The following is a 71029-nucleotide window of genomic DNA, read 5'->3' on the forward strand; positions in this document are numbered from 1 at the left end:
TGGCAAGGCTTGGCCCAGGCTGGGTGTCAGACAGCCCTGTGAGGGTGGGGCAGGCCGGGGCCACTCGGCCAGGTCCCCCAAGACACCCTGCCCTCCCCCTCCCTGTCTGTTCAGCTGGGGTCTGGACGCACCCCTGGAGTCCAGAGGTCGGGGCCTTGGTCAGATTTGGAGCCAGGGCTGGGGTGAAGGCAGCGGGGACAGGGCCTGTAGCTGGCACGGGGAGCAGCCTCTCCCAGTGGGTCCTTGAGCCAGTCACTGCCCCTCTGGGGGCCTCCGTCTCCTCCTCTGGGAAGTGGAGGGAACTGATCAGTGGTGCAGACCTCCCAGCGAGGTGCTACCATCCAAGGGAGGACAGGAACGCAAGGAGATTTGTGCCGGCTCCTCCTCGAGAGGTGAGGGGAGAGCAGTGATGACACACAGATGACTCTGAGTGCTCAGGAGACTCCTGGAAGCAGGTGACATTCTCCTCACACTTTTCAGCTGAGGAAAGAGGGCCAGGGAGGCCTGGGCAGGCCCAAGGTCACACAGGGCTGAGTCCTGGAGCTGGGACTGGTCTAGAATCAGAGCACCCTGGAGGTGGGAGCAGCAGAGGCAGCAGGGGACTGGAGCCGATGGCCAGGGTCTGAGATCAGGGGCCTTGGGGGACATGCGGAGGGGAGTATGGGCGCACTGACCCTGTCCTCGGCCCCGACAGGAGGCGACCTCCGTGTTAAAGACTGCAGAGAGGGCCCGCCAAGGAGCCCAGGAGAGGCAGCGGCAGCAGGTGAGGGTGACTGTGGGGGAGGGGCCTAGGAGTCAGAGGAGAGGGGGCTCCCCCTCCCAGCTAGAGACCTCCCTCAGGAGAGGGGCCTTCCTCCTCAGGCGAATCTGCTGTGGCTGCCAAGCATGACGGGCCTGCAGTGGCAGTGAGCAGGAGGAGGCCTGGAAGGGCTGGCAGCAGGGCAGATTTGGGGTGGGGAAGGGCAGGGGCCACTGCCCCTGGGAGGGGCCAACAGCCAGCCCTGGGACTTGACTGATGGAGTTTGGTGTTCCTGGCGGGGAGCGGGGGAGGGAATTGTGTGTGTTGGGGTGTCCCGAGGATCCTAGGCTGCTCTGTGTGGGAGCGTGGGGTGGGCAGGAGGCTGGGCTGAGGGGTTTCAGGGGAAGGTTCATGGGGGCACCTGAGAGCGGGAGCTCATCACCATGCCCATCCCGATGGCGGCACAGGGTGTCGTCCCCTCCCTGGTGACGTTCTTCCATTCCCTGGAGCTGCTGGACGTTACGATGGAGGATTATGTGGAGGTGAGTGAGCCCGGAGGTGGGTCCGGGGGCTCAGGCTCCTGAGGGTGGGGAGGAGAGAGTCCTGTCCTGAGCCCTGAGCTCTCTGCGTTTGGCAAAGGTCCTCTCAGCAGGGCCTCCAGCCTCGTGTGGGAGTTGGGGTGTCAGGCCCATCTCCCCAGTGGGTGATGCAGGCTCTGCATAAGCCACCGTCCAGGTTCCCTGGGCTGCTGAGGCTCAGAGCTGCCTGACTGTGTGGCCGCAGGAGGTGGTGTCTGAGCTGGATTCAGCGTCTCCCTCTGGCCCTGCCAGTGAGGGAAGAGAAGTCGGGCCCCTCCCAGTCAGGAAGCACATCAGACGCTGAGCTGTCCCTTCCTGCCTGAGGCCTGAGTCTCCCCACGTGTCATCAGAGAGGGTTGGGTCACAAGGTCTGTTGCCTCAGTTGCTCTGCGCCCCCTGCTCTGGAGCCCAGAGACTGGCCCAGGTCCAAGTCCGGGCTCTGGATGGGCCTGCCCACTGGCAGTAGTGCAACATTGCAAGAGGTGTGGACGGGGGCTAGTGCTGGCCCCAGGGGGCTGTTTCTGATGGACTGCGGCTGTCTGCTTTCCAGGGCAATGTGCTCAACTGTCGGAAATGGAATGAGGTAAGCGGCTGCGGCCTCCCGGTGGGGAGGGTGGGGGTTGGAAATCAGAGACCCCCCCCGCAGTGGGCAGGACCCCCTCTGGCCCAATCCCCAGGGTGGAACATTTATTTGCCCACTTCGATATACAGAGCTAGGGATCCTATGGCATTGGCGGGTGGGGGAAGGGCTGGCATCAAAGACTCCTTCCTGGAGGAGGAGCTATTTTGGGCCAAGTGTGAGAGCAGGCAAGCTCTGACTGGAATCGCAGGGAGGGAGGGCTCCCAAGTGGGCAAAGGCCCCAGACTGGCCCCTTGCCCCCTTCCTCACCCCCTCCACGAGCCCTGCAGGGTCCCCCACTCAGGCCCTGTGGGCATCCTGTGCTTGCTCTGTCCTAGCAATTCAAACTGATGGACGAGATCGAGCTGCTCCAGGAGGCTGCAAATCTGTACACCGTGCAGCCCGACGAGCACTTTGGGGCCTGGTTCCAGGCCGTGGAGCCCCTGAGCAAGGAGGAGAGGTGAGTCGGGTCAGGAGTTGGGGGAGGGCAGGGCAGCCTCTCTCTGCTGACCAGCTCCAGAGCCCATGGCCGTTGCTCCATGGTCAGCCCCTGATCTGACTGCATGGCGACCCCTGGGGCCCTTCGACCCCAGCTGCTGGCAGGCTCCAGGACGCACATGTGATGTGTGGCTCCTGAGAGCTCCCAGCTCCGCTCTGTCCCGTAGCTACAGCCTGTCCTGCCAGCTGGAGCCCCGATACCACTGGGTCAGAAAGATTCGACTCTTCTTCAAAGGCAAGAAGAACCGCTCAGTCCAGAGTGAGTGTCCAGACCGGCAGTGGCTGAAACCATGGGCTCAGGAAACATTCAGGCTGAGCGTGGGCCTGGGGAGGCAGACAGCTGGCCCTGGGTTCCAGCTCCACTGCTGAGCAGTCCCGTCCTGGGCGATTGCACTCACGTTTCTGGGACTGGTTTCCTCCTCTGTGAAGTGGGTGACGCTAAATATCAGCCCCTGTGTCAGGGACAGATGGGGTGCTGTTGGCTGACTGAGCACTGAGCACAGGGCTGGAGCACAGAGCGCAGTGGGGGCCGGGATGCGGTGTGCACTGTGGTTCCAGGGCAGGCCGCTCAGGAAATGCCTCTCTTTCTCCAGACACCAGACCCCCAACCAAGGGCCCAGTGGTGGTGGTCGATGACCCTCCTGAGACCAGCTGAGCTACAGCGGGGACACAGCGTTGATACTCAGGGTGCACAGGGCCACCTCCCCTGATTCTGATGAGGAGAACTTTGTGATCCATTTCTTGGGGTCCCCTGTTGGCCACGAGGGAAGGCACCAACCCCTCTTCCCCCTCCCCCCTTTTGCCCAGCACCTATTTCCCTATTTGGCGGGGCCATATTTTGTTGTCAATGGTAAATGCTCCGTTTGAGTATTATATTAAATTGTTGCTTCTTTCTAATCCTGGGAGTGGAGGTGTGAGTCTTTCGCTCGCAGCGCTCATGGAAACCAGATCCAGAAACTCACATTCCTCCTCGAATTTAGAAATCTCCCAGAGTGAGCGGCTCAGTTTATGTGGAGAAGGGAGAAGTGCCAGTCCCCTCCCTGGCTACTGAAGGACGTGCCCAAGTGCCCCTCCCGCCGAGAACAGGATCATTGCAGTGTGGTTCACCCTGTCCAGGAGCAGAGAGGGCCCCTCCGACCTCTTGGGACTAAGCGGTTGGAGGCGTTTTCTCAGGCAGAGCCACAACCACTAAGCTGGGCGTGTCTGTCAAACTAGCACGTGCCTGTCCCTAGCACACGTCCTGCCCAGGACAGTGGCTGCCTTTCGACACTCTGCCGGAAGAGGGAACATTTTCCCGGTTTCTCTTGCACACAGATTAGGACCTTGTTTTCTGATTCAGTCTCCGCAATGGCTTCAGCTCTAAGTGGGGAAAATACCGTCAAAAGCTCAAAACGTGCACATAGGGAGGACGAGGCCAGAGGAAGGTCCTGTGGACATGGACCATGGGCAGGCAGGACTCTTCCTTCTCGGGCCCACTAGGGGCTCCCTGTTCACCTCTGACCTAGACTGGATCCCCCTGGGCTTCTGGTCCCTGACTCCGAATACCATTTCCTGCTTGTTGCCTATCCAAGGGGAAAGCTGTGGGATGCAGCTTTTAGGGCCTCAGCCAGGTCTCCCTCCAGAAACCTAGTGCTCCCAACAATCTGTTCCAGAAAATATAACCAGAGACAACACTTTCCAACTCATCTTATGAGCCCAGCAGTACCCTAAAAGCAAAACTAGAGTTTAAAAGTAGGGAAAACTTGAGAACAGCAAGTCTCAGAAATGAGCAATTACTGTCTTCTACAAATATTAGAAAACTGAAGCCAACAATGTAAAACAATCATACACCAGGACAAAGAGGAAATTTATTCAGGTATGCAAGGTTGTATCAGCATTCCAAAATCAAATCAATGTGCATCAATTCTGTGTTTGTGAGGCTGTATTCCTTTGAAGTCTTTGGAACTGTTGCTGTCTTTCAGACAAGTCTGAGTTTACATCAAAGGTCATCAACTAAAAACAACTACAGTATAAATCTTTTAACAAATGAATTTGAGAGTCATACCCACAAACAGAATATTCTTTATAAAGAGCATTCAAACTAGATCTATTTTTTCTTTTTTAAGATAATGACTAGCTGGCATTATTGTTCAATCAGAAAAATACAACTCTGGGCAAAACTACTATTCCAATTCAAATAGACTTTGCTACTGTTAAAATTCCTATAGTATTTGGTGTTTGTTCTCAATAATCAGATATTATCTTGAATTTATATTCTTTTCAAGTGCCTAGATCTTGTTTCCACAATAAAATGGCATTCCACGGTTCAGAGTATGCTTTATATTATTCTCTTTCCCTTAGCACCAAACACATTGGTTTTTCTCACCTATAGAACAGTTGCCAACAACTTACCCAGAATCTGTTTTCCACAACATGGCACAAACTATCTTGTCAGCTTTCTCTTGAGTTCTCTGGACCCTGCATTTCAGTCAATTAAACTGTTACATGTTCTCCCACGCATTATTTGTTTTCTTTTATTTGCTCAGAATACCTTCCCACCGCATCTCTTCTTTGTAAATGATATCTGTCTATCGCTTGAGGGTCACTCCAAGGAAAGCTTCCTGCAGGTGTACCACCAAACTGGCAGTCGTCTTCCCCTTTGGAATTCTTATATCATTTTGTCACTTGCTCTGTCTTCCTTCTCCCTCTGCTTGTCCCTTCTTGGTCTTCTTTACAGGCTTCTTTTCCTCTGTCCATTCCTCAATGCGCACTGAAATGTTAGACTTCCTCGGCATTCTGCCCTATGCCGTCTTCTCTTCTTGCTCTCCATACATTTCTTAAGCAATGTATTTCACTCCTGTGGCTCTAATGGTGACCAGTATGCTAATGAGCCTGGCCTAGAGAAGCTCTCTTGAGATTCTGACTAGCATATTTAACTATTCATTGGATATCTCTACCTGATTGTCTTTACAAGTATCTTAAGCTCAACATACGCACAACTGAATTCAAGACCTTTCCCCACCAAACCTATTCCTTCTTCAGAGAATTTCCTGTCTTAGAGATTGGAGCCACCATCTACCTAGTTGCTCAAACTAGAAACCGAGGAGTCATTCCTTCTATGGACTACCCCTCCTTGCTGACATCCACTGAGTTACTCGATCATGTTAAATCAGGCTCCTAAATATTTAAAAACTTTGTCCATCTCTCTCCATATAAATTGCCGTTATTTCAGTCCAGGCCATAAGCACCTTTCCCCCAAAACACCATAAGGGCCTCCAGTCTTGGTCCTCCCCAGTGGAATTTCCACAATCCAGAGTAATCTTCTAAAATGTAGGGCAATTATGAGAACTTCCTGCTTAATATTCATCAATGGCTTCCCATAGAAGAAAAATGTCCAAATTCCTTAAACATAGCTTACAGAGCCCTCTGTAATAAGGGCTAACCTTGTCCCTGCCTATCTCTTCATTCTTCACTTGACATTCTAAACTTCAGGCATATGAAATTTCAGTTCTTCAAACTTGCCATGCATCACATCTCTGAGACTTTACATTCTGTATGCTGCCTTCTAACCCCACACCCCTGCTTTTTGCTCAGCAAACTCTATGTCAGTGTAAGAAGTCCTTCTTGTGGAAGCTCTCTTCACTTTGCATTCTTTTTTTTTTTTTTTGGGGGGGTGAGGAAGATTGGCCCTGAGCCAATATCTGTTGCCAATCTTCCTCTTTTTGCTTGAAGAAGATTGCCACTGAGCTAACATCTGTGCCAGTCTTCCTGTATTTTGTATCTGGGATGCTGCCACACCATGGTTTGATGAGCAGTGTATAGGTCCATGCCTGGGATCCGAACTTGTGAACCCCAGGCCACCGAAGGGGAGTGTGCAAACTTAAGCATTATGCCACCTGGCCGGCCCCCAGGATGCATCCTTATCATAGCATCTACCCCTTCTCACAGCATCCACCTTACTACTGTAATTGCTTGTTTAACTATTATCATTCTTTTATTTGACAAATATTCACTGAGAGTCCGCTATGTCACTGGTACTGCATTCTCCTCTGCATATAGAATTTAGTCAATTCAGGGTATTGTGTAAGCACATAAGGTATGTGGGAGACGGTCCAAGAAATGTCTCTTAATGACTTGCATTTCCATCTATTTCCCTACCAGTTTAAATTTCATAATCATTTCCGAGTTCTTTGAATTACCTAACACAGTGGATGGTAGATAAATATCTAATCTCATTAACTGTTGGATTTTAAACATATACAAACAATTTTTGCATTGTAAGAGGACTGCACCCAGCCATTACTTTCTACCTAGCAGAGTTTTTCTTTGATATCACTTTGGATATAATGGAGTGTAAACACTTAGGCAAACTTCTGCAGTGAAAAACGTGAGCCTCAGTATCAGAACAGTGTAATAATGCTGCCGCTTACTAGGCTGTGCCCATGGCCAAGAGCCTTAACCCCTCTGAGCCTCAGTTTCCTCATCTGAAAAAGTTAGTTACAAAGTCAAATGAGATATGAGAAAATAAAAGCATAGCACAAAATGTAAAGGGCTATCCAAATGCCATTATTACGATTGTTATTAGAGTGAACACAGATCAGGCCTCCCTGTCACTGGTCATCCCAGCTCTACAGGCAACGAGATTTCCAAATCTCATCCTTCACCTTCCCTTTATCATTTAAGAGGTAGGCTTCTGTACTTTAATAAACACATATTGATGGAAATGGTTAAAAAAAAAACACCCCACAACACCAGGAAAACCAAGCCAAAAAATTTAACAAGTAAATATTAAAGGGACAAGAGAGACAGAAGCACCAGCCTATGAAGTCTAGAATTTGGATATATGGACCAAAAAAAATCAGGCCACAATTACTTTTTTATTTTTATATTAACTAGAAGGGTAAGTGGCACAAAAGAGTAATGATCTGAATCACTTCTCAGTAAAATGGTAACCCACTGAGCTGCAAAGTCAGGAGATTGGGTTCAAGAACTAGTTTAGCTACGAACCTAACCAGTAATCCCCAGGCAGTCTACCCACCCCACACTCTGGTCTTTCAGCTCCTGATCTCCTTGGCTCCTATCATCTTTTTTTCCACCCTATCTCAGCCACACACTCAGAAGGCCACAAATATCAAATGGCCACTCCATCGAGCCCAGCGATGCTACCATGCTCCTCTAGTATTACTATATACTGAATGTTTGTGTCTTCTCAAAATCCTTAGGCTGAAATCCTAACCCCCAACGTGATGGTGTTAGAAGGTGGGGCCTTTGGGAGGTGATTATGTGATGAGGGCAGAGCCCTCACGAATGGGATTAAGGCTCTTATTAAAAGAGACCCTGAGAGCTCCCTTGCCCCTTTTGGCCATCCATGGACCAGGAATTGGGCCCTCAGCAGACAGCAAATAGGCTGGCACCTTGATCTTGGACTTCCTAGCCTTTAGAACTGTGAGAAATAAATTTCTGTTGTTTAGGGGCCAGCCCCAGGGTTGAGTGGTTCGGTTCGTGTGCTCCACTTCAGTGGCCTGGGGTTTGCCAGTTTGGATCCGGGGTGTGGACCTATGATCAGGCCGTGCTGTGGCAGCATCCCACATAGAAGAACTAGAATGACCTACGACTAGCATATACAACTATGTCCTGGGGCTGTGGGGAGGAAAAAAGATAAAAGGAGGAAGACTGGCAACAGATGTTAGCTCAGGACCAATCTTCCTCACCAAAAAAGTATACTTAGAGAAAAAAAAATTCTTAAATTTCTGTTGTTTTATAAGCCTATGGTATTTTTATAACAGCGTCCCAGACTAAGACAAGTATGATTGCCTTCTGTCCTCCCAATGATTATTTTCTACTTTCCCTTTGCCCCTTAAACTGCCTACCCAAACATCCCTAGTCTCCTCTTACTGATCATGCTCATAATTCATTGAGAAAAAGTGAATCAATATCAGGCAGAAACTCTCTCACCTTCTAATCACTGAATCTACCCATCCACCTGCATCTCTACTTATACTCATTACCTTTCTTCCTATTACTGTAAATTTTATGTTCATATTTCTAAGCCAATACTTCATACAAGTTCTTTGGATCCTATTCCTTCTTGTTTCCTCAAAGACTTTACTCCTCTAATATACACATTCTCTGTTATACTATAATTTTTCCCCCTCTCTACTGGATCGTTCCCATCAGCCTTTTTATCCCCATCTTTAAGACCCTAATTTGACCCCACATATTCCTCTGTTACCTTCGTTTCTCAACTCTTCATAGTAAAGTATCTTGAGAAGTCTGTGCTATGTCCATTTCTTCACGTCACGTTTCGTCTTCATTGTGCTTGTCAGAGCACATCACCATATGTTGCCAAAATCCAATGGTCAGATCTCTTTATTTACGTGACTCTTCAGCATGTTTCAATACCATTGGCCATGCTTTGTTGTCTTGGCTTTTAAGTCATCATACTCTTCAGGTTTTCTTCACCAGATACTCCTTCTCCATCTCCTTTGGTTGCTTCTTTTCCTCGGCGTTACCTCTGATCATTGGAATACTCTACAAACACACTTTCTCTAGGTAGTTTTTCCTACATGCTGATGACTCTCAACTTTTATCTTTCGTCCCTTACACAGAACTCGACTCCCAAATTACTTTAGATTTCTAATAAGCACATCAAACTTAAGGTGAGCAAAACAAGAATATACCCCCCCCCACACACACACACACACACTATTTCTTCCCTAGTCTTTTCCATTTGGTAAAGGGCACAACCATCCACTCAAGCTCAAGATGAAAATCAGGAGCTCCCCTTTTTTTTCTCACCTCTATATTTAAAACATCATCAAGTCTGTAGGCTCTGCCTCCAAATCTATCTCACAGCCATCTACTTCCTACCACTTTAGCCCAAGCTACTGTCCTTCCTTCCCTCCTGGATTACTGCAAGTGTCTTCTGCTACTAATCTGCTCCCCATCCCTATCACCCATTCACATGACAGGTGGAACAAACCTTTTCATAAAGTAATCAGATTACTCCCTTCCGAAACACTCTGTACTAGTTTCTCATCACACTTTACATACATTCCAAATGTATACCATGGGTATATTGCCATGGCTGATTCAGAGCACTACCTGATTTCGCCCCTCCCTATCTCTTCATGCTTATCCTGTACCGCTGTCTCTACATTCCAGCTACAGCGGTCTTTATGATGTTCCTTGAAAGAGTCAAGCTCTTTCATACCTTACGGCTTTTGCAATTGAAGTTCCCTTTACCTGAAATCCTCTGGCCCCAAATATTTCTGTGGCTGGCTTTTTTTAAAGATTTTTTAATTTTTTCCTTTTTCTCCCCAAAGCCCCCCGGTACATAGTTGTGTATTCTTCGTTGTGGGTTCTTCTAGTTGTGGCATGTGGGACGCTGCCTCAGCGTGGTCTGATGAGCAGTGCCATGTCCACGCCCAGGATTCGAACTAACGAAACACTGGGCCGCCTGCTGCGGAGTGCGCGAACTTAACCACTCGGCCACGGGGCCAGCCCCTGTGGCTGGCTTTTTTATATCACTGAGGCCAGCACAAATGTCAGCTCCTCAGAGAGGCCTTCCCTAACCAATCAATCTAAAGTAACCCCTCCCCTAGTCTTTCTCACTTCACACGGTTTTACTTCTTCACTGCACTCACCATTATCAACACTTCCTTGTTCATATATTACCTGTTTATTTTCTATCTTTGTTCACCAGAATTTAACCTCCATGAGAACAGGAATCTTACCAGTCTTCCTTACCGTTGTATTCACAACGCTTGGCAAAGCAGTAGATTCCTTAAAAAGATGTGACATATGCCCATCTCTGAGCAAGTCACTCAACTTCTCTGACTCATATTTGTGGGGCTACTATTGCTAGACTTAGCTCTGGGTGTCGGGATTACAAAGGTGAATAAGGCATGGCTCCTTGAGAATCTTATCCATTTATCTCTTCAACAAATATATACTGAATGCATATTTTACTATGTTCCAGGTCCTGTTCAATGTCATTATGTAGTTCCCTCTTCAGTAAAATGGAGTTTTGTTAACTAACTCTATCTCACAGAGTGTATAAACAGGATGAGTATGAAAATTATGCACAAAAAGAGGACTGCTATCAAAATGTTACCTTATATATTACTATCCCTGCACCTGCCTCTTTCTTTTTGTCTGGTAATGGGCAGGAGCTTATGACAAGAGAGAATCAACTGACAGAAACACAAGTATAAATTCTGGTACTCATAGAAAGTAACAAATATGAATAGCATTTCATAGGTTTTCATAATGTGCCAAACGACTAAGACGTTTGGCGCATTAATGTTTTAGATGTGATAGTAATCTGTTAATTTTCTGCATTTGTATTGCACAAATAACAGTTCTATTTACCTCCCTGCGAAAAACCAGGGAGTAGGGTGTGGCCTCCCTCAGTGCCACCGGGCCAATCGCCCTCTCCATCACTGCGTCTGATCTGTCACAGACTACAGGGCACACTTGGAGGGCGTCAGGGGCCTGGCGTGGGCCTGCAGAGCTCTTGGGCGGCCTCCTAAATGATGCGCCTGACACACGGTGCATGTGCAACAGCTGTCCCATCCTCTAAACGCACTGAGCTACAGCGCGGTCCACTGTGAGAAAGCCAACACCGGGAGCGGGGCAGGGTGAAGGAGCACGGAGGAGCGCTCTCCCTGCATCAGCAGCCAATCCTGGGCCACGTCTCCAGTCACAGGCGCGCGTGAAGGCTCCTGTGCAGGTATTCACTATTTGTACAACAGGCTGCGCTGAATAAAATGGATTGTGCGGTCTGGACTGACAGACCCGCTTTTTTCTTACTTGTGAGTACCTGTAAGACGAGAGAGAGGAGGCAGCGAACAGGAGCAGCGATGCGAGGGACGCGAGGGCGTGAAGGACCGAGTCGGGGGAGAGGAGGGGTCCGCGGCTGTGCCCCGCGTCGTGGGGAGAAGACGGGCGCTCCCTCGAATGGAGGGGGAGCGGCGTTCCCGCGGCCGCCGGAAGGGACCAGCGCGGGGGACGAGGCGCTGGTGCCCCGGGGCCTGGAAAGGGGCAGTGTCGAGAAAAATGGACCCTACCTACAATTCCTTTAGCATCCCCCGCCGCCCCAGGAGCGGCCCTGGCACCCAGCAACCGCCGCGGAGACCGCGCGCCGCTCTGGCAGAAGCCGCCAGGAGCGGACCTCTGCGAGGGTCACGGGGCCAGGCTGAAGGCCGCGGGCGCGGCGGGGGCGGCGGGGCGGGGCGGGGCGGGTGGCGGCGGCGGGGCGGGGGCGGGGCCTGAGCGGGCGGGCCGGCCTGCGGGGCAGGGGGCAGGGGGCAGGGGTCGGGGGTCGGGGGTCGGGGGCGGGGCCTGAGGGTGCAGGCCGGTGGGGGCGGGGCGGGGCTGGCGGCGGCGGCGCCTTCCAGTGGCTTGGCGGCCACCTCGGCCTGCGGAGGCGTGGGTTCCAGGATCACCTGGGACCGCCTGATGTGTTTTCAGTCTTTTCTGACTATTGACCTACTGGGTTATACAAGTCCAGGGACAGAGTTGACGTCACAGAGCCCGTTAGCCAAAAAACAGCGCCAGGGGCTGCACGTGCCAGAAGTAATTTATCAAAACTCAGATCGTATTTCCCCTTAAATCAGCTTAAGTATAGTGCAATCGTAAAAGGGCATAGTCTGTGGGGTCATGACCGTCAGGGTTCAAAGTTCAGCGCTGCCACTTTTTAGCTATGGGACCACCGGCAATTACATGATCTCTTTGAGCTTCGGTTTTCTCACTGTAAAGGATGTGGTGGTGAGAATAAATGAATTGATACCTGGCAAGTGTCTGGAATAGGGCTTGGTACAAAGTAAACACAATATCCTGTTATCAGTATAGAACCTTTGGCTTTTCCCCCTCACAAAATAACCTTCATAGGAAACAAATGAAAGCAGAACTGCTCTGGTTGAAGGTGGGCCCAGAAGCCTTGATTTCTCAATCCCAAAGGTTGTCTATAAGGTTCCTCTAATGGAATCTCCAAGCTTCCTAAAATATAGACAAAAACAACTATTATGGGAGAATATCCAAACTTCTTAGAAGGACAAACTGCTCTTTTGTATCTAATTTTTCTTGTGATAATCCGAACTTTTCCTCCTGCAGACAGTACTCCTTTTTGCCTCTGTGTTTTTTCTAGTTTGTCTATCGGCAGTGTTCTCTTTCTCCTTTTCCTATTTATCACTTAAGATCTGATTCAGATTACAACTCTTTCTTGGGTGACAATGAGAAATTCTCTTTTCATTGTAACCCCCTCCCACCTTCAGCATGGTGTAGACATCTCAGCAAAGATGGAAAGTTATTTTCCTCCTTGTTTTAGAAGAGTAGACAAAGTCTTTTGTGCTTATAGGGTTAAACGCTTTGTTCTCATGGTAGGGAAAGGGAAAGCAGGTAGATCCCCAAGGATACTGGGAGGAAGGACCTTTGAGAGAAGTCCGATGACCTCCAGGGCACGGCTCTGTGCCTCAGATGCAGTGGACTGCTGGAGGTGAAGTGCTTCCGGGTCCATCTAAAGAAGAGAAGGGCACATCAACAAATGGCGTTTTGGAATTCTCACCAGGTCAGAGGGCTCAGGCCAGATTTGAGTTAGTCAACTAACACTTGTGATGTTACTTGCTCCCAAAATGGCATGAAGCAATTCCCACCTGCTACGGAGAACTACAGAAATTATTCATATAGAAATACGTTCAGAAATGTTTAAAAAATAATGTCCTTCATTTATTTAAGGACAATGTGATGAACATCTAATAATGGATTAAACAACATCTAAAGAAACATCTGATATTTTTTCTCGTAAAAAATTAACAGCAACTTAAAAATAATTAAATTGTTTATATTAGCATCAATGCCACTGAAAGCAAAAAACTTCTGAGGAACAAGGAGAACCTTATTCATGACAGCAGTTTTCAATAAATTTAATATGATGAAAATAGTTTTTTTTTTTAAAGATTGGCACCTGAGCTAACAACTGTTGCCGATCTTTTTTTTTTTTTTCCCCTGCTTTATCTCCCCAAATCCCCCCTGGTACATAGGTGTATATCTTAGTTGCAGGTCCTTCTAGTTGTGGAGTTTGAGACGCCGCCTCAATGTGGCCTGACGAGCAGTGCCATGTCTGCGCCCAGGATCCAAACCAGCGAAACCCTGGGCCACCGCAGCAGAGCACGCAAACTTAACCACTCAGCCACGGGGCCGGCCCCAAAAATAGTTTTTAAAATATCTTCTATATAAATGGTTCTGTACTTCTGAAAGCACTTCAATAAAAATAGAAATTTGGCTAATGATATATTTGGTATGAATTAAGTGCCAATCTTCTCTTCCAGTCTTACCTCTCACTAATTCTATCAACCTTAAGTGTCAATCATTTACTATATCCTAAGCTTTACTGTTTTTAAACTTTGCTAATATACTGGCCCTCCACCTACTTAATCCTTTCTTCACCTTACTCCCTAATATTAACCCACCAATGCAAACCATAGCCACCCTTGAAGGTCCAATTCAAGTGTCATCTCCTTTAAGAAGTTCCCCTCACTCAGACTCTGAATCCTTCCTTTGGATTACAGCTATTTGTACATATTTTATTTTCTTGTAAGGTTCTTGGAGGCAAGTATCATGTCTCATTCATATTTGTATTCCCCACAGGGTCAATCTCCCAACTAGAATACAAGTTCCACCAAACAGAGCCCTTGACTATCATGTTCATCACTGTATTCCCCAGCAACCATAATGCCTGGCACATAGTAGGCATGTTATGAGAATATTTCGAGTGAGTGAATGAATGGATTTTAAAACATAAGCTCCATGAAGGCAGGGATTTGTCTGTTTTATTCATTGCAAAGTGAATATTTGAATATTACCAGGTGAATAAATGATTTTTTTGGAAAGCTTAGCATTCATTATAGACAACAAAAATTCTTCAATCTATATATCTTCACGGAACTCAAATATAAAGTATTTATGTTACCTTTCACCCAACTAATTCAGTGGATGATATATCTTTCTGAAAATAAGACACCTCCCAAAACTGTAAGAGCAAAATTTAAAAAAATCATAAAATGGGTGTTTACATTAAGAGTAGTTTCAGTTTTCTTCTTTGCACTTTTCTGTGTTCTAAATTTTCTGCAATGGAAATATATTATTTTGTAATCAGAAAAAAATAATATTATTTTTAAAGAATGTAATGGATGAGATCATTTGCAAATCTATGGCTGAGGAAATTTTGAGGACACTCAAATCTCATCAGGGTTATTTGGAGTTAATACTTAAAGAGCTGAAACTTAGTCTGCTTAAAAAAAAAAAGAGCTTCTCAGAGGGAAGATGGATGACACCAGCCCTAGGAGAAAAGGGCACTGAAGAACAAGAATTTATTCTGTTTATCTAGCACCATCCTTGGAACTCTGACACCCCTGCTGTGGACTGAATTGTGTCGCAGCAAATTCTAACCTCCAGTGTGATGGTATTTAGAGGTAGGGCCTTTGGGAGGTGACTAGGTTTAGACGAGTCTTGAGGGTGGGGCTCTCATGATGGGATTAGTGTCTTATAAGAAGAGACCAGAGAGGCTGCACACTCTGCCCCAAACCCCTCTATTTCCCCACCATGTGAGGACACAGGGAGAGGAGGCTATCGGCAAGCCAGGAAGAGAGCCCTCATCAGAGCTTAATCGTGCTGGCACCCTCCTGTTGGACTTCAAGTGTCTAGAACTGTGAGAAAGTCAACGTCTGCTGTTTAAGCCCCTCCGTCTATGGTGTTTTGCTGTAGTAGCCCGCGCTGACTGAGACAGATGAAGCAGTCTAAGATCTGAACTCTTAAGTGGCAAGGAGTTTTCTGATACTGGAAGAGGATCTCCTGATTTGGTCAACAAACATTTATTAAATGCCTACTGTGTTCCATGCCCTGTGCAAAGTGCTGAGGATTCAAAGATGACCAAGGCAAGGCTCCCACCCCTAAGGGGCTGATTTAATAGGAGACAAACCTGTAAAAAAAAAAAAAAAACTGAAAAAAGGTTCTAAGTCCTCTGACAGAAGTGTGTGTAGGGTACATACAGCCTTCTTTCAGGCACCCAGAGGTTAAAGTAACCCTTTCTATCTGTGGTTGGGGTGGAGTAAATTAGCTTGGTGGGAGTCAACACTCTGTATCAAGTTAACTCTGAGTTCACCAACCAAGTCAAGAGCTGTGACTTAGGATGTGGTGATGAACCTGAGACTTCACACGGTGAGCCCTGCAGAGGCCAGTACTGGACAGAGTCACAGAGATTTAGACAGTGGCCATCCACCGAGGAGAGGGAGGAAAGAGCTTGCTGCCTGCTGTGCAAAATGGAACACGCTATCGGCAGGGGCTTAGTGGGCTCTTCAACTATTTCTTCACACTGAAGTTCCATTTCTGATACTTCTTTGGGGACTTGGATATTTATAATAACATTCTCATTTACTTATACTAACTGTACTTTGTATAAGTTAGTAAGTATTCAAAGCCTGGTACTTAAACTACTGGTGAAGGTGGGAACGAGCGCTAACTGCTGCGCCCTTCGGTCTCACGTGCCCTTTGCTGTCCAGGTCCTCATCGTCCCCCATGTCCCAGCCGAGGCCACCCCCTGGATTAGCTGGGGGCTCCTGCTGCGAGCTCCCTAGCACTCCTGTACTTCTTGCCTCACAGCACTTATCACACCATTCTTCAATCTCTTGTTTAATTGTCTCTCTCTTCTATCAGACTGTCAGATCCTTAAGGACACGAACAATATTAGTCTTAATAATGTGCCTGGGTCACCAAAGCCCTTTAGTAAGTATTTGTTGAATGGATCTAGTTTCAGAGTCTGTGAAAGTGGAGGACCAGACGAGCATTCGGTTTATGGTACCACCAAGGGGCACCTAACCAACGAAGTGCAGTTTGAAACATCTGTCTGAACTTTGGCATGAATTAACCCAGTCCAAACTGACAGCACAAACACTAAGGGAATATATTACCATGGAGTAACCAGTGTCAGGCTGACATAAAAATTAAGCCTGTTAAGGCTTCATATTGTGTTAGCTTAATAAGAATTAAGCTAGTTTTGGACAGGGGTGAAAGTCATGGTGGCAGTGGCTGGAATGGTAGTCTAATGACGAGAGGAGTGGACAGGCTATATGCAGATCAGCTTGGTGGGATCAGAAGATTCTAATTCATTCATTTAATACGTATTTAATATCTCCTTCAAGATTAGCTTCAACTTCAAATTCTAGATTAAAGAGTTTAGATGGGAAGTGATAAGTAATAAACGCTTCAGGTATACAGCATGATAAAAGGTGTAAACTGTATTTAAACATGATTATTCTAGCAACTAGGCAGGAGTTGACCTAGACTAAAGAGAAACTTACGGGTGATACACAAAAGCCAAGATGGTCTGTTGAATAAGTGGGATAAAATATGACCTATGCAGATAAGCCTTTCTTCTAATATCATCTCTGTTGTCATGTCACAACGTCTGAAATTCCTGCCACAGAAGTCAGTTTTTTGGTCAAAGGTACTATCTTTAGAAAGCCCTTGTTAACATGCAAGAACATGCTACTAAGTGATGGTAACACCCAATACAATGGTACCTCTGACTCCCAAATCTGATCTTTCCATCTTCATAGGAATGTGAATGTTTATTGACAGACACTTCTCAGCTTCCTCATAGCTGGGTGTGGTTATCACCAATAGAAGGTAAGAGAAGAGATGTGTCTAACTTCCTCACAACTTTCTTAAAAATAAATTGCTTGCCTTGGACTTTCTTTTTTCCTTCTTCCTGAAGGCTAGAAAGGAGACATGGGAGAGATCTACTTCCAACCTGTGTCCTAAGCTAGGGCGTGGCGGAACATCAAGACAGAAGGACACAAATCGGGGCTGGCCTGGTGACGCAGCGGTTAAGTTCGCACATTCCACTTTGGCGGCCCCAGGGTTCGCTGGTTCGGATCCTGGGTGCGGACATGGCACCACTTGGCAAGCCATGCTGTGGCAGGCGTCCCACATATAAAGTAGAGGAAGATGGGCACAGATGTTAGCTCAGGGCCAGCCTTCCTCAGCAAAAAGAGTAGGATTGGCAGCAGATGTTAGCTAATCTTCCTCCGAAAAAAAAAAGGACACAAATCTCAGTAGACCTCATGAGCAGAGTAACCCTGTCAGCATCGACCAGGCAGCCAGTTTCATGAGAGGTAAATAAATTTCCATTTTCTTTTAAGTACTGTATTTCTTGTTTCTTCATTATAGCAGCTTAACTTACCCTGATTAATATGATATTCTTGAGAGTGGCATAGATTTGAAAATTGGCTCTCTGTCACCTAGAGAACAGGAAGAGCCTGAAGACGTGGGTCACAAGAAACAACTAAGAAAGGGCTAGACCAGGGCACGTCTTAGCGGGAGGCAAACTCAGAGGGGCCACTGAAGTGGGGGACTCTGTGGAGCCAGGCAGGAAGTTGAATGAGGGCTTTTGTCATCCAAATAGGTGCAAGAGGAAGAGCCAATGAAGATACTTTGTGTACATAAAAATTTTGGTGGGGCCAATCAGTTACAATACTTCACAGAAAGGTAGTAAGAGGGGCAGAAATGGAGAAGAGGCAGATTAACAGGGAAAGCGAGGGGAGAAACTGATGAGAGATTACAATGTATTTAAAAAGAAAAGAGGATCCAAAAACAACTCAAGGCATGAGAGGCTAGGTGGCCACGCATCATAAAACTGTGGCGGCAACAGTCACTCAGAGCGAGCTGTTGGCCAGCAGAACGCCACACCGAACTCGGTCTTTCCCCTGTTAATCTGATATCGTGGTAGTACATTAAAGAGTATTTCTCCCCACACAGATTAAGATAATGATGGAGTGTTTGAAGCAAAAAGAAGAAGATAGAGAAATCAGGCTAGAAATGTAGAACATTACCACCTACATGGAAAGGGTAATGGCTGAAAATGCTGTTTAAAGAAATAACCACACTTTAAGTTCTGTTACATTTTAAGCTTAAATATTATATATTTCAATATCTATCTTGATAAAAGCAGCCTCTGGTACAGCTTTCTAATCATATATTTAGCATTCTCTCTTTTCACCTCTAAACTTCTTCAGAGGGCTCTCCTCGAACTTCTCCATCATTATTTTGATGTGCAGCTTTCTGGAGAAGCCTGGGGCCCAGCAAACCAATGAGGAGACTTCCAATTGGGGCTGTGATGAGGATGGACAAAAATGCCACTGTCAACACATCCATTCCATATTCTTCTAATTGTTTCTCTCCATGTGACCTTGCTGTGTCCAAGGCCACGGATCCTATTGCAGCCTGTAAAAGTTTAATGGTAAAGTTGGACACAGGCATATAAGACAGGCACATAGAAAAAAGGTGAATTATTTTATCATTTGCAAAAACAAACTGCTTGTTCTTTTGTTCAACTAAGAAAGTTCTTTCTTTCAAAGTGTACTGCAATTGGTTTTGGTATTCTGAAAATTCTCCTGCCCTGGCATGGGGAAGGGATGGTGATTCATATGTACTTAGTTGCAGAAGGCAGGGTTACAAAAATATCAGGCAAATATATTTCAAAACACAAGGTAAATACAGCCTCATGATATAATTGACTATAAGACGATTCTGTATACTAAATTCCTTATGAGTAAAGAAAGTCACTGGTCATCTCACTCTTTTATCTTCAGGAATCTGGAATTAAAAAAGAACAAGATGAAAAAGTGCAGTGAGCCCTGTGGCCGAGTGGTTAAGTTTGCATATTCCACTTCAGCGGCTGAGAGTTTTGCTAGTTTGGGGGTGGACATGGTACCGCTCATCAGGCCATGCTGAGGCGGCGTCCCACATAGCGCAACCAGAGGCACTCACAACTAGAATGCACAACTGTGTACTGAGGGGCTTTGGGGAGAAGAAGAAGAAGAAAAAAGAAGATTGGCAGCAGATGTTAGCTCAGATACCAATCTTTTAAAAAAAGTTTAGTGATACTTACTGGAAGATGGCAAAGTTTTAAATGAAAAAACATAAGAATATGTATTGCTATAGAGCTAAACTAATTGTTAAACATAAAGAAACCTGAAAGTGGTAGGCACTGTCAAAACTTGAAGGTAATCTTATTAGGTATTTGGTGAACTCTTTGCCTTAGGTCTTGGTGAAATGTTTTATTTAAAATTTGTCTACTGGGAAGTATTATGAAAACCTTCATTTTCTTTTAGAGGCAAAATGCCATATTAGTGCACTTGGGAAAATAATATATTAATCAATCTGGTTATTCCCTTATTCCACAAAACACAACAATGTTGTCCTCTAGGACAATGAATCAGAAGAGAGAATGCTGGTGTGGATGAGACACAATGGCAGAGACTACTAATTGCCCACAAATATCTGAATGCCCCTTTTCCCTTCTAAACTAGAACTCCTGAGTGTTAGCTGGTCACATTGCTGTCCAAACCAAGACTTTTTTTCATCCTTCTTTGCAACTAGATGAAGCTATATATCTAAGTTCTGGCCACTGAGAGGTGAGCAGAAGTGATAAATGCTACTTTTGGATTGTTCCCTGAAGAGAAATGGACACTTGCACATCATTCTTTTTCCCCTTCCCCCTGATGAGAAATGGTGAACTGATGGAAGGCACATGCTGAGGACAGTGTCACCCTGCCAGCTCTGGAGTGTCCATGCTGGACTGCTGGTGGGAGAGAAGGAAAAATCTATCTCACTTAGTCCCTGTATGTGAGGGCTCTTTGTTATTTCAGGTTCCTTGTACCATAACTAATTCAACATTTCAAGAATTCTTGGCAAGAACTGCACTCATTACAATGTATATTTCTCTTTCAGTTCTCCGTTGTGTGTGTATGTTTTGAGGTTTGTAGGTATGCTGATTTAAAATATATTGTGATTTAAAATATATTTCTTACAGCAGGTCATGGACCAAAAAGTTTGAAGAACACTAATATGGAAAAAAACATACAAGAAAGTCTTGTTTCTTAGGCAGTGGCAAAAGAAGAAAAAAGAAAATTCCATACAATACTTGCTTCACAGTACATACATTATTCACCACATCCAAGATAATTTCTCCTTATTATAAATTTGCTTTGACAGCAGGAAAGTGCTGTCTTTCAAATTTTAACCTTTAGAAACAAATCTTTCAAACCAAAGCTACTAGAGTAATTATTTTGATAGTTACCTAATAAAGTTACCAGAAGTAGTGTAGAAGCTGGAGACACTGAGGGAGAAACTATTCCACTTATTGTACCATATAAACCTCACAGTATTCTTAGCCATTATGTCCCAGACATCTTTCAAAGTCTGATGAAAAAAAAACTTCTCTGGGATAATGCCCAAACCTATAGCCACACCAAATCTGGCATATAGTTACAGAGCATACACAACCCTCAAAGTTTCCTAAATTAAAAATATCTGATTTTCATCTCATGAAATAGAAATTTACATATTTAAATAATTGCAAAATAATCAAGGATGCAACAGTTAGATCTTGTTTGCTATAATTAGTCTGAAAATATACAATACAATCAGGGCTATTTGCAACAAATGATAATCTATACAGTTCTAATTTAATTAGCAATTATAGGTATTCTACCAAATGCATGGTCAATAATTTCAAGCACCTGTTAGTGCCTTGTTAGAGTGCACAAATTTTGGGTCATGTGATTGAGACAACTGACAGGAAGTACAGCTAGTTTGAAAAATTTAATATTAACTAATAATCTAGGAAATCAATAAAGCATTTTCTGAGTTGTTTCTCAATAAATCTTTCTCCATTATATATAAAGACCGAGGTTGAGCATAACTGATCATCAATCATATTGACAGTGAAGTATTTCCAAACACTAACATGGGCCGCGCTATTTCTGTTTCACTCTCTTCTTAGAAGACATCAAAACGAAAAATCTCTAGGTGATTCAGAGAGCTCTGACTGATGAAAATTCAAACTCTTCCCTCCCTCTACTACTGCTTTCTAGTAACATAGGGATTTATTGGATTTTCAGTTGTACCCTGGAGATCTAAAGAAATTTAAATGAGCCATCATATTAAAGGAATCAGCATACCAAAAATAAAACTTTTAGAGTAGATTAGTAAAAATTCTTTTCATAAATCAAACTTTAGTTACTTTTGTTCACCAAATTTGGACAAGCCCTCTTATTCAAAATTTTAAGGGATCATATTGAAATAGGAGTTAAGATCCATCATTACCTGGACTGTGGCCTTTGGAAGCCATGCAAATGAAATAAATATCTTTTCCTTTATGTTAAAACCAGCAAAACACACCATCAGAAATGTAGTCAAAATTCGTATCAGTACTGCAATACCCAGGGTGGCAACACAAAGGCCTGTAAGAAATACTCAATTTTTAGACATAACGAAATACTGGGGAAGAAATGGAATCTCCTGATTATTGATTCAAAATTCTATCAACAGAAATAATCTAAAAACATTAAAAAATTAAAAAGACAAAAATGATTAGGCATAATTTGTCAAAACATCAATATTAAGGATCAATCAGACCATTTGTTTAAAAGAAGGTATTTGCCCTAAATTAAAGCCAGAAATTAACTAAATATATTTGAATTTCCACAAAGGAGATTTGAATGTTATTTATCTTATGCTTTATAGCAAGAACCACACTTTTTCCCATGTGTTTATTTAACAAGAATTTATTAAACTATAACTACGCATAACAGAATTTGGACTAGGTTCTGATACCCAAACACGCATAACGTACAGACTTTGCCTCCATGAACTCCAAAGTCAGAGGAAGACAGAAACATAAAGAACCAAAAGGTGAGTGCAGTGTAAATATACCGGTAAGAGGGCGCAGAAGAGAAAAAACTTAATATTTTCATCAAAGTGGTTGAGAATTCTTTACAGAGGATAAGACCAGAGGTGATATTCAAAATATTTATCAGCAAGTATGGAGGCAATCAGGCAGTCAGAAGAGAGCTGGCTGGGCACTGACCAGTCAGAATAGACACTGGCTTCTACACCTGTTTCCCCATACTGGTGTGTGCACTGACTGCCCATCACCCTGGCTGATGTGTACAGCTACTTCGTTCAGTCCTTCAGAATCCTTTGCTGATAAAGGTAAGTTCATTCTGATTTGCAAAATAAGAGATTGTGACTAGGGCAAGGCAAGCTACCGGACCTGAGAAAGGCAAAGCTAAGGTGAGTACTAGGTAATAGGGTGGTTTTTGAAAAAGTAACATTTGTTGAGTGCTTGCTCTGTGCTAGGTTCTGTATTAAGCTTTAAATGCATCTCTTTACTTAGTCTTTACAACCTGTGGAGTAATTATTCTCACTTTACAGTTGAAAAAAAATGAAGATCAGAAAGGATAAATAACTTTCTCAAGTTCAAGAGGCTGGTAAAACACCAGACAGACATTGCTTGATGCTCTATTGTGAATCTGCAACATGGTTTCTTTATGAAAAGGTTCTGTGGCTCTTTATTGGAGGGTATTTTTCCCAGCGTGGTAGATTTTCAAAAGTATTTGTTGCCTTAAGTACAAGATACAAAAGGGACGATCCCATTCCCAGGAGGGAGCAGTCTGGGGAGGATGATGAGGAAGCCTTGGACACACTGAGCCTCAAGTTTTGTGGGATTTACAAGTGGTGATGTCCAAGCAGCAACTGGCTATGTTGAATTCGAGATAAAGATTTTGCAATTACATAGTTTATAATCGAAGCCACTGAGTGTAGCTGAGCTCAGAGAAATGATACCCAGCGTGAAGTGTAGAAATCTTTTGAAAGAACTTGGAGGAAGAGCAGCACTTAAGCCATATATAGTGTAAAGGAAGACTCAGAGGGCACTGGAAAATGTAAAAATTCAACGTAAAAAGTGTTGTAAAGAGGTCAATAGCGTCCAATGCTGCTGAGAGATCAAGTCAAGTCAAGACTAACACGTATTTCGTGTATCCAGCAATACGACCGTGGTGAGGGCGGGGCTGGTTGTGGAATGGGGCAGAAGCTGGGCTGAAATGTTCTGAGGGAGGGCATGAGAGTTGAAATGGAAAAGGGGGACACAGTTACCTCTTTAGAAAAGTTTGAAAAGAGGAAGAGAGAGAGAGAGTGGTAGGTGAGGGGGGAAGTGAAATGAAGAAGGGATATATATATATATATGTATATATATTTATTCAAATTTTGACTGTGGTAAAATACACGTAAAATTTACCATCTTAACAATTTTTAAGTGTACAGTTCAGCAGCATTAAGTTAAACACTCACATTTTTGTGCAACCAATCTCCAGAACATTTTCATCTTGCAAAGCTGAAACTCTACACCCATTAAACAGCAAGTCCCCATTTCCCCGCCTAAACCCTGGCAGCCACCGCTCTCCTTTCTGTCCTTATGAATTTGACTCCTCTGGATGCCTCACAGGAGTGGGATCATGCGGGATTTGTCTTTCTGTAACTGGCTTATCTTACCCAGTGTAATGTCCTCAGGTTCATCTATGTTGTCACATGCGTCAGAATAGAAAGATACTATTTTAAGATAGGAGAGATTAAAATCTGTTTCAATTCTGCAGAAGAGAAAGCTGTGACAAGGATATCTGAAGATGTGTCAGAAAAAGGGGAGACTCTGTGTGAGATCTAGAAGGAGGTGGCAGGGATGGGATCCCTAGTATGGACGGAATAATACTGTGATGCAAGAAAAGAAGGAAATAATGAGTACAGGTCTTTCTTGATGTACGATGGGGTTACATCCTGATAAACCAATCATAAGTTGAAAGTCAACTTTAAGTCAAAATATTGTAAGTCAAAAATACACTTTGGGCTGGCCTGGTGGCATAGTGGTTAAGTTCGCACCTGCCGCTTCAGCAGCCCAGGGTTCCCAGGCTTGGATCCCAGGTGTGGACCTAGCACCGCTCTCAAGTCATGCCGTGGCGGTATCCCACATACAAATTAGAAGAAGACTGGCACAGGTGTTAGCTCAGCGACAATCTTCCTCAAGCAAAAAGAGGAAGATTGGCAACAGATGTTAGCTCAGGGCCAATCTTCCTCACCAAAAGAAAGAAAGAAAGAAAGAAAAAGAAAAAAATGCATTTAATACACCTAACCTACCAAATATCATACCTTAGCCTAGCCTACCTTAAATGTACTAGGAACACTTACATTAGCCTACAGTTAGGCAATCATCCAATACAAAGCCTATTTGATAATAAAATGTTCACTATCTTATGTAATTTCTTGAATACTTACTGAAACTGAGAAACAGAAAGGGTAGAAGTGTATGGGTCGTTTGCCCTCATGATCCTGTGGTGACTAGAGCTGCAGCTCACTGGCGGCTGCCCAGCATCTCGAGAAAGGATCATATGGCATATCGCTAGCCGGGGAAAAGATCAAAATTCAAAATTCGAAGTATGGTTTCTAATGACTGCATATCACTTTCATACCATGGTAAAGTCAAAAAATCCTAAGTCAAACCATCGTCAGTCGGGGACCATCTGTATACGTGTACAAATTAATTTTTGAGTATGGTACTAAAAGTCAACAGTTTTAATATGATGGCTTTTGAATGTATGAATGAATAAAAGAATGAATGAACAAACATTTCTATCCCATGGATACATATTATAGAACTGCCTAATTATCTTTAAAATTCTGGCCCTTGATCAGGACAAGCCTAGATGAACATTCTTATCGTTGGAAAAAAATTTTAAGGCCTGCATTTTCTTGATAGTAGTTAAGAGCGACACTTTTCTTTACAAGCAACAATATTGAAGGCATAAAATTTACTGTCTTAGATTGACAAACATTCTTTTCTAACCAACTGCTTAAAAGATCAGTATTAACTTTTTATATAATTGTGACAATGGGAACCACCAAATATAAACCTACTACAGATACTACAACTGAATATAAAAAGTTGATTTTAGCAAAAACACTACTTTGAAATTCTCACCCACAGTTTCTGGTCTGAGAGATGCAATAGATACCTCTGCTCCAATCAGTCCAAAGAGAAGGGGCTGGAAGATATCCCAGGCCACTGCAGTAATCTTTTCAACCTCTGCCTAAAAGAAACACACATACACATACAGGGATTTTTATTATGTGAAGTTAGAAGATCTAAGAATTTTACTAATTTGAAATCTGAGTCAATTTGACCTGAGATAGGCTTTATCTATGTGGCATCTATAAATAAGAAGGTAGCTAGAATACAGCAAAAAATTGCATAAAGATACTTCTAACAGTTAAGGTATTACATAAGGTGCGTTGGTGTTGGTTTGCAAAAGGATGTTAACTATAAAGAATCTCATCAAGTCATCTCAGGAGGACTTCGACTTCTGAATACATGATGTGTGTGTCCATAATACTTAGTATTACTTTATAGTTAATTTTCACTCAACAATATGATTAAAAGATCTTGTAATATTTATACATATATCTAGAAATGCACCTTATTGCTGCATAATAATGTATGATATGGAAGTACCATAGTTTATTCAACCATTTCTTTATTAATAGACCTTTAAGTTGTTTCCAATTTTATTTTATTATAAAAGAATACTGTTTATGACTATCTCAAATCATGCACAAAAATAAAATTCCGGTATAGTGAAGTGCTGTGCCAGTTATTAACTTACTGCCCCTCGGCTCCAAATCCTCCTTTCAATTGTTGCTCTGCAGAAGATGGAGCCAGGGGCTGGCCCAGTGGCCGAGTAGTTAAGTTCGCGCGCTCTGCTTTGGCGGCCGCGGGTTTCGCCAGTTCGATTTCTGGATGTGGACGTGGCGCTGCTCAACAAGCCATGCTGGGGTGGCATCCCGCATGCCACAACTGGAAGGACCCACAACTAAAAACACACAACTATGTACCGGGGGGCTTGGGAAAAATAAAATCTCAAAAAAAAAAAAAAAAAGAAGATGGAGCTGGACCCTTTTAAGTCTTTCCCCTTTGCTAGCTGGACCATATTAAATTTTGCCACTAGAGGGCGCCCAAGAGCTACTCCAAGAGGAAGGCGCTCGTCTGGTTCGGTGGCTCCTCCTAGCAGGATGCTTCCGCACCGGGTCCTGCAGCCCGGGTGGCTTCTCCAGAGCCAGGCTCCTAGGGTGTATGGCGGCCAGCAGCACTCAGCGGTCAGCAGCTGCCCCCAGCCTCCTCCTCGGGTGATTTCATAGCCAACTGCCCTGGGCAACATACCACCCCATACACCTTTAGAGGGTAGATTTCCAGCAACTTCTGCAGGCAGGGTACCATGGTGACTTCTCTGCCATCCAGTGAACCAAGGCTCTAACAAGGCTTGGATTCTCAGCCCTGGGTGCCGAAGTAGGTGGGGTGGGGTGGGGAGGTGGAAGCGGATGCTGCATCTCAGCCCTAGGGGTTTATAGCTGCTATTCCTATATTCTTTAGGGGCCTCTTTACATCTTACAAGACAATCCCTAGTATGGTTAATAATAAGCTTTCCCTATTCCAGTTACTATATGGTTTCTCATTCCTTCTAAGACCCTAATTGATATAAGTACTAACTTTATGACACACAATACAAAAACCCTTGGAAAAGATTGACATAATTGACTAGAATAAAACGAAAATATTTTGTGGCAAAAGAAACCATAAAAAAGGATAGGTGACAAACCAGGGGAAAATATCTGTACCATGTGTAACAGAATAAGGAGCAATATCCAATCAATAAGAAAAAGACATAGAACCTAATCGAAAAATGGGCAAGGCATACACACAAGTAATTTGTACCAGAAGAAACACAAGGGCCAAAAAACATGAGATACTAAAACTCAGTAATCAGAGAAACACAAATTAAAATGATATACCATATATTTTTTTGGGGGGGGAGCCATCATATTGGAAAAAAACACTAAAAAGTTTTAATAATGTCTAGTATTTATAAGACTGTAAGGAAACTAAGCAATTGGTAGGAGAGCAAATTGATAATGCTTTTTTTGTAGGGCAATTTAGCAGTACCCTTAACAGTGTCTAAGAATTTACATTTAACAGATTTTTTCAATCAACTAATAAGAATCTATGTTTTTGAACGACATTTTAACATTTTTTTACCATTTTTACACATCTAAGGATCTATACTTTCATTTACGTACTCAGCAGTTTGACAAAGGAGGATTACCTCGTTTCCCTATTTTCTTAATTTTTGTTATTTCTGGTATGTTTATTAAGGTGAAGATTCTATTTCCTCTTAGTTTATAAATGTTTAAAGACACCGTATATGAGGGGTTGGTTGATTTATTTATATAGTTCTATTCCTATATCATTATAAAGTTATGTTTTCACATCGTAAGGAATCAGATCATGACTGAGGTTCAAATTCTGCCACACACCAACTGCAAGCCACTCGCCTCTCAGCACCTAATTTTCCTCATTTGTAAAATGAGAGGTTTACATTAGATAACGTCCAAGATCCTTTATCACTTAATGACAGTGAATCGTCTGCCAAACTAAGGTCCAGATGCCACCCTTCTACATATCTTTAAATTTTACTTTTTAATTTAGTTTTTAGAGTATATCATAGCTAAAGTTCAGACTTTAGCTGATATCCATAGTTGTAAAGAACAAAAATCAACTCTATTAATTTTAGGTTACTTAGCCTTCTGTTGCCATGACTAATGGCTTAACAGAAGTCCTCGAAAGTATTTCATGTACTGAGAACTCCAATGAAGGCAGAGGCATATTGAGTTTTCTCTATCAAATTGTTTTTATTTCTAAACTTGGACAAAGGCCACAATTTGGTTTTTTTTTTTTTTCTCGCTGAGGAAGATTCGCCCTGAGCCAACATCAGTTGCCAGTCTTCCTCTATTTTGTATGTGAGCTGCTGTCACAGCATGGCCACTGATAGACAAGTGGTGTACATCTGTGCCTGGGAACTGAACCCAGACCACCAAAGCGGAGCATGCTGAACTTAATCACTAGACCACCAGGGCTGGCCCCACGATTTGGTTTTTGATTGTAATACTGTAGACTAATTTAATATCAGACATGGCCCTATATATTGTAAAACTTAAAGATGAGAGAGGAGCCACAATGTACCTTCTTGTGGGTTTTTTTGTAACTTCAAAACTAAAATGAATCTGTTTATAAAGAAAATAGAGGGGCTGGCCCCGTGGTGTGGTAGTTAAGTTTGGCACACTCCACTTTGGTGGCCCAGGTTTGCAGGTTCAGATCCCAGGCGTGGACCTACACCATTCATCAGCCATGCTGTGGTGGTGACCCACATACAAAGTAGAGGAAGACTGGTGCAGATGTTAGCTCAGTGACAATCTTCCCCAAGCAAAAATAAAAAGAAGAAGATTGGCAATGGATATTAGCTCAGGGTGAATCTTCCTCAGGAAAAAAAAAAGAAAGAAAAAGGAGTCATCAAATAGGCTAAGTACAAAAGAAGACATGAGTTCAGAGGAATGAAGACTGTGGTGTCCACTGAAAGTTAAGGCCACTTTACCTATCTGTATGCACCATTAGTAAGAATCTTCAACAATGGAAATCACTTTCCATTATGGACAAAAAGAGAAAGTTAAGAGAAACAGAAGTTTCATCATGAGTTAAATATCTACTTAAGCTGACACTTCTCTTCTTAGAGAGAAGATTTCAAGATTCAGAAGATTGAAAATATATCAAGAAAAACATCCTGTAGCTGTTAAAGTCATCAGAAGAAGCACTGCATTTGAAAACAGATGAAAAATATAGATGAAAAAGGCCTTAAAAAAGTGAGTGCATTTGAATACAATAATGGCAAGATTATAAGGAAAACCAAGCAGGAAAGTATGAGATAATGTCAGAAAACTACAGGCGCAAACAAAATTTTATAAAATATTGTAGCTTGTCAAAGCATAATTCAACAACAATATAGCTACAGCACTGAGTTTACAAGTGTTTTATTTCCATTTTCCCACATAATAGCCACAATAATTCTTTAGTGATTATTATTATTTTTTTCAGTGTACAGTTGAGGAAACTGAGTATTAGAGAAGGTAAGTGACTTGCTTGGGATTACACATCTAGACAGTAGAATCTCTGGGACTGGAATCCCAATTTCCATAGATTAAATTTTATGCTCTTTTTATTACATTGTGCTGCTCAGAGATAGTCATAAAAATTATTAGTGTGTTCTGACTAAGCACTTTGCCTTATATAGATTATTTCACTTAATCCTCCACTCTATGAAGTTGTTGCTATTATCATTCCCCACTTGAGAGATATGGAAATCGAAGACTGAGAAGTCAGATACTTTGTACATGGGCATACAGCTACTCAGGTGTAGGGCTGAGCTTAATCCAGGAAGTCTGAGTGCTCAGACCCTATGCTACACCATGGAACAAGGAGGAAAAGCAGTCCAAAACCTGGACTCATTGATTTGGTGCCTCCAGAAGTAGGGACTTGCCTGAGTACTAAATTAGAAAAGATATGGAGAGTGTCTGCCATATAAGTGATTCAATGAAGGTTTTTTTACCCTGTCTTTAGGAAATCATTTTCATATACTCAAACAGTGTGTTTTCATCCTGGCTCTGCCACTTATTAGCTTGGTGACCTTAGGCACTCTATCTACTATCTCTAGGCCTTGGTATCCTCATTTGTAAAATGGGTCTCATATCTACCTCTCAAGGTTATTGCAAAGAATAAATGAGATAACATAGGTAAGATTTCACTAGGAAAGGAATCTTTAAGAAAAAATAAACTGAGGAAAGGTCATAATAAGAGATTGATAGATCGGACCACGTGAAACTATAAGATATTTGTGTGTTAAAAATGAACAATAAAAAAAGGCACAAAGGGCTAATATCGTATATATAATCAGTACATTCAACTTTAGGAGATAATGGACAAAAAACCTATCAAAGAAAAAGAAAAAATACAAATAGCTAAATATATGAAAAAGCATTCAATTTTATTGTTAAGCAAGGAGGCATAAAACAAAAAAAGATACCACTTTTGACTATCAGTAAGGATAAAAATTAAAAACAATAATATTCTAAGGCAGTGTTTCACAAAGTGTGGTCCCCAGGGAAGCAGCATCAGCATCACCTGGTAACTGATCAGAAGTACACATTCTCAGGCCCCACCGTAGTCTAACTAAATCAGAAATTCGGGAGTGGGGTCCACAAGTCCAATTTAACAAGACTTCCAGGTGGTGCTAAAGTTGGATAAACATTATTCTAAGCTGATGACGATGTAATGATATAGGTACCTCACATATTACTGGTGGAAAAGTAAATGGATACAACTCTAGAAAGCAACCAGTTTGGTAATACGTGTCAAAAACCTAAAAATGTTCATGTTATTTGACCCAAAAAATTTAGCATTAAGAATCTGCCCTAAGGAAACGATATTGGATTTCAGCATAATTTAAAATAGCAGAGACTGGTTTTAAAAAGCTTATGGTGCATCCACGTGTGTGTGTGTGTGTGTGTGTGTGTGTGTGTGTAAAGAGACATACATAGGAGATTAACCAGAGGTAAATATGAAAAAAAAAGCTGTCAGTTCTCTCTCCGGGTTTTGGGATTACATTGATCTTCTATGTAATCAGCCAGGCTGCTGGCAATTCAGGCAAAGTTATGGCAAATGCAGAAAAACAGATGATTTGTTTGGTTTATAACGGTCTTTTCTACATGACTCACATCCTCGTTTTCTGAAGAATCGTGTAACCGGAACTGGCCGGGCCCCCTCCCTTGTCTTCTGCGCGAGTGGCTCACGTCCACTTGCGGTGGGCACCCGTCTTCCCCTCGACGTCTGTTGCTAAAACTACTCTTTTATGTTCTATTCCAAATGATATGGTTCCTTTTCACTGTTTATTTTTTATCCTATCATTTATTAATTTACAAACAATCTGAAATTGCAAAGTTTGGAAGTATAATGTTTTTAATACACTTGCTATATGTTATTCGAATAGATGTCGAAACATAAAAACGTGCCCTGCACAATGATGGTATATTCTGGTCACTTTGGAGTCGATAAACCTGAGTTAAATCCCAGTGCCACTTTCTAATTTTGTGACCTTGGACATGTTATTTAAGTCCTTCTGACTTACAGTCTCTATAAAATGTAAATGGTAATATTTTTTCAAAGGTTTTTTTGATGAGAATAAATGAGAATATCCCCTCACTGGCTAGCACAGGGCCATACGGAGTGGCAATAAAAATTGATTAATTCTCTTCCCTCTTTTCACCCATGACAGTATAATATAATGAGTTGGTTGTAATTTTTGAAGACTTTTAAACAAGTGACAACAGAAAGCATTTACCTATAAAATTCAATTTGAAGAAACTTACTACAAGCATATTTGAGAATTTTCCTGTTGAATAAATGAAAGGAAATAAACCAAAATAGTTTACAGAGCTGTTGGCTTTAGGTGGAGAAATTACAAATCATTTTTTCTTTCCTTTTATCTGACTTTTAAAAAATTTTTCAAAGTTCTACAATAAGCATATACCGCTTTCATACTCAGAAATCAAATAAACTTTATTCTAAACAATATTCTCTTTGGTAATTTATTTTTTTAAATGCTAAAAAAGGTTACCATTCAAAAGTGAAGGGACAGTTTGTAAAATGCTAATGTCAGGCAAGCTCCCAGATGCTCGACAAGGGTCACAGTGCACACACAGTGGCATGCCTTCACGGAGTGAAGACTGCGAGCTCTGTCCCGGACAAGGGGGCCAGAGTGCTCCAAGAGCAGTGCGCTGGTCAGCAGCCCAGGCAGGATGGAAGGCACTCAGCAGTGAGCGCTCAGCGAGGAGCCAGGGAGCCGAGATCAGACCCGAGACTGAACAGCAATGTGTGATCACCTGCCTCGGCCTGCAAGGAAAGTGAAGCCACGGAAAAGCAAATTTTGACAAGAGCAAATGTTTACAAGAGATGAGGGATGATAAGAGGACCCAATTTATACTGGGAAGTTTATGTTTTAGCTTTCCTCTTGTCAGATGTTAAGTTACGTGAAATCACAAAGGAGAATTTAATAATACGGGTGCTGCTAAGGAAAAAAAAGTAGACCTGAAATAAGCCTTACAGCCAAGCCTCCCCAGGAGGACGCAGCAGCCCTGGGCCCATGCAGTGCCTGCAGCAGGGCTCTGCAGAGCCTTGCTCCTTGCCTGCAAAGCCCAATCCACTGCGGCCTGCTTTCCTGGGGCCTCAGTCCCTTATCTACACAAGGCTCCAGGCAGCCCCACCAATCCACCCTCCTCTACAGCAAAGGGATGCCCAACTGCACATGTCTTGCCTCCCGAGAGTGAAAGCCTCCAACGGAGTGCCATGTGCCCACAGTGAAGCCCTGCCTCTACAGACCTCTGCAGAGACCGCTCACCTGCAGGGCACTGCACACCCAACCTCAGGACTGATAATCAACATATATTTTTCATGTAGTATTATTTTAAGCTGAATTATTTTCAACAGTTGTCTTTGGTTTTCCCAAATGATATATGTGTATTTAGTTTAGGTCACCCACATCTAATTTCTTCATGAAGCAGAATAGTATATGATCCTCTCAAGTTCAAATCCATAAAAATGTACCTTGAAATTAAATAAATGGCAACCAGCTAATTTCCATAATACACATAAAGGAAATGAATAATTTTAATGATCTTGAAAGTCAGTAAGAAAAACAGACAATCATAAAAAATGGGCACAGGCTTTTGAATAAACTGGCTAGTAAATATATGACAAGATGATTAGCTCCACTTGTAAAGAAATACAAATCAGATCAATAATGAGAAACATTTTTCACCTGTCAGATTAGCAAAATATCTAAAGATTGAAAGTACACAGATCAGAAAAACAGATCCTTTCACAAACTGTTGGTGGGAATATAAATTGGTACTGCTGTTTAAGAGGGCAACTCAAGGGGCTGGCTGCATGGCTGAGTGGTTAAGTTCGTGCACTCTGCTTTGGCGGCCTGGGTTCACCAGTTTGGATCCTGGGCACAGACCTACTACACACCGCTTGTCAGGCCATGTTGTGGCGGCGTCCCACATAGAAGAACTAGAATGACCTACAACTAGGATATACAACTACGTACTGGGGCTTTGGGGAGGAAAAAAAGAGGAAGATTGGCAATAGCTGTTAGCTCAGGGCCAATCTTCCTCACCAAAAAATTTTTAAAAAGCATACGTTAAAAAAAGGGCAAATTGATACTATCAAAAGTATCAATGTGCATACTCTTTCATAGAGAAATCCTATTTCTAGAAATTAATCCTATAGATACACTCAAAGATATGCTATATTTTGTTGATTTTAAGAAACACACTTTTTCATTTCTGAAATTAGGAAGTGATGTCATAGTTTAATTGGCAGCATTCTTTTTCTCTCTTGGTGGCATGTAAAATAATGGTGCTTCTTAGACTTGATAGTGTCTTAGTGGTATATGCAAGGATATTTTATTGATGCACTTTTTGTCTTGGCAGAAAATTAGAAACAATTTAAATGTCTGTTAAATTAAATTTAGGCAGGAAACTGGTTAAATAAAGTACAGTACAGCTATACAATGCAATACTCTGCAACCCTTACAAAGAATAAGGGAGGCATCATGGAAATATGACCATGATACATTTTAAGTAAAAACATCAAGTTATAGATTGGTATGTAACAGGAAAAAAGGAAGTGTATGTGTGCATTTGGGCATACGTTTGTATATGTACAGAAAATAGCTCTTATGATTAATTTTATTAACTTGATATTATGAAAGTATCTGGAAAAAAACTAATCTAATCAGAAAGTAGTCATGAGAAGAAGAACTTAAAATGAAATTCACCTTTTCACTGCTCCATCCCATGCCTGCAAGGAAAGCCATGAGCAACGTACACAGTCCTCCTGACCCAGGGAAACCAAGATACACACTGCTGAACACCGACAGCACAGACAGCCCCAAAACAAGGCACGCCCGCTTCCATACAAGTTTGTCCTTGAGGAGAAAAAACGTGGATTAGCTCAATTATTTCATAGAACTGATTTTTAATTATTGATTTTTCCATATTCAGGACTTAGTAGAAAATAAAAATGTCTGTATCTGTGCACATAAATGCATGACATAACATTTACTTTCTTTTCCTTAACAAAAGTAGAGTTAGCATGTGTACAAACGCAGCTTCCCCGTTCAGGAACCTCAGTGAGCCTCCTCTGAAGTCATTGACGCAGAAGTCCGCAGGGCTGAACGGAGCAGCAGAAAAGAGTGTGTGGGCTTTGGAAGTGGACAAATTAGGGTTAAAATGCAAGCTCTTTCCCACCATTGGCTATGCAGTGGCCATATTACTTAGCCTCTCCAAGCTTTGTTTCCTCCTCCTTGAAAGCAGTTACATCATGGGGTTTTTGTGAAGCTTAAAGATATGATATCTCTATTATTTTTAGGTTCTCTATTTACTCTTTAATGTGATGCTCTCCAGTTCTTCTTTCTAAATCTTTGAATACCAAGAAACTCTAGGTGGCTGTAGACTGAGAGGAGTCTGTGGTGTTGATTTTTAAAATCTAAGCAATGTGCTCCTCTCTTTCGTTACTTGTCCCTGTTCAGCCTTTAAACTTCTTGATTGCTTTAGAAGGCAGCAGGTCCTTAGAAGGGTTCGACTGGAAGCGCACAGGCCCTGGCAGTGGATGAACTGAGTTCATACCCAGCTCTACGGCGTTCTAGCTACGTGACCTTGTTTAAGTCATCTCTCCCTGAGCCTCAGCAGTGAAATGGTCATATTAAAGGTATTCTCTTCATGGGTTATTGTGTGGATTGCACTAGATCAGCGCTTCCCAACAGAACGATCAGTGATGCTGGAAATTTCTATGTCTGTACTGTCTCTGGAAATGTCCTGTGTCTGCTGGAGCTGCATGTAGATAGTCGCTGCCCTGATGAGCACAGCGGGACTTTACTCAACTCACCTGTCATTTTATACACAGTAAGCAACAAAATGTAAGCCATCATTTTTCTTTGTACTTTGTTGCATAATTAGAAAATCCTTGAATTTTCTTTTATGCATTCATAAAATCTTTTACAGACTATTTTACTTGGAGTTTTTTTGCAGCACAATAAAAATTCAAATCAACATACATTCTGATAATGCAAACATTAATTTTCTTAATTAAAGTTTTACTTCAGTTAAGATTTGAATTCCATTCAAAATGCTCTGAAATCTCAAAATAACACCAATTCTTTTAGAAAAGAAAAGGTTTTTATATGTTTACCTATCAGAAGAGACTAAAGAGGGTAAAGGAAAACAAACAAGCCTTTGTTTCTCATTAAGAATCACTATGTACAGTAAAGAACTTCAATCTACTCGGTGAGAAAGAGACTATATTTTAATGAAATGTTAAGGTCTATCTATTTGATAGTATTAGAATCTAAGGTATTTTGACACTAAAACCGTGGGCCCAAAGAACCATTTTATATCTTGATTTAGTTGAGTATTATGAATAATAATAAAAATAAAAAATAAATTAATTAAAAAAATAAGACTTGCGGGGCTGGCTGGGTGGCGCAGTGGTTAAGCTCGCACGTTCCACTTCGGCGGCCCATGGTTGGCCAGTTCGGATCCCAGGTGCAACCTATGCACTGCTTGTCCAGCCATGCTGTGGCAGGCGTCCCACATATAAAGTAGAGGAAGATGGGTACGGATGTTAGCTCAGGGCCAGTGTTCCTCAGCAAAAAGAGGAGGATTGGCAGCAGATGTTAGCTCAGGGCTAATCTTTCCTCAAAAAAATGAAAATAAAAATAAGACTTGCATATCCTATTAGTTTGGAATTCATGTTATTTGTTTTACAGTGCAAGCTGAAGTGTACAGAATATAAATAGGAGAAGAAAATCCCAGGACTGCATTAACATCTTCAAGGTTTAGCTGTCTTCCTAAGCCTCACAGACAGCACTGACAGAGCAGCAAGCAGTTTTAAAATGGGGGTCATTTGCTAAATCACGTCCTTCACATGGCTCTGAGGGAGTGTTCCAGAATGTTTTCCCGTGACATTTTAGAGCACGACTTTCCCACAGATGGTTTCCTTTACCTGGTCACTGCTTGGGAAGTACTGAATAAAAAATCCAAGAAGAGCCCCAGCTGCCACACCAATTACTACCTCCAAAATGCCTCTGAGGACATTAAAAACCGTGGAACCTTAGACACACATAAAAAAAAATCTTCAGTCAGAACTCTAAATCCATAAATACAAAGACTTTACTTCAATCATCACACAAAGCATCTGATTACACAGAAGGAAAAGTTTACAGATATTTCCTGCTCTCCACAGTCTTAAATATATGTGACTTAAAGTGTCTAATAAAATGGGCCTATCTTATAAGAAAGGTATGCATTATTAGAGATAAACTTCAAAATAGGCATAAACTATGATTTGTGCACTTTTTTGTACATTTACTTCAAAAAACTTTACCTAAAGGGCCTAAGAAAATATGAAAGATAAAATTCATGATTCAGAGCTAATTGGTATGATATGCATAGGCTGGGTGAGTAGACTGATCTAGTTTTCAAACAGCCATTTAATAGCCTGATTTTTTTTTGTGTGAGGAAGGTTGACCCTGACCTAACATCCGTTGCCAATCTTCCTCTTTTTACTTGAGGAAGATTGTCACCGAGCTAACATCTGTGCCAGTCTTCCTCTATTTTATGTGGGACACCGCCACAGCATGGCTTGAAGAGCAGCGCTATGTCCGTGCCTGGGATCTGAACCCACGAATCCTGGGCCACTAAGGCAGAGCACACGAACTTAAACCATTACCCCACAGGGCTGGCCCTACGAGCCTGATTTTAAAATAACAAATGTACACTGATTTTAGTAGGTTTGATATGTATAGAATACAGGAACTTAATTTGAGAATTAAAATCAAGAATCTTTTCTTACTATGATGAGTGTAAAGGACTCATTCCTTCTTGAATGTTTATTCTAAAAGCAAACTGAAAACAAATTATTTTTGAAATTGCTCTTAGAAGAATCTTTATTTCTTACTCAGCTTCTTTGAAATAATAGAGAGGTAAGTAGAACCAATATTTTCCCCCATATCATACAGAACTTAGGAAACTTTAATTAAAAAAACTTTGTGAACACATTGTGCAGAAAATTATATTAAAGTTGCTCAAAGGGGCCGGCCCAGTGGTGCAATGGTTAAGTTCACACATTACGCTTTGGCGGCTAGGGTTTGGCAGTTTGGATCCCGGGTGCAGACATGGCACCACTTGGCAAGCCATGCTGTGGTAGGCGTCCCACATATAAAGTAGAGGAAGATGGGCAAGGATGTTAGCTCAGGGCCAGCCTTCCTCAGCAAAAAAGGGGATTGGCAGCAGATGTTAGCTCAGGGCTAATCTTCCTCAAAAAAAAAAAAAAAGTTGTTCAACACATAAAGCCCTTCTTCACACACTATTCTAAGAAAAAATGTACTAACTAGTTATTGTGGGTTTTTGTCATTGTGGTTTAGAGTACGCAATATGTCACCCCAAATATGCCACTGGGGCATAAGGATTATTCTGAGTTGAAGGCAATTGAGAAGAAGCAGATATAAGAAAAGCTCTCTGCCCTCTCACTATTTGCCCAAAAGCAGGACATACATTCATAAAGGTGTCCCCTCTCCTTTTTACCAGGAAGGACAGAAGTTAATCACTGAGACAACTTGGGACACTTATGGGCCCTTATCAGCCCCAAGACAGCACCAGAGGAATTCACATCACAAACTTTGCTAAAACAAGCCCTTATCTACCGTTAGGTCCCCATATGTTTCTTTTCCCACAATTTGCTGCCTCTAGAAGCTCAAAGCTCCTTTATCTTGTGCTTCTCCACATAATTATTGTTCTTTGCTAAAATGCTGAACAAGCCCAAATTCTGACCGCTCCTTTGACTTACTCATCTTTGAGGTCTTGTGTAAGCACAATGCACACGTTAATAAACTGTTTTTCTCTTGTTAGTCTGTCTCTTGTCAGTCTGATTACAGGGCCCCAGTCAACGAACCTGGTGTGGGAAACGGTTTTTCCTCCCCTACAGTTTCAATTATCTCTTGTATTTAAAAAAATGATTACCTCTGTAGTAGTTTTATTTAGCTAGGACAGCTCTCTATTAGGTAATAGTGTGACTGTCAAAAACATTTATCTGTGATAATAGTATACGTTGCAAGATATTACAGTAAATAATTTACTATAAATGTGTAGAAAGTAACTAACCACTTTCAGTCTCCCGTATAGTAAGATTGTTTAAAAGAAAAAAAGACTTCTTGGGCCCCACCTCTGAAAATTCTGATGCAGTAAGTCTGGCCGGGCCTGGGATCCACATTTTAAAGAGGCTCCAGGTAGCTCCTATCCAGATGGTCTAAGGACTGCATTTAGTAGGGCAGGGCAGAGGGTACAGAGTATTGTCAAGTAGGAAGGTTCTTCAGGCTAGCCCCACCCCCACCCCCACCCCTCAGATTATGAAAACCCCAGCAGCCGCTCCCCACGGCCCTCCCTACCCTGCTCCTGTGTGATTTTAATGCAAACTCTGTTGCTCTAAAGCTGTGGTTTCCATTCCCAAAGATTATGATTTAAGTGGCCTAAGGTAGGGCCCACATATGAGTATTTTTAAAAAGTTCCCAGGTAATTATAGTGTGCAGCTGAGGCTGAGAACTATTGTTTTAAAGGTGTATACCAGGAAGCAGGGAGAATGTACGATTGGACAGGTACAGTAGAGTTAAAATAGAGACAAGGGTGTAGATTCGACCTAATTGGTAATAGAGAATCCTTGCTGGTGCTTGAACAAGAAAGTAAGACTATCAAAACAATGCTTTGAGAAGATTAATTCACCAGTGATACACGGTGGGGACTAGACGTAAGGCAACTTCAGGGTGTGGGAAGAGGTGAAGTACTAGGTAATTGGCATACGTCAAATATAGTCATAAAATGGGAGGATAACCATGGGGCAGAGAGACTGAGAACACAAGACTTTCTAAGGTGTGTTCCCACTAAATAATCTGAAGCTAAACTTAGCCCACAATTACATTTTGTCAATAATATGAAATTGCAAATCTTATCTTCCAGTCTTGGAAACAGATTAAAAAGTGAACTTAAATGTGTGCTGTCCCAAAGGATAATAAAGGTGTTGAATAACAGTAGGGAAAAAATGCCTTAAGTTCCTGTTTTATTACTACTTAAAACAAAATATGTCTGTATCAGACAGTTATTAAGTATTAATAAGATACACATTAAAATAATTATTTCCCCTAAAATGTTAAAGACGAGAGAACAGAAACTGTCCCTCCCACTTGGACTACTTTGTCCTTTGTGCTCACTGAAACACCTGCTCACCCTCTGTGCGCAGTCTCGAAGGCTGACCCTCCCGGGTGGCTGCATGCAGAAGCTGTTCTCCTTCTTTCGACTTTGCTCTTTTGAAGCCCCCTCACGCACCTACCACAGTACTTGAGCATTTTATATTTAGAGGGTGAAGGGAGTAAAGACAAGAAGCCACTGGTTTCTCCTTAGGTATAGAACTAACTCTTGGAGTTGCTTTTTCTATTTTAATTTGCCTTAATCAATTATCAAGGAAATATGCCACACTCACAACATCATATCTATGTCGCTAGAGCATAAGAGAACAGCACACATGAACTGATCAGTTTACCTGTGGAAAAGGCCATGCCCAAGCACGTGTTGAAGCCAGTGATGGCCAGAATGTCATCAAAGCTGCCAGCAGCCATGAGTAAGGTCGGGACACCTTTTTCAACACCATAGCCCCCTTCCTGCAAAAGGAGCATTGAAGGCACCACCACAACTGGAGACACAGCACCTAAGACAAAACTAAGCAGGCAGCACTTTAAATATTTATGATAGCATCTTCTTCATTATTACTATTATTAGTGAAATTATAATAACCTCCACTCTTTCAGAGGTTACACTTTAGACAATTACAGTCTTTCAAAGGCAGTGAAGTCCCAAACAGAAACACACGCACAGCTACAAGTTCTACAGAACACTTCTTCTGAGCGTGGCCATGGACAACTTGCGTTGGGACTACGCAGCCTGTCTGAAATCTGTATTTACGGCTGGTCTGGAAGACCTAATGGGGTGAGGCCCCAGGAATCTGCCTTCTATCTAAACAAAACATCCACGGCATGAGGTTTGAAAAACACGGCCATGGACTTTTTGGATTGGAATCCAGTGATGCGAGGCCTTCTATCAGGACCTGGCATGTAAAAATCAGACAACAGATTAGAAGAGGAAGGCCATAGTGACAGTAACAGTGACACTGATAACGGCAGCAGTAGGATAGCAGAAAGCATTTATGAAGCTCACTATGTACCTAACACCATTTTAAGCACTTCACATATATTAACTAATTTAATCCTCACAACCACCCTATGAGGTAGCTACAATCATTATCTTTGTTTTGCAAATGAGGAAATGGAGGCACAAAGAGATTAGGTAATTTGCCGAAGATCACATACTGGAAAGTCAGAGCCGAGATTTGAATCTAGGCAGTATAGCTCGAGAGTGTTAACCGTGAGAAGTAAGTAGTTCTTACTTCTTGCCTACTTATCAGCACCAAATTATTATTATTTTTTTTAAAGATTGGCACCTGTGCTAACATCTGTTGCCAATCTTTTCTTTTTTCTCCCCAAAGCCCCCCAGTACATAGTTGTAGACTGTAGTTGTGAGTGCCTCAGGCTGTGCTATATGGGACGCCAATGCCACCTCAACATGAGCCGTGGGGCTGGCCCCAACACCAAATTCTTACCAAGTACTTTCATATTTATTTACTTCTTATGGCTCTTAAATCTTAGAAGTAGGAACCGGGGGCTGTCCCAGTGGCATAGTGGTTAAGTTCATGTGCTCTGCTTCGGCGGCCCAGAGTTTGCTGGTTCAGATCCTGGTGTGGACCTATATACTGCTCATCAAGCCATGCTGTGGTGGCATCCCACATAGAAGAACTAGAAGGATTTACAACTAGGATATACAACTATATACTGGGCCTTTGGGGAGAAAAAAAAAGAAAAGAGGAAGCTTGGGAACAGATGTTAGCTCAGGGCCAATCTTCCTCACCAAAAAAAAAAAGAAGAAGAAGAAGAAGAAGAAGAAAGAACTAACAGCAGGAGGAAAATACAGCAGAACAGATAATCATAAGAGCCTGGTGAAAGGAGGAGGAGGCCTGTGCTAGGTGTGGATCACCGTTGAGCATTCGTTATCCTTTGTATGGACTTTGAGGAGAGATCTGGCATCTCTCACTGGCATGGAATCAGGCATAATAAAAGTCTATTACTTCCTCAATAGTTTAAATTATTATAAAACTGTCAAAGTTAGCACCTACAAAGACATACACTATATTTTGAAGTTATAATGTTTATATGCTGGTATATTAATAGTCATAATATTATGCTGGAATATCTGTATTGTATTTTCTGATGTCCTTACGAAAATATTATGCATTCACTTATATAGCGTCAGAGAAAGTCCTAAATGTCCGTGTGTATTTTCATACGACAAAGAAAAATCATTACCCCAGTATAAATCCCCATTGCCACGGCAAACCCATTAGGAAGTGGGCAAGAAGAGCAGATGAGCATGCCTCCACAAGACAGGGACCCATGGCTAATCTTACACAGACACCCTTCAGCTTCCTCAGGGCCTGAAATATAAAAATAGACATACGAAATAACCCTCTAAAGACACACAGAGAGAATGACATTAAATGCTTTTTCTTCAGTGTTCAGACTGTCTGGATCATCCATCATGAATTTTCCAGGTAATGAGTTTTATTTAACAAACATTTCAGTGTTCTAAGTGTTTTAGAGTTGGCTTATTAGTCCTCATAGCAACCTATGACACAGGGGATAATATTATCATCATTGTTTAGATTTTCTCATCCAAAAAGGCACAAGTTAAAGCTGTTCTCCAAGATCATGAAATTAGTGAGTGGTGGAGCTTGGTTTGAGCTCGGCCAGGCTGCTTTCAGAGTCTGTGCTCATAACCTCCACACTAGCTGATCTAACCGTCTCGGTGTTGGCCATATGTATAATTTGTGGCCCCAGAATGAACGGGATGTAAAGGCAATCCTCAAGAACATTCATTCCTGCTTTCAAAAGCAAACACGAAAAAAGCACACTTTGAGACTCATTCTGTATGCTAGGCAGTTTTCTGAGCCAGCATAGTTAGTCCTAAACACTCGTATAGGGCTTTCCACACCAAAAATATGATGTCTTCTCTCTCACAACCCTTATTTATAACTACGGCCTGTATCTCTGTCAGAGAAAAGGGGAGCCTTTATTCTTGGTGCTGTCCCTAGATAGACAGTAACTCCACCTTTCTCCAAGAGAGAGTATGGGAACATCTTTTGGGGACAGTCCTGTATGAAATAAATTTCATTCTGTCGTTCTGAATGCTGTGCAAAGTGTCCACATCCATTTCCTAAAGCTCAGTCATTCTAAATACTTGCAATATTGGAAGAACAAAATTCCAAGTCAATAATTAGAAATTTATACTTCAATACCTGTGGATCAAGCCCAAGGCCAGCACGAACCAATATGACAGATAGTGCTATGCTTCTCAAAGCGGAAGACCACTTCTGCTTGATCTGTACGTTATCATTGATGACAGGGATATTTCTGATGAGAAACCCAGCAAGCAGCATGCCTGGGATGGAGAAATCAAACAAATCTTTAGTTTTCAAATACAGAAAATATTTTCAGTACTTTAGATGTAGAAGAGACTATCCCAGGATTATAATCCCAGGAACCACTTCTTTTATGCTTAGTCCTTAGATGAAATTATGTCAAACTTTTAATGAAAAAAAAAATTACAGGAGCTAAGAAAAGGCTTTAATATGCAGATAAAAATGAAAGATTAGAATAATTAATAATTCATTAATAATTGAACCTGAAAGAGAGAAACAGGATGTAGTATTTGGGTAGAAAGTATGATCAAATTCTGAATATAAAATGTTTTAATACAAGGCCCAATTCAGTCATCTCTTTGTATGCAAACAGCAGAAAGATTCTAAAATTATTTACCATGCCAGATTACTTGAAATATCAATACCTATATGGGCTCTATTTTACCTATTTTCAAACCAGATAATTTAATAAAAAACATATAACCTGCTTTGCAAAGGCTTAGAAGTGAGTTATCATGAAATAGACATTGTTCTGTCATGTCAGCTGGTGACTCTTCTTTCCTTCAGCCATTCAACATTTATCAAATGCCTTCGGTACTTTCGACACTATAGTAGGTATTAGAGATATTGCAATGAACAAAGGCTCAGTACTATCCCTCAACAAGCTTTCAGTCTATGGGGGCAACCTCAATTTTATGGAAGCATGAGGAGGCCTTATACAAGCTGAGACAAGGAAGGGTGAGTCAGCAGGGGCCAAAGAAGGGGAAGGGGAATGAAGAAGGGGCTGGAGAAGTTGAGAAGTTTCTGGGAGAAATAACAGTTTCTTCCAAGGTATGAAGGGAAAGTGTGACACATTCTGGGAACTGCAAGTAGTTGAGTGTGCCTGAGGAAGCCGGGTAGTTTGTCAGAGAATCCTGCCCTCCCTGATACCACATGCCCAGATAGGGGAAGGATTTCTCCTCAGAGACTGCAAGCCGTCCACACTCTGTTCTTCTCCAGCAGGACTCTTTTCTTACCACGTCCTTATATGGACCACACTTCAAAGGACTAAATAAATTTACTAACTTTGGGTTGTTTTATATGTAAGCTTATGAGAATAGAGATGAATTACAAGTATAGCTTTTTGTGACTTGTTCCAGACACCATTAGGCAAGGAAGCATCTCTTCCAGGCATTTCTCATTGCTGCCATTTAATCTAGAAGAAGTTATGAATTCTGCAGTCATGATCTTTCTAGAATTTTTGAAAGTAAGAACCAGCCTACAATAGCTGTTTTTAAAAGAATAATAATATATTTGCTCATGATAAAATTAAACCATGACAGACAATGTAAAGTGACCAGTACATGTCCTACCCCAAGTGCAACTTTCCAGCTTCATTCCCCAAAGGTTTCCACTGTCCAGAGTTTTCTGTGCCCTTCCAGAAAGTTTCTCTACCTATTAAAGCATGCTTCTCTGTGTGTGTGTACGTGTGCTCTTTTGCACTGGACACAAATGAGAGCATGTTTAAATACCATTGTATAATCTGTTTCTTTTCCACTTAACAATATATCGTGGACATATTCCCAATGATGCACATATATATTTGCCTTGTTTTTTTTAATAGTTGGAATAGTTTCTCGTTGTGTGGAAGTACCATAATTTTTGGACTAAGTAAGGGACTTGAAGGAACTTTCCAGACTTTTCATTACAAACAGTGCTGAAATGAGCACAGTATTTATTAACTGCATGCCAGACCCTTACTCTACCCTGGTAATGCAGAGGCGAGCTACACCAACATGGGCCTTGTCCACATAGAGCTTACATATTTGTAGGTTTGTGCAAGTATATCCATAGGATAATTCTTAGCAGTGGAAATGTTAGGCTCCAGGGTACAGTGTATATCATTTTTATAGATATTAATGAATTACCAGCCAAAAATGCTGCACTAACCTTACATTTCATTAATTTGTCAACAGTTCTTTACTGAAACTTAAAATGTGAATCTAAACCAGCCCTAAATTGATTATAGCATACAACTACCTGAAATCAAAAGGAATAATAGTCTAATAAGAACTCACAAATATGTAGGAGTTTCTTTTGGAGTTTTGGAGGGGATGAAGGAGCATTTTTCATTTCTGAGATGAATGTACAAACAATTTCCCTGAGACAGTTCTGTTTGCCGATGGCCTCCGTTGATGTGGCCACCTGACTGTGATTAGGAAGGCGCCCCCTCTGGCCTCTGAGCCCCTGGGGGGGGCCTTTCCCTTGGGTGTGGAGAAAAGAATACCTTCTTTGATAAGGAGTATTCTTCTTTCCTCCTTAATTTCTATTACGGAAATTTTTTAAAACATGCAAAAATTATCAATACATGGCCAATCTTATTTCATCTACTCTCAAGTTATTTTGAAGCAAATCATTATTGAAAAAAATTTCCAGCAACCCAGACCATCAGCAAAGGAAACAGTGTCCTAGGAAAGTTGTTTTCACATTCATTTTTGGAATAAAAAATGCTCCTTCATCCTCCATCTCTGGCAATTATTTCAATGAATTTTTAAAAATATGGAATAGGAGATCACCACACATGTCTGTCTTAACAAGTCTTCTTTATGGATTCAGATAATGTTTCAGTTTTAGATACTGGCCCTAATACGCTAAGAGCCAGTAAACTTCTGTCACAAGCGTACCACTATAGAAAGGGATGGTAAGACACATTACGTACGTGACTTTTAAGAATGATTTCAGTGACCTCAGGAGATTTCATGTAATCACAAAGCCCAAGGATTTATCATTTTGCAACATGTGTATTTTGATTGTTGCAATAACAGGCATGGAGTGGAAAAGAGAAGGATGAGGTGTAAAGGGCCTTTTCATGGCGTCTAGAACAGTAGTCCTCAACTTAGGTTGCATATTAGAATCACCTGGGGAGCTTTTAAAAATTCTGATACCCAGGGCTACTCCATTCAATTAGTTCAGAATCTCTGGGGTGGGTCCCAGGCATCAGCTTTTTAAAAAATTTCCCAGATGATTCCTACGTGCAGCCAGGTTTGAAAACTTATGATTTTTCTGTGGAAAGTGTGGTCTTTGAGCTTATTAGAAAGGCAGAATCTCAGGCCTCACCCCAGACCTACTGAATTAGAGTCTGCATTTTAACAAGATCCAAGGTCATTCTCTGGATAATAAAGTGTGAGAAGCTCTGACTTAGATGCAGGGGTTAGTAAACATTTTCTGTAAAGGGCCATACAAGAAACACTGCAGGCTTTGTGGGCCACATGGTGTCTGTTATAAGTTCTCAGCCCTGCCACTGTAGTATAAAAGCAGCCACAGACAATATGTAAATGAATGAGCATGAGTGTGTTCCAATAAGATCTTATTTACAAGAAGAGATGGTTTGCCAACCCTTTATCATAGCACACAGGCATATTTAGAAACAGCCCCCCTTTTGTTTTTTGGTGAGGAAGATTTGCCCTGAGCTAACATCTGTGCCAAGCTTCCCCTATTTTGTATGTGGGACGCCACCACAGCATAGCTGACAAGGGTGTAGTCCACAGCCAGGACCGGAACCCACGAACCTGGGCCACTGAAGCAGAGTGCACGGAACTCAACCACTACACCACCGGGCTGGCCTAGAAACAACCCATTGTCATAATAATTCAATTAAAAACTTTAACAAAAAGCACCCATGATAAACAATATGAATTAAGTGAAATAACTTGAATTTTACCTAAATTGAAAAATATATTGAGAAACAGTGTAGAGTAAGATGTAAATAATTCTACTTCTTTTTACATTTAGTTTCAATTGCTCACCACAAATTCACAAGAAAATAATTTTGGTCTATGTTAAGCAATCCTGAGGTCCTCACTAATAGAAAAAAATTTTTACTTAGGAAATGTGTGTGTGTGGGGGGGTCTGGCCCTGTGGCTGAGTGGTTAAGTTCATGCACTCTGCTTTGGCAGCCCAGGGTCTCACTGGTTCGCATCCTGTGCACTGACCTAGCACCGCTCATCAGGCCATGCTGAGGTGGTGTCCCACATAGAGGAACTGGAAGAACCGACAACTGGAATATACAACTATGTACTGGGGGGCCTTGAGGAGAAGAAGAAAAAAAAAAAAGAAGATTGGCAACAGATGTTAGCCGAGGGCCAATCTTTTGAAATAAAAAAAGGAGATGTGTGCAAATATGCATGTGTAAAAGGTACATGGTTTTTAAATAAAACTTAATGATTTATAAATCTGTGAGAAAGGGACACAAAATGTCTTTTGTGGTATACTGAAAGTAGTACACTGAAATTTTGTAATATGGAATTTTTAAAAGAAACATTAAAGATATAATACCTAGTTTTAAGACTAATTTTTACGTGTCGTATCTGCACAGTTCTCATGGCCTCTGGAAGAATAGTTTTGTAATACATGTTGGAACTTCACTCGTTTGTCAATGATGTGAGTGACTGACAACATATTAAGCCCTGGGCTGCAGCATTTGCTGATTTCTGTATTACAGATACTTCTACCAGGGCTGATGTTAACCTACCAACCTGACGTCATTGAACGTGGAGCTGGGAACAGATGGGCAGTGACACACCGTGATATAGTATTTCCATAATCTCAAGAGGAGAGATAAGAGGAAAATGTAGTAAAATAATTAAGAAGTGATTGGTTTTGAGTATTGCTCTTGTGTTTAATGCAAGTTATTTAATTGTAAGTATATATAATTTAATTTTCAAATTGCTGTTTACCAACTGGCTCATAAAACTCATCACAATTTAACAATCAGCTTTAAGGGCCAGCACAGCAAATACAGAAATAGTTTATTCCTTTATTTCCCAAACTACTATTTTAAAAATATGATTTACTCTGAAGGACACAGGAAGTGTTTGGTACTTACCAAGAAGAGGAGGCAGTGGAGGCAATGTAGGTAACTTAATGAGCCCCAAAAGTTTCCCTCCAAAGATGGCACAATAGAACAGGATTATAATTCCAAATAGGTTTCCTCCAGGAAGACATTCACTGCCAGTAATTGACCACACTACAGCCCACAGAAGAACAAGGATGGTAACTGAAATAAACCAGGAAAACTTCTATCAATAAGTTGTCATATGTCGGTTTTGATATAATCTAAAAGTTTTTAAAAATAAATACTGAATACACATACAAATATTTACAACCATGTGTAAGTTTTGAAGAACACCAGTGATATGAACAACTGGGTAATTACCAACCATCTGAAGAAATAGGATACTACCAGTGCCTTGAAGGCACCTCTGTGTTCCTCTTAATCCCATCCCCCATCGCCTTCCACACTGCTACAACTACTACCTTGAACTTTTTTCTTTTTACCATTCCCTTATTATTCTTTTTAATTTTACTATAAATATATCAGTAGTTAATAAAAAGAGAAACAATCACTATCTTTAACCTCTTCACAGGAGCATGAGAATACTTGAACAACCACACTCCCCTATTTTAGCTCTGCCTTGAATTAAACATTATCATTGTTTCTCTTCTATGTTGACGTTTGTTTAGAATTACTCAGATACTTACCTTTTTGGGGGGGACATCATTCATTGTGGCACCTCAAACCTTTCCTCTGGGACAATCATCTGGTTACCTGAAGTATTTGCTTTAGTAGAGGCATTTCTGTTAGAATGCAAAATATGTTTCCCTGTTTCAAAAACCTTGTGTTCTACAAAATCAGACACTGAAAACAAAAAGACTTATGGGAAAAACAGAGTTGGAGCAGACGACCCAAAACTCAAAACTCAAAACTTGTGACCAAAGCACTAAAAAACAGTAACAATTCTAATACAGTATCAGCACAGTTAAATCTCTACTGACATCGCATCTAAAGTCAGTCTCTTCTTTGCAGACTTAAACCCTGGAACCACACTTCCTTTTTCCCGAGATGTAGAATCTTGAGGGCATTTGCTTTAAATAGAGAGCAGCTCCATCAAAATCTTATGCAGATTGTAGCTTATTCATCAAACAAAGGTTTGTTTGTTTTTAACTGAGGGAAAAGTGTTGGCAGCTTCTTCACCTGTACTGTCAGCTTCTTCATCCACGTGTGGTTTCATTAGATAGCTTAACATTGTGGGAAGTTTCAAAAGTCTTTGAAGCCCCTAAACCAGCAACTAACTGCCCAAAAAGAACGCACTTTCACAGAGATTTCAGCTTTTTAAAAGGTCCTCAAGTTGATAAGGCTTTATCTTTAATTGTAAGAAAACATCTATCTGATTTTTGTTTTCAATTCACTTTGTATTCACTTGCTATTGCTTGATGATGAAAAATACTAAGGTGACAGGAAAAATTATGTACAAAAATGCAAATTCCATCTGGCACTCACACAATTCCCTATTTACCATCGCATAAGAGCTAATTGATGGTACAGAAACTCTCTGTAGCAAAGCATGTTATGTTTCTCATAAGGCTCTGTTGGTAGTAAAGTCTTAGTTTTGTCTGAAATTATCTTCATTTTCATTCTTAAGACAGAGTTTTTCTGCATATACAATTCTAGGTTGAGAGTTACTTTCTCTCAGGTCCTTGAAAATATTACTCTTTGGCTTTCTGGCTTTCATTGCTGCTTTTACGTCTAATTTCTGCTTTTTTAGGGAATTCTTTTTCTTTGGCTGTTTTTAAGATTTTTTCCTTTTCTTTGGTTTTCTGCAATTTCAGTTTGATGTATTTAGGTATGACTTCCTTTCGGTTTGCTTGGGATTTAAGTTTTTCACTAATTCTGGAAAATTCTCAGTCTTCATTTCTTCAAATATTTCCTCTTCTCCATTCTCTATTCTCTTTTTCTGGAACTAAGATCAGACCGTCATACTCTTCTCCATGTTGCTATCCCTCATTTTCACATTTTCCATCTTTGTGTGAACTGCATTCTAGATAATCTCTTCAGATCTCTTACTAGTTCACCAATTCTCTTGTCACTTAACCCACTGCTTCATCTATCCACTGAGTTTTACATTTCAATTACTGTACTATATCTTTCATTTCTAGAAATTCGACTTGGTCGTTAGCAAAATGTTTATTTTTTAAAAATAGTTCCTTGTTTTGTACTTATATTTGCTATCTCCTCTTTAATTTCTTTACAGATACCAAAAATATTTTCTATTCTATTTTCTGATAATGCAAATTTTTGAAATCTCTGTTTCCTTGTGCATGTTGTGATCTTTTAAAATTTGTTGTGACAGTGACCTCTTCCTTGGAACTTTACCTTTGGGGATTGTTGGAACCTTAGGTTGAATGTGAGTTTTCCTGGATCGGATCTGCATTTGCTTCTACCATGTGCTTAGAAGCTTCCAATCTGGGATCACTTTTAGATATATTTTCAGCTTGTGTTTTTTATGTGAATTTGGAGCACAGATCAGCATGGAGTTACACATTTTTAGTGGGACGCTCCTCTCCCCCAGCCAGCACCATAGTTGAGATAGGTGTGGGTGCAGGCCCCATCTGCAGCTGCCACGCTGGGCTCCAGCTTTGTGTGGGTGAGGGAGGATGAATGCTCCTGAGACTTCTGCCCACCTGGACCAGCTCCAGCGCAGCCCCCTATGCTCTCAGGGCCTCAGAATGACTCTCAAGCTCACAGGTGTTTTGCAGAAGCCTCCAGGGTGAAGGCCAGCTTGAGTGCATATTTATCTCCTCTGCTCAGTTTGGTTTTGGTGTCCAATGACTTCCTGTTTTCTTCACAGAAAAAAGGTACATTTAAAAAGACTTAAAATACTGTTTTCATCTTGGCATAAGTGAGAGAATTGTTCACTGAATCTTGTCTACCATACTGCTAGAGACTGAATCTAATGCCCCAGTTTTTACATCCTCACAGAATTCTTCCTGATTTTCTAGGCTTATGATGATGTTATAATGAAATAAATAACTTAAGGCCTTCAGTATTTTCCAGTTGGCTATAGGGGCTGAAATTTCTATACAGTATTGAAGGTATAATGGGAAAGTAGGAATTACCAGCTACTAAATTTTACTGTATCACAGCATGAACCTGATTTTATACTAAATTCAGCAAGGTAGTTTTCTACTTCAAGACCACTTTTAAAAAAAATCTCTAATTTTCCTTTCCTCTCCCATACTCAAAATTCAGTTCTAAATACACAGTAAATATATGTGTATAAGGTTTCTCTAAATCATCTTTAATTTAGTTAATAATTTACTTCTCATTTATGATTTTGGAAAATCATTTTTTCACATGTAAGATTGACTTCTTAAGACAAATACTTATGTATTCTAAATGGGCACAGGAAGGAGTACAGGAGAAAGCCCTCTTGTGAGCCTCAGGAACAGAAGTACAGAAAACAAGAGAAGAGGCGCTCACACACGTGAGTCCACTTCTCAGGCAGCTGATGGACAACGATTACAGAACTCAAAACAGTGAGTCTCCAGACCACATCGTTCATTTACACCTTTCCTATGTCAATCTGTATCAGTTTTCCTGTAAATGTTTTAACTAGAAATGTGCCATAATTTGAAGGGTAAAAGTTTAAAAAAATAATAAAAAGGACAGAAAAGGTATTAAATTATCTGTTGCCTTATGAACTAGTGTACATTTTGGAACCTGGTTTTCTCCATGTGTTTTAAATAAAGTTTGAGATTTTTTTCTCATGCTAGTTTAGAAAATTAACTAATTTCAGTAAAAACATATTCAGAGTCTAAAGTATAACATACCATTGTTCCAGTTGAGAATGGTAAAATGTCTTTCATTTTCATTTCGTGAGCTTCAGAGCGTACATACACACACAGGTACATTCACACACTTCTTTTTTGAACAAAAAACAGCATTACTGAATCTGAACATCCATTTATTAATCAAATTGATATCAGCTTAATGTTTGGCTGCCTCCAAAGACCAAATCCATTCCTAAAAGACAAATATACCCCAACTCTAACAATATCCAAAATTGTGCTGAGATAAATTCTCAAGGAAAAATCTTCCAAATATTTTGTTTTTTTAAAATTGAGATTCATAATAGTTTGCATCATTGTGAAATTTCAGTTGTACATTATTTCTTGTCTGTCACCACATAAGTGCTTCCCTTCATCTCGTGCCCACCCTCCAGCCCCCTTCCCCTGGTAACCACTGAACTATTTTCTTTGTCCGTGTGTTTGTTTATGTTCTGCATATAAGTGAAATCATATGGTGTTTGTCTTTCTTAGTCTGGCTTATTTCGCTTAGCAAATAATACCCTGCAGGTCCATCCATGTTGTTGCAAATGGGAAGATTTTGTCTTTTTATGGCTTAGTAGTATTCCATTGTATATATGTACCACATCTTCTTTATCCAGTCATTGGTCGTTGGGCACTTGGATTGTTTCCATGTTTGGCTATTGTGCATAGCGCTGCAATGAACACAGGGGTGCATATGTTACTTTGGATTGTTGATTTCAAGTTGTTTGGGTAGATACCCAGTAGTGGCATAGCTGGGTCACATGGTAGTTCTATTTTTAGTTTTTTGAGGAATCTCCATACTGTCTTGCATAGTGGCTGCACCAGTTTGCATTCCCGCCAGCAGTGGATGAGGGTTCCCTTTTCTCTACATCCTGTCCAACATTTGTTGTTTTTGGTCTTGGCAATTACAGCCATTCTGACTGGTGTAAGGAGATATCTCATTGTAGTTTTGATTTGTATTTCCCTAACAATTAGTGATGTTGAGCGTCTTTTCACGTGCCTGTTGGCCATCTGTATATCTACCTTTGAAAATGTCTGTTCATATCCTCTGCCCACTTTTTGATCGGGTTGTTTGTTTTTGTTGAGGTGTGTGAGTTCTTTATGTACTTTGGATATCAACCCCTTGTTTGATAAATGATTTGCAAATATTTTCTCCTAGTTGGTGGGTTGTCTTTTCATTTTGTTGATGGTTTCCTTTGCTTTGTAGAAGCTTTTTAGTCTGATGTAGTCCCATTTGTTACCTTTTTCTTTTGTTCCCCTTACCCGAGTAGACACGGTATTCAAAAAGATGTGGCTAAGACCAAAGTCAAAGAGTGTACTGCCTGTTTTTTCTTGTAGGGGTTTTACGGTTTCAGTTCTTACATTCAAATCTTTAATCCATTTGGAGTTAATTTTTGTGTGTGGTGAAAGATAATGGTCTACTTTCATTCTCTTGCATGTAGCTGTCCAGTTTTCCCAACACCATTTATTGAAGAGACTTTCCTTTCTCCATTCTTTGCTCCTTTGTCAAAGATTAACTGTCCATAGATGTGTGGTTTTATTTCTGGGCTTTCAATTTTGATCCATTGATCTGTTTGTTTTGGTGCCACTACCACGCTGTTTTGATTACTGTAGCTTTGTAGTATGTTTTAAAGTCAGGGTTGTGATACCTCCAGCTTTGTTCTTTTTTCTCAGGATTGCTTTGGCTATTTGGGGTCTTTTGTTGTTTCATATAAATTTTTGAATTCTTTGTTCTATTTTTGTGAAGAATGTCATTGGGATTCTGATTGGGATTCCACTGAATCTGTAGATTGCTTTAGGTAGTATGGACATTTTGACTATGTTTCTTCTTCCAACCCATGTGCATGGAAAATCTTTCCATTTCTTTACATCTTCCTCAATTTCTTTCAGTAATGACTTATAGTTTTCAGTGTACACATCTTTCACCTACTTGGTTAAGTTTATTTCTAGGTATTTTATTCTTTTTCTTGCAGCTGTAAATGGGATTGTATTCTTGATTTCTTTTCCTGCTAGTTCATTGTTAGCGTATAGGAATGCAACTGATTTTTTAAAATTGATTTTGTACCCTGCAACTTTGCTGTAGTTGTTGATTATTTCTAGGAGTTTTCTGGTGGATTCTTTAGGGTTTTCTATATATAGAATCACATCATCTACAAATAGTGAAAGTTTCACTTCTTCCTTTCCAATTTGGATTCCTTTTCTTTTTCTTGCCTAACTGCTCTGGCCAAAACCTCCAGTAATATGTGGAATAAGAGTGGTGAGAGTGGGCACCATTGTCTCGTTCCTGTTCTCAGAGGAATGTCTTTCAGTTTTTCCCCATTGAGTATGATGTTGGCTGTGGGTTTGTCATATATGGCCTTTATTATGTTGAGGTACTTTCCTTTAATACCCATTTTATTGAGAGTTTTTATCATAAATGGATGTTGGCTCTTGTGAAATGCTTTCTCTGCATCTATTGAGATGATCATGTGATTTTTATTCCTCATTTTGTTAATGTGGTGTATCACACTGATTGATTCATGGATGTTGAAGCATCCCTGCGTCCCTGGAATGAATCCCACTTGATCATGGTGTATGATTCTTTTAATGTATTGCTGTATTCAGTTTGCCAATATTTTGTTGAGGATTTTTGCATCTAAGTTCATCAGTGATATTGGCATGTAGTTTTCCTTCTTCGTGTTGTCTTTGTCTGGTTTTGGTATCAGGGTAATGTTGGCCTCACAGAATGTGTTAGGAAATGTTCCCTCTTCTTCAATTTTTCAGAATAGTTTGAGGAGAATAGGTACTAAATCTTCTTTGAATGTTTGGTACAATTCTCCAGAGAAGCCATCTGGTCTTGGACTTTTGTTTTTTGGGAAGTTTATGATTACTCTTTCAAGCTCTGTACTTGTGATTGGTCTGTTCAGATTCTGTTTCTTATTGATTCAGTTTTGGGAGGTTATATGAGTATAGGAATCCATCCATTTCTTCTAGGTTATCAAATTTGTGGGCATACAGTTTTTCACAATAGTCTCTTATAATCCTTTGTATTTCTGCCGTATCTGTTGTAATTTCTCTTTCATTTCTAATTTTATTTATTTGAGCCTTCTCTCTTTTTTTCTTGTTGAGTCTGGCTAAGGTTCTGTCAATTTTGTTTATCTGCTCAAAGAACCAGCTGTTAGATTCATCAATCCTTTTTACTGCTTTTTTAGTCTATATTTCATTTATTTCTGCTTTGATGTTTATTATTTCCCTCCTTCTGCCGACTTTGGGCTTTATCTGTTCTTCTTTTTCTAGCTCTGTTAGCTGTATGTTAAGATTACTTATTTGAGATTTTTCTTGCTTGTTGAAGTGGGCCTGTGTTGCTATGAATTTCCCTCTCATGACTGCTTTTGCTGCATCCCATAAGAATTGGTATGTTGTATTTTCATTTTCATTTGTCTCCAGTTATTTTTTAATTTCCTCTTTGATTTCTTCAATGATCCAATGGTTGTTCAATAGCATGTCCACATATTTCCGACTTTCCCAGTTTTGTTCTTGTGGTTGATTTCTAGCTTCCTAGCATTGTGGTCAGAAAAGATGGTTGGGATGATTTCAATCTTCTTGAATTTATTGAGGCTGCCTTGCTATCCAACATATGGTCTATCTTTGAGAATGTTCCATGGGCACTTGAGAAGAACGTATATTCCGCTGTTTTTGGATGGAATGCTCTATATATGTCCATTAACTCCATCTGGTCAAGTGTTTCATTTAAATCTGCAATTTCCTTGTTGAATTTCTGTCTGGATGATCTGTCCCTTGAAGTAAGTGTGGTGCTGCGGTCCCCTACTGTGATTGTGTTGCTCTTAATTTCTCCCTGTAGGTCTGTTAATAATCGCTTTATGTACTTTGGTGACCCTGTGCTAGGTGCATATATATTAATAAGTGTTATGTCCTCTCGATGGAATTTCCCTTTTATCGTTAAATACTGCCCCTCCTTGTCTCTCATTGTCTTTTTTAACTTGAAGTCTGCCTTGTCTGATAAAAAGTATGGCAACCCCTGCTTTCTTTTGTTGGCCATTAGCTTGAAGTATTGTCTTCCATCCCTTCACTCTAAGCCTATGTTTGTCTTTGTAGCTGAGGTGCGTTTCCTGGAGGCAGCATATTGTTGGGTCTTGTTTTTTAATCCATCCAGCTACTCTATGTCTTTTGATTGGAGAGTTCAGTCTATTTACATTTAGAGAGATTATTGTTATATGAGGGCTTAATGCTGCCATTTTATCTCGTTTTCTAGTTGTTCTATGATTCCACTGTTTCTCTTCCTTTCCATTTCTGACTGCCATTTCATTTTGTTGGTTTTCCAAGAGGGATTTCTCAGTTCTCTCTCTTTGTGAATTGTGGTTTTGCTCTGATTTTTTTGTTTAGTGGTTACCGTGAGGATTGTATGAAAGATATTGGAGATGAGACAGTCCATTTTCTCATAGCCTCTTATCGCCATTAACCTAAGCAAGTTCCTTCCATTTCCTCTCCCCTTCTGGGTAATTGCTGTTACACAATGTTCTGTTTTTAATTTCCTGAGTTTGTGGCTAAGTTGAAGTGTTTATCATTGCTTCTGATGCTTTCTTTCCCTTTCTCTTTTAAGTTGTAATTGAGTCTTTACCTTCCTATTCTGGTAGAGAGCTGCAGGTTTCTGATCATGTCTGTCTATTTACCTTCTTGCTCAGAGCTTTGTAGACCTTCGCCTTTTTGTTGCCAGTGTGAGGGCATCTTTAATTATTTCTTGTAGGGGAGGTCTGGTGGCAGTGAACTCCCTCAGCTTTTGTTCATCCAGGAAAGCTTTCACTTCTCTATTGTATCTGAGGAAAAGTTTTGCTGGATAGAGTATTCTTGGCTGAAAGTTTTTGTCTTTCAGTATTTTGAATATATTATTCCATTCTCTCCTAGCCTGTGAGGTTTCTGCTGAGAAATCTGCTGAAAGCCTGACGGGGCTTCCTCTGTAGGTTATCTTCTTGTACCTTGCTGCTCCTAATATTCTTTGTTTATCCCAAACTTTTGCCGTTTTTACTATTATATGCCTTGGAGAGGGTCTTTTCACATTGATAAAGTTGCGCATACGATTAACTTCATTTATCTGTAAATCTGAAACCATCCCCATGTTTGGGAAGTTCTCAGCAATTATTTCTTTGAATAAGCTCTCTGCTTCTTTCTCCCTCCCTTCTCCCTCTGGGATACCTATAATCCTTATGTTGCTTTTCCTAATTGAGTCAGATATTTCTTGAAGAATTCCTTCATTTTGAAAAAATCTTAGTTCTGTCTCCTCCTCCACCTGTAGAATTTTTACATTTTTATCCTCAAGAAGACTAATTCTTTCCTCCATAAGATCAATTCTATTTCTTAATGATTCTAGATTATTATTTGTGTTTTTCATATCCAGAATTTCTGCTTGATTTTTTTTATAGTTTTAATCTCTTTGGTGAAGAGATCCATTTTGTTGCTGGGCTCCTTGAACTGTCTTTCTGTGTTTTCTTGTAAATCGTTGAGTTTCCTTATGATGGCTATTTTGAATTCTCGGTCATTTAGCTTGTATATTTCTGTATCTTCCATGTTGGTTTCTGGAGAATTGTCATTTTCCTCCTGGTCTGAATTGTTGCTGCAGTTTCTCATGGTGTTTGATGAACTAATCTTTTGTTGTGGCATTTGTGGTATTCTTAGGATGCAGATTCCCCCTGTTACCGCTAGCGGGGAGCAGGAGTAGTGTTTCTGGCCGTACCCCATCTGCTGGAAGCTGTGGGGGTATTATGGGTGCTTGCCCCAGCCTGGGATGCATTCAGGCACTTGTGTGGACTGTCCTTGTCAGGCGGGGCTTCCTCACTAGGCTAGGGCCACTCTTTGGTGCCTCAGGGGCACTCTGAGCTCCCCCTCTCCACCGGAAAGTGATCACCAGTGGGCTCAAAGCTACCTCACCTATTCCCACAGCTGCCTGGGACATGTTCCCTCTTTGGGAGCACTCATGTGTGCCTGGAAGTGTTTGTCCCAGCACAAAAATCTGCTGAGGTCCCTTATGATCCACAGTCCGTGGTGCTACTGAGCTTGGTGGGCAGGGCTTCCAGGCAGAGACCTGAGCTATGGCTGCTCCTTGACAGCCCTGGGGCATGGTGGGCTCCCCCTCCCCACCAGGAAAGTAAGTGCATGTGGGTTCAAAGCTGCCACACCTATTCCCACAGTTGCCTGGACTGGTTACCTCTTTGGGAGCACAGCTGCACTGTGAGCATTCATGCACACCTGCGAAGTATTTGCCCCAGCTTGGAAATCTGCTGAGGTCCCTGTTTACGATCTGCAGTCCGTGGGGCTGCTGAGCTTGGTGGGCAGGGCTTCCCTGCTGGGACCTGGGCTATGGCTGCTCCTTTACCGCACAGGGGTGTGGTGGGCTCCCTCTCTCCACTGGGAGATCAACCACGAGTGCAGGCTAAGGGTTACCGCCGCCTCCTCTTATGGTTGCCCTGCTGCGTGTTCCCACTTTCCAGGTGCTTGCACCAGGTTGGAGTGTTCGTGTTGCATGCACAGGGTTAGCGGGGAGAACAGGGTGTGCTCACCTGTCTCCATCACTTCCTGGGGGGCCAGTCCACCCACCCTCAGATTTATAGCTGCGTGTGTCTCTCAGGCATCCTGTTGTGCTGTGTGGGTTTCCTCTGTTGGTCAGTAAGTGTCCATTTAGTTATAACTCAAAAGGGAGAGCGAGGAAGGGACTAGCTCACTCAGCCATATTGCTGACGTCACTCCTCCCAAATGTTTTAAGTAATAGCAGCTCTATGGGAATAAATTGAATTGCAAACGAGGATTCTTCCTTATAAAATGATGTGACATTTGGAAGTGTAGCTGTGTTGGCTTAAACCTTAGTTGCATTACTTAACAGTAATAACAACCAACATTTATGTAATGCTTTTCTGTTTACAACTGATTTCTCAATCACTTTTCTCATTGGAGGTCTAACATAATCCTGTGAGATTACTCTGACGCAGAAGAGGAAAAGGTCCTTGATCTCTGCTCTTTTCCTCTTTCTGACAGCTGGAATGGTGGTGACCACAGTGCTCTTGGAAGCCCTCCATGTTGAAGATGGTGGAGCTTTTCAGCCTGGGCCCCTAGTGACTGTGTGGAATAAAGACACATACCATTGTGAATTGTTCACCCAGTAACTTTTTTTTTTCTTTTCAGAAGGGAAGCCCACCCGTTTCTACTCTCCCCTTTTTTTCTTTAAGATTTTATTTTTCCTTTTTCTCCCCAAAGCCTCCTGGTACATAGTTGTGTATTTTTAGTTGTAGGTCCTTCTAATTGTGGCATGTGGGACGCCGCTCAGTGTGGCTTGATGAGTGGTGCCATGTCTGCGCCCAGGATCTGAACTGGTGAAACCCTGGGCCACCAAAGTGGGGCTTGCCAACTTAACCTCTCGGCCATGGGGCCGACCCCTCTTTTTTTTTTAAATATGGTTTTAAGGTATCCTTTTTTTGGTGAGAAAGATTGGCCCTGAGCTACCATCTGTTGCCAATCTTCCTCTTTTTTCTTGTTTTTTTCCTCCTCAAAGCCCCAGTACGTAGTTGTATATCCTAGTTGAAGATCTTTCTAGTTCTGCTGTGTGGGACGCTGCCTCAGCATGGCTGGATGAGGGGTGCTACGTCTGCACCCACGATCCGAATGGTGAAACCCTGGGCTGCTGAAAGGGAGCATGTGAACTTAACCAGTACACCACCTGGCTGACCCCACCTAGTAGTTTTTATGTGTGAGAGAAATAAACTTCTTTTTGTCCTTTAAACCATATTATTTGAAATCTTTCATTATATGACAACTTCATCTTTTACCATCTTTCTGAATTCACCCGTACCATTTACATACCATTTGTTATCACTCTATCCAGTAAACCATGTGGAGGCAAGCAAATGTTTGTCTCAGTCTTTGCAAATGAGTTGATTCAGTTGGTGTTTCCTGCAGCCTTTTTTCACTGCTACTCAATAGGTTACTTCCTTCTGTTGGTTCATTTCCCTCTGTACCTTTGAGGTTCATAACTGTCTCCTCCTGTGTTTAAAGCAATTAAAAAAATACTTAAAACTGTACATTTGCTGTCCATTTTTATACTCACTGAGCCACCACATCACGAATAAAATTTCCATTATTAGAATTAAGGGTAACAGTTCATAGGGGAAATATACAGCTTCATTTCTAGCTAATCAGCTACTGCTTGGAACAAGAACTCTCTTAGGGGTGTTTACCACTGAGTCACTATTGTAGCATTATAAATGCCTGAGTCACATACAATGTCATTACATTTGCAATACTGTTTAAAAATTAGCCTATTTAAGATATGATTCAAAGCAATAGTTGGTAAATATATCAAAGTGGTTCAGAAAAAAAATAACTATCTGTGATGAAAAACAATTCACATTCATTCATCTACTTAAATTTAAGCAATAAAAACAGAGAGGGAAGAAACCAGAAGCATTCTAGGGTTTAGGCTGCGAACACAAAGCATTTCACAGGCTCTCTATTTCTGCAGTTTTATGTAGGGCTAGCTGCTAAAATGACTGGGAAAATTGGTAGTCACACCTACTGTACAAGCTTGGGGATTAAGAATGGGAGAATTGTTAACTGAGTGACAGAGAACGAAGAGGACACGTTGCTATCATAGATTTGGAAGTCCCTTCCTTAAGGAAATGGTTGAGACGGTCTACACTTGATCACAGATTTACCTGGGTTTCTTGATCCGTAGAGGCTATGTTATTCATCTCTGTGGATGGTGCCAAATCTTCATGTTCAATTGTCTTATCTTCATTCTCCATGATTGATAATTAAGAGTAAGATGATAGAGGGAAAAGGAACAAGATCTGTTCTGAAGGAGAAACAGTATAGATATAGAATAGCAATTTGGGATTTAAATAAATGAATCAGACAGCAATTTGAGCCATTTAAAGGAATGAATTGTACTTATTTTTCCCCTTAGAACTCTGAATGGCTAAGATATTTTAGATTATTCTTAACTTTCAATTGCTAATCTTTTCTTTGATTACAATATATTATCCTATTGCTTATCTACCTTTTTATCTCTCTTAAAAAAGCCCTTGTTGACCATCATATGTTCATGATTTCTCTCCCATCCTGTTTTTTGAGTTATACTTTACACATTCCAGGCAATATTACTGTTAAATTGTCCTCTGTAATGGGCCAACTTGATGAAGCAGGAAAGCTCCAGGTAATTTTCCAATGTTGATAGAGGAAATGAGTCACCAAAGAGAAATCTATGGACTCCATCATTTTCAGAGAAACCAGAGTCACTAATTCCTGCCCGGCTCTTATTTCTGAATTAAAGTAAAAAAATACAACATTGATTGAGTAGCCACAATGTCTTAGACACTATAAGTGCTATGGTAGTCTCCTGCTGGTTATTATGGGTAACTCAAAGATTGCCAAAACACATTCTTTGTTTTCCATAGGCTTATGGTATGCCAGGAAACATAAACTTATACCAAGTAACTAAAAACTTGTAGGGCAGACCTACAAGGTTGGCTTCGTAAACACCCACTTCAACCTTTTCTCCCCTGGCTGCCCAGGCTATAGAGGCTGAAAAGCCACATAATCCAATTCTTAGCCATGTTTGCAGCTAGAGGTAGCCATGTGTCCCAGCTCTATGTAATGAGACATAAGTGGGAGTCCCTGGGAAGGGCTTTCATTCCCAAATAATAAGGGAAGGACTTTTGAGAATCATACTGTTTACTTTTCACCTCTAACATTTCCCTTTCTCCTTCCTTGGATGTAGATACACTACCTGGGGGACAGCAGCCCTCTTTCCACCAAGAGAATAAAAAGCCTTATACCAAAGAGAGTACAGAAGTGGAGTGGGTTCCCTGATGACATCCTTGAGTTGCTGCATCAGTCTTGGGCTGCCAAGCTTTGAGGTAATGGTTTAAACCACTATTAGTCAAGTTTTCTTTTTACTAGTAACCAAAGTTATTCCTAATGCAACATGTATGATGAATATTATAGTAGAGGTACAAACTACAAACCTAGGTAGGACCAAAGGAAAAATTATGTAAGATAAGGGAAAATCTAATTCAACACATATTTAAGTGCCTAATATGTGCCAGGCACTATGCTAGGCCATAAAGACAAAGATTAATTAGACAGGACTCCTGCCTCAAGGAATCATTTTCTGTTTAACAAAGTGCCAAGATGTTTGAATTTAAAATTTCAAAGAAAATTATATCCTTTCCACCACGACCACCATCACCACCACCATTTTTCTTCCTTACAAAACACAGTGTTAGCCAGAAAGGCATCTCAAAGAACCTTCAGCTTGATTTTTATTATGTATAATAAACATATGCATATATGATGACATATTATATATATGTATATATAATTTTTTGAATTAAAAAACTTACTCCAAAATTTAGACTCATAATGAGAAAGAACAGCATTTTGACAGGAAAATGTTGGGCTCAGAAAACCCTTGTCTTAAGGGCATAGAAGCATGAAAGCCAGTGGGGTGTGAGGGAAACTTTGCTGCTCCCACTTTGCATGTAGGAGGAGGCTGAGAGTAACGGGGGAGGAGGGTAGAGATTTGGAATATCACGTCCAAAACCATGGGGCTTGGCCTTTACCCTCTGTAGAGAATGACCCTTCATCTCAGAGTAAGTGACCAGGTCTGCTGGCTCTGGAGTTGGACAAACCTGGGTCTGAAGTTCAGCTCCATCATATACCAAATCGCTTAGCCTCTTTCTAACTAATTCCTTATCTACAAAATGGAGACGAGTAGTTCCAACCATGCACACGATAAGCATCCAACAGTGTTGGTTATAAGCCACTCATATTCCTTCTCTCTAATTATCATAAATCTCTAAGAATCCTTCTGCTTTTCCTATTAACCTTGAAGAATTTATTACTTAAGCCCATTGATTTTCTTTGACCATATTTTTTACTTCTTTCTGTCAAGGCCAGCTTCTTGATTAGGTGGATGTAACACTCACCACTGTCATTTCTTCACCTTTTTCTTTAGTAGAATTACATAGAAACTCTTGGGCAGCGCCACTAGAACTACCTCCACCAAATTCTCAAAATCAGCCAATTATGCTACTTACGAAGAGTATTTTTAAACAGCCAACAAGTACAACTGATTATTTCTAGTAGAGATAAACTATTAACTAAAATGAAGCCTTTGAGAATTTATTTTATTAATGTTATTCTGGTCCTTTTTAACATAAATGATCAAAACTTGGTGTGTTGCACAGTATATGATATTTGTGGAAATACATAGTTTTGTGTTTCAAAAAAATTTCCCTATTCTCCCCTAAACTCCACCATGAATGCTAAACTACTTATCTGCAATCAGAGCAGTATTACAAAGAGGAAAGGTAAAATAAAATGCCAGTCTTTTAGTAAGTCCAGTAAAGCAACTTACAGCTGCTCAGCTTTGTTTATTCTCTGCTGTTTTCATTTCCAAAAGAACACGTAAGCTATCGTCAGAAACCCACTTAAATTTAGAAAAATCACAAAAATGTAACTTTTACTTAAAGCAACTGTGTTCATGGCATTTACTGTTCATAGTCATTGGATCTTAAAATTACAATAGTATATCACCTATTAAGAAAGCAGTTTTGGCAAAGAAATCAGAAAATATGCAGAAATGACTTTTTTTTAAAGACTGGCACCTGAGCTACCAACTGTTGCCAATCTTTTTTTTTTTTCTGCTTTTTAACTCCCCAGATTCCCCCCAGTATACAGTTGTATATTTTAGTTGTGGGTCCTTCTAGTTGCAGCATGTGGGACGCTGCCTCAGCGTGGCCTGATGAGCGGTGCCATGTCTGCACCCAGGATCTGAACCAGCGAAACCCTGGGCCGCCGAAGCAGAGCGTGTGAACTTAACCACTTGGCCACAGGGCTGGCCCCCAGAAATGACTTTTGAAGGGCCAAAAGAAATGTGATGAAATCCATTAAAAAGTAGAAAGTTTATACCCCTTACTCAGAGAGAGGCTCTCCAGTCCTCATTCAGAGCCCATTAACTCTTATTTTGAAAACAACTCTAATGACTCTGCTCATCTGGTTTCCAAACCCTCAGAAGATAAGACGTTATAAATTAAAACAAACGAATGAAGAGATTGTAAAGAAGCAAACTGACAACAGCACGAGTGACAGCTGACAGTGAAAGAGATGGAAAAGAGCAATCTAGGTGTACAAAACGTGGGGATAAATGTCTTTTCCACAGGAGTATTTACAGTTTTGTCCTGCCAAGTGTCTCTTCCCCTCCTTTTTTGGCAACAGCACACTAATTTTCTCTTGTGGAATCCACAGCTCCCCTAGTCTCCATCCATGGTTCATGTGAGGCTCACGTCATCCTCACCTCCCCAACCCCCTACTGCACCAATGTTCCAGAGAGGGGGACAGGCCTAGACAATGAGGAGCTCCTTCCCTGGTCACACTGACTGTTCTAGGCATGAGCAAGTGACTCATACCTGGCTAATGAGAGTCAGCTTTATGGTGTTTCCTGGAATCACTGGGAAAGAGCTTGCTTTCTTTTAGAGTTGCTAAGCCCAGACTTGCTGTTGACAATCTTTGTGACATATAAGAAAAGCCTTCCAAAGAATGATCATAGAGCAAAGCAGATTCTGAATATGCAAAGAGAGAGAGAGAGAGAGAGCTCCAGATTAATACTCATATTGTTGGTACACCTAGAAGCAGCTCCTTTCAGTTAGGTGAGCCAATTAATTCCTCACCAGTTCGAGCTGGGTTCCTGTCACTTGCCACCAAATGCATCCTTCATAAGAACCTTCATACCTGAACTGCCCTGAAAGATCCCCAGTATTATAAGAGATGTTTAGAAAGGTGATTCTACATCTCCAAGAAAAAGAAAAGAAAAGAAAAGAAAATGATGTGGAGATATTTTCTGTTATTAAAGGCATTAAAATATATAATACAATTTAGAGATTTTCTTTAAAGAGAATGTTAAAATAAGCAAAAATCTGGTATTCAATAAAATAGGTGTCAGTTATCCAAAAAATAAATTTAAGTGAAATGCTCTTTCTTTAAACAATGTTGGTTAAATAAAATACTCTAGTTAATGGACCTTAATTATTTTTTCATTGTGTTCACGGAAGACTTTTGAAGTCCTCAGTCCCAGGGAAGTTTTAAGAGCTGTTAAGCATCTGAGATGCTGAGTATCTGGGATGGAAAAATGAAAAAGTGGGGAAATTCAGAGAAACTAGGTGGTTTCCAAGAAATTAAGAATCACAGGGTAATGGAATAAAAAAAGTTGGAAAGGTCTTTAGAAATATCCTAGTCTAATCTCTTTAACATTCAAATGAGAAAACTACTGCCTAGAGAAGCTAAGTAACTTTTTCAACTAATAGCCAATGTCAGCCAAGCCTCACAGTAAAACCGTGTAAAAACTTGTGAAATGAGTTGGTTCTTTAATCTGTATCATTGACTTCATGCATCGCTACCAAATCACTATATTATATTTTTACATTTTTGCTATAATATTTTATTTAAAATCCCACTCATATATACTCATAGTTAATTCTAAGTTTGAAAACACATTCCACAAGAAGTTTGAAAACATCTTCTACAAGCAAATACAAATATTTTTATTTTCTACCTTGTATTATGTTCAGCTTTACTCTTTCCCATTGTTAGAAATGTTAATAGAGTTTATTATGAATAAAAAATTGTACTAACCTAAATGGTTGTACAACATTGGTGACAAAATGAATGGAACAAGAACTTTTGTCCTATTCTCATGACAAATATTATTTACATATTCTCAATTAATAGTTAACTGGCTGACACCTTGCCACTTAACCATGTCTTAAGATTCTAAGAATTAAGGAGGTTTTCTTTTAAAAAAATCCAGTTAAGCTGAGAGGCTTTGAGAGATTTTTGTTTATCAGAAAATTACACTGAGAACTCGGAAGATATTTTAGATAAAAGCGCCTATACACAGAAACAAGTTTTTTTCTGCTTCTCCATCAAGGTAGTGCCTTATTCAGACTGATATCACAACCTGTACACTATATTAGGAAAAAAAACCTATCCTGCGTCAAATGGTGAAATTTTATAGATTTCATAAATTCAGTAAATAACATGAATTTAATCAAATTCTGTGACTCAAATACAGATTTCAATAGAAGAAGGAGGTTTGACCTGAGCCCAGGGACGTGGCTGCTAAGACCATCTGCCTGTCCACTTGCATGTAGGTCAGTAGGTCAGGTGTCACCTGCATACACACGCCAACGGCTGCTGACTCTCTAGCATTCTTAATATACAGAATTTCCTACAGGACTGACCCAAACACTTAGAAACAATCTTGGCTCAATTTGAGCTTTGCTTTCCAGTATTATGGATATATGCCACCAAAATCATAGAGCTGTGGACCTGAACAGTTTCCTTAGTCTTTCCTCCAAACCTGAGAGAAAACTGCACATCAAGAAGATGAGCAGTTCTGTATATGAGTATGGATGTAAATAGAGAAAAAAGGTCTGTTAATAGTAGTTGCCTTTGGGGTGGAAAATGGAATTGAAGAGGTTGAAATTTCATTTTCATTCTCTATATTTCTGTACTGTTAGGATTTTTACAAGAAGACTTTCTTACGCAATTTAAAATACATTGAAAAAATTTATGCAATTCTTAAAGCTTTAGAGAAAAGGAATACAGCTTTCCTTGGTAACACTATTTTTCAGAGATAGAATCTCGTCATTTGACTTTAGGTAACTTAATCCCACCCGCTACAATTTAAGGTCATTTTTGTTTTTGTGGTTAAGAAAATGGAGAACTGCCTAGAATCTTCTACAGCAGTTTTCAAATATTTCTTAAGCCAAAAATCTTTCACCAAATGAAACCTTTTCCTGAAACCCAACAAATGGGACAGAGAAAAGGTGGAGCTGAAGGAGCCTATCACTTGCCCTGCTCCTTCTGGCAAGTGAAGCACAATTAAAACCCTTTTGTAAACACGCTTTCACATAGAGGAGATGTTTGTTAAATCAGCCTTCTCTTTTTCAGGTTATCTTATTAATCTAAATGTTTAAAGGTGCTTTCTGCGGGCTGGCCTGGTGGCACAGTGGTTAAGTTCACACGTTCCACTTCGGTGGCCTAAAGTTCCCCAGTTCGGATCCCAGGTGCGGACCGACATGCCACTTGTCAAGCCATGCTGTGGCAGGCGTCCCACATATAAAGTAGAGGAAGATGGGCATGGATGTTAGCTCAGGGCCAGCCTTCCTCAGCAAAAAGAGGAGGACTGGAGGCAGATGTTAGCTCAGGGCTGATCTTCCTTAAAAAAAAAAAAGTGCTTTCAGTAATATTTCAGAGGAAATAAAAGAACTATGATTTGCAAATGTCCAAAGGCTTACTGCTATCGACTGAATTACTGCTAAAAGATCATTACATGGATAAAGGCTGATTATTCCTGTTGTTTGTTGTCTGTGATATGGACTGTCCAACATTTACTGGGATGTTCTTATTGAGAATTTACATATATTGCTGGAGTACAATATGTGCTGTATTCGTACATTTGAAGGAGCATCTCCAGGACTGTTCATGAAGCCTTCTATAATGATTACAATGATAAACATCACCTACCTTCGGGGTTTATCCATTCACGTGTTGAAAGGGGGGGTTCTCAGTCTCACGCAGTACTTCTATATAGAACATACAGAAACCTTCCAGTTCCTGGGTCCTGCTAACCAACTCTGATCTAAGGCTCATTTTCCAAAAGGAGCACTGCCCAGCCGTGACGAATTCAGATCAAGTGAAGAGTAGGGCTTAAAATGTCCTTGATAAATAAGTACTGAAACGACTGAGAATGTTTTCCTGAACAAGAACGACCTCATCTGAAAGTGTTAGCGTGCCAACCACATGGGACCAAGTTATCAGAGAAAAACAACTGCTCTGCTGTTTGGTTAACTGATACAGACACGTAAAGTAAAACACTGTATAATGAGATATGAATGAAAGGAAATTATCCCTAGGTAAGAAAGGACCCAGTACTTGCTTTTCTCCTTTGTAATCTCTCTCCTCACCTAGGAAAAAAGCATTTAATTGAAAGTTTAAAATATTATTTCTAGGCCTACTACAATCAGAATCTCCAGAGACTGAACCCCCCAAGTGTGGCAGACAGGACTTACTAACTACCTAAAACCACTGCTCAGGCATGCCGGTGGGGCCCTCCTCCACCCCAAGGGGTAAATCACAACTGGGCTAAATCAATCTCTCTAACACCATTCCTCTCTGCCGGCTGGTGGTTCAGAGCTGAGCGTAATTCACTCTGTCCAATGAAGTTTGTGAGCAAGGCTATTGGAGGCCACTGGGTAAGACTCCTAATAAAAAGACAGGGAAGCAAGAGAACCCTCTCCTCTTTGTGCCTTTAAATTGTGTGTGTGTGTGTGTGTGTGTGTGGAAATGGAGCTGTGGAGGGGCACTATGTTTCTTGGAACTCTAGCAGCCATCATTCACCCATGAAGAAAAAGGCAAGATTGGCTCATAGAAAGTGACCTAGAGCCTGATATCACTGGGGACCGAACAAACCCTGGACGCGCTTACCTTCAGACATCTTGTTGTGTGGGAAAAATTAAACCTGTATTTTTGAAAGTAATTTTGGCCAAATATCCTGTTACTTGCAGCCAAAAGCACCCTAACCAATCCAACAGGTGATTCTGACGCAGAGCCAGCTCTGAGAAGTTCTGATGAGGAGCAGTGATGAGGGACCTTTGGCTCACACATATCTATCTCCCTAGCTTCTTGACATGGTGCAAAATCTTCAGAGGACACACAACCAGAACACTGCCTTTGTATTGATATATCTCAACAAATAAACCGAAAATAACAATTTTAGTAGCTAAAGACCAATACCAAGGTTTTTAGGACCACCCTTTTAGTCAATAGAGATCATATACATTGTAAAGTTGTATATTTTCCCTCCCCATCCCTGAAGTTCATTTGTAATATTTGAATATCGAATTAAAAAAAATTGGGCTTATAAACATGTGATTGTTTTCTAAATTTCTACCCATGAAACAAACAAAACAGTAACACAACACCACTACCATCCCTGCCTGCACTTCCTTTTTGCTCTCTCTACTTGGTAAAATTCTATCAGTCATTCAACATTTAACTTACAAGTCACCTTGTCAATTAGTATTTCCTAACTCCACATAGACTAGCTCTGTCCCTCTTTCTTCTCTCTGAGGACTCACTCACTTATTTGACAAACATCTATTAAGCTCTTGCTATGTTCTAGTCCTTGTGCTGGGGATTCAAAAGTAAACAGTCTGACATAGTTCCTCTACTCAGAGGTTAAAACCTAATCAGAGAATGACAGATCATTCCTTAAGCAACCATAATAGAATGTAGTAAGTTTCAATTTGGGGCACATAAGACAGCAACCCCATCACTTCAAAATCAGTGACGTTCATCAGACTTTCACTGGATAAGATACCAAGATGACTGAGATGCAGTCTCTATTCTTTAAGGGAGGCACAGAGACTGATATGTGTTCATCAAACCAGTTTCCCCTGCTGCCTGCGCACACAGGTATTTGACATTTCCTAGCCTCTCTTGCAAGTCAGTGTGGCATGTTACTGAGCTCTGGCCACAGGACGTGGGCATGAACAATGTCTGCTACTTCTACTCTTCACTTGTAAGAAACCTCTCATGCAGTCTTCCACATACCCTCTCTTTTCCTGTCCATTGCCTGGAAACTAAGGACTCGACGGTCTTAGGGGATGGCACAGCCATAATATAAAAAGAGTGTGGGTTCCTGAATCACTGAGTAGAAGGCCACTAGCTGAACACCTGATTGAACTTTCCATGAGGGAGAAATAAGCTGCCTCTGTGTTGTTACTGAGATTTTGAGTTTATCTGTTATAGCAGCTAGTGTTACCTCAAGGTAATTTAATTGTGATGTGAGAAGTACAGTCACATAGTTAAATGGAGAAAGGAGGTATTGCCTACTTGGCTGGGGTCAAGCCTTGAAAGAGGACCCACTCTTGTGAAGAAAATAAAGACCAGTACAGGCAGAGAAACCACAGGATTAAAGGATGAGAGGTGAAAGAGAATGTGTCTGTAGGGAACTCTGTGTATATCTGCATCAACTACACCATAAACGGCAAGATGCGGAGTGGTTAGAGGACAATGGGATTAATCCTTACTGTAAATCCTGTGTCACTGCCTCCTAGTTGGGCCATTTGGGGCAAGTTACTTAACCAGTACAGATAAGTTTCTTCATCAGTAAAATGGTGAAAATGCCTATGTCACAGAAAATCTTAAAAAAGTACTAAGTACATCATGCAGTCCCAAAATAGTCCCCTCAATGCTTTCTCCTCCTTTTATAGGATTTTCCCTGAGAAGAAAGCATACATGTGCTGAAGGGACACTGGTAAATTCAAACCTTTCAGTCCTTCATGTAAAGCACAGAAAAATAAAGGAATGGATTTCGAAAAAGGCAAAGAGCTTTTATGATATCTACAAGATATCTTTAATAACTTTATAAAGCTGTTAAAAACTCTTTAGAACTTATCATAATTGTGCTTTCTTTAACATGCAGGATACATGACTCTAAAAACACTGAGAACACCACCGCCTCACACAAGTGTATATACAGGCAGCTCCATTCCCCACATACTGTGTTCCTAGGCTTTGTGTGCAAAAGATGTAAATCCTTTCCCCTAGAGGAAACATCTGTTCTATCATTGGGGTCTGTGAGCAGCCTATCAATTATCAATAGGACTAGGAAACAGTTGGGCATGAACCAGATACTCAACAATTTCTTGTTACAGAATACATTCTGTAAATGTTTTAAATGAAGAAGGCGTTTACATTATATTTGTACAGCAAGAGATGTCAGAGATAATCTAGTCTATGCGTAACAAACTCAAATACCTTCAGGGATAAACTCAATGTGGGGTCTGCAGCACCCGGTGAGGGCACAGCCCAGCTGAAGGCATCAGATCACTGCAGACCCCTGGGCCTCATCTCATGTCTTCACTTCCCATCAAAAGAAACTGAAGAGATTAGGTTTAGATGACTCTTGGAGGCTACAGAGCAAACATATTAATGAGTCAGCGCAGAAAATAGAAACCACTCCAGGTATTTTAAGCAGAAAGAGATTCTACAGGGAATTGAGTGAACTGTTGAAAGGGCTAGAGAGCAGGGTCTACGCTGGGCCTCCAGGAAGGACTTCTAGAACACTAGTAACTGAACCACTGGGGAATGTACTATTTTTGCCTCAATCAGGAGACCCCACAGGGACTACAGCGTTCAAGAACAACACTGTAGCTGAGACCCAGAGAGGCTGGGATCTGGAAGCTGCCTGGACAGAGAACACAGAAGATGTTTCCCACCTCCCTCAACCACCTCCGGACAGCCAGAGAGCTGGTGCTTCAACACGACAACGCTGACCTGGCTGTCCCTGCTGCTGTAAGGCCCTCCCAACACCCACAGTTCTGGAGACTGGACACTCGCATCTCCTGCACCGTCCTTGTCAACAGAAATTCGCCAAAAATAGCAGGGAGATGCCT

At 41.0% G+C, this 71029-nt stretch overlaps 1 pseudogene; it reads right to left on the reverse strand.

The window, feature by feature from the left end:
* Positions 1-18363: 18363 nt before the first annotated feature.
* LOC139044385 (sodium/hydrogen exchanger 9B2-like) lies at positions 18364-60461 on the reverse strand (annotated as a pseudogene).
* Between the last annotated feature and the right edge of the window lie 10568 nt (positions 60462-71029).

Source organism: Equus asinus, unplaced genomic scaffold (assembly GCF_041296235.1).
Source record: "Equus asinus isolate D_3611 breed Donkey unplaced genomic scaffold, EquAss-T2T_v2 contig_803, whole genome shotgun sequence".
Lineage (NCBI taxonomy): Eukaryota > Metazoa > Chordata > Mammalia > Perissodactyla > Equidae > Equus > Equus asinus.